The sequence below is a fragment of the Eleutherodactylus coqui genome, chromosome 3 (assembly GCF_035609145.1).
Source record: "Eleutherodactylus coqui strain aEleCoq1 chromosome 3, aEleCoq1.hap1, whole genome shotgun sequence".
NCBI classification, from domain to species: domain Eukaryota; kingdom Metazoa; phylum Chordata; class Amphibia; order Anura; family Eleutherodactylidae; genus Eleutherodactylus; species Eleutherodactylus coqui.
Window position 1 is genome coordinate 143109531 of NC_089839.1, and position 67904 is coordinate 143177434.

Below are 67904 nucleotides of genomic sequence, written 5' to 3' on the forward strand. Positions count from 1 at the left end.
AGCATTGCTACTAACTTACATTTGTTTCATTAATCGGAATGAAGAGGTAGTGGAGGAACTGTTGTTTACCAGAAATTTAAGCACCGACACAAAAGGCCTCTCTATATACAAAAGAGTGGGAGAATTTTTCCAAGAAAAAAACTTTCCTTTAACAAATGTACTTGCATGTGCAACTGAGGGAGCTGCATCCATGATTGTTCGATAGCGTAGATTTATGGCCCATTTAAAATCTGCTATAAACAGCATAATGGCAGTTCACTGTGTGATCCATTGACAGCACCCTATTGCTAAACATTAATGTGAGAGATTGCATGATTCTTTGCGCTATGTAATTAGTGCAATTAACAAGATAAAAGGGCACTCTTTAACCAAACGCCTTTTCCGCAAGCTCTGTTAAGACCATAATTACGAATTTGAAGGTCTACTCCTACACACCGAAGTGAGGTGGTTGTCAAGAGGAAAGTGCATACGATGCTTCTACCAACTTTTTGACACAGTAGTCAAGTTTCTTCAGCCTATTGACCAAAGCCTTTCTGATGCAATCGAACTACAATATCTTGACGTTGCCTATCTCGCAGACATATTTGTAAACACAAAGCTACAAGGAGACAAAATGAATTTTATTAGGGCTAAAGGTATAATCTCTTCCTTCATTGCAAAACTGGACCTTCATACCAATAAACTGAGTCAATGCGAGTTCAAGTTTTTGAGTCTTCAGGAAATTGCACACGAAGACCGAGACAAACTTCAAGATGAAGACTTATGTCTTTTGCTCACAAGCAAAAGACAACATGCCAACTAGGTTTCATGACCCATGTACCCTTGAAATATCAAGGTGGGTACTCAATCTATTTTCAGCAGACACAGGAGAATTTCATCCCAAAATTACAAGTGCAGTTGAACCACTTGAAACACGATAGCAAAGCCCAAGCACTTTTCCAACAATGTGGCTATGAATGTTTTTGGGCGAAAGTGCAGAATTCCTATCCTATCCTGTGGCAGGAAGTTAAGTTCCACGTACTCAGTAGAGAGGAGCTTCAACGCTGTTCAGCAGCTCCTGACGAAAGCAAGCAACAACCTCCACTCATCAGGCCCAAGGTAGCCATTAATAACACAGATTGATTGTGGCAAACATTATTAGTTGAATTTTATTGTTCTTGCATTTTAATTAGTCTTCTGACCATTAAGGATTAGAGGTGCATCTTGCATTTTCTTTATACGTTGTACGTTTCTATCAAATTATAATTAAAGATACTATTATTGCTTGATTCCCCCAAAAATTTATCTTCTGCAATAAAACCTATTTATTATTGCATCCACAATTAACCTGTTTTTAAATACCTAGCACCTACATTTTAGCAGCTAAAATTTACCTGACTAATCTGTTAAACCGTATTAAACTTTCTGAAAAAAGGAATTCAGTATTTTAATTTGTACTTTTAAACTTTGTAAACAAGGTAAACTTTGACTGGGTTTAAAACAGTAAGGGGCTTGGGGGGAGCTGGCCACCATCCCAATATCTATAGGGGGCACTGGGCTGAAAAAAGGTTGAGAATAGAGATGAGCGAGTATACTCGCTAAGGGCAATTGCTCGAGCGAGCATTGCCCTTAGCGAGTACCTGCGCGCTTGAGACAAAAGGTTCGGCTGCCGGCGCGGGGGAGCGGTGAGTAGCGGCACTCAGCAGGGTGGAGCGGGGTGGGGTAGAGAGATCTCCCCTCCGTTCCTCCCCGCAGCTCCCTGCCCGCCGCCAGCACCCGAACCTTTTGTCTCGAGCGGGCAGGTATTTAGTATACTCGCTAAGGTATTTACCCTTAGCGAGTATACTCGCTCATCTTTAGTTGAGAACCACTGATTTAGAGCATGGAAATACCTGTTTAAAAACAGACATTCCTCTTGAAATTATGAAAACAGACCCCAAAAGCTTACACAGGAGATTCATACACTACACTGATACTGTAGTACACTCAATGAAGTAATGTGCAAGATCTTTTGAACAAAAATGAATCCAATAAGATCAAATCAGCAAATCTACTTAGACAATTTGCAGGTCTAGCATTTTTCCCTGCAGAAGTTAAAAATGAAATTTCCTTTCAGTCAACCAAATGGAAACAAAAAGGGGGGGGAAAAAAAGACAAAACAAAATGTAACATTTTTTTTTTAATTTAAAGTACTGAACAGCCCACCACCCTAACCAAATAACGTATCCATCCCCCCCCCCCCCCACTCACAAAAAAAGTTGCCATGTGTAGATTTTTCAGGACCGCACACACAGATGAAGAATGAAAATTAAAGATAAACTATAGAAAATAAAAAAAAAGTCTACATTTCTCTGTTTATATCTTATAAATACCTCAAAATATTGCCTTGACTTTACAGAACAGGGGCATATGACATTAAACGGATCATGACTTCTGATAACTACAATACGAATAGAACCAACTAGTTAAGCTTGTCTGAACAGAGAAACAAAAAGGCACTTAAATTGTTATTTGCAATTGTTGAAGGCGTTTTCTAGGCAGCACGAGCTGTCATAGCCAGGATACAGCAGGGGTCAGAGCAGGAGCTGCTGCTCCAACCCATGTAGTGGTCGGTGCTCATAACTGCAACCGCAGTCCTCATTGAAATCAACAAAAGCTGCGTCTGCAATTACAAGTGCCGGCCACTATGTAGGGGTTGGAGCAGCAGCTTCCACTTTGACCCTGGTGTATTCCGGCACTGACAGTTGGTGCTGTCAGAAAAACCCCTATAAGTGTGAATAAAGATTTCAGAGAACAGAAGATTATTTTTTTTTTTTTAAACACCAAAGCCCACATTTATCACAGTGCATGCTAGTTTCAGAGCAAACTGTGCCTCAAAAAGTTGCAAATCAGGACGCAGACACATCATATCTTCAGAAATATTTCCAACTTTCTTGGTACTCGCCAGACTAAGAATGGAGAAAAGGGAGCATGGTCTCAAAGCTGAATAAAGATGTATTGGGGGGGGGGGGGGGGGGGGGGGGAATTCTGAAAATGGCAGATTTATGCCAGCTCATAGCCAACAGGTATGCCCCTTTTAATAAATTTGTTGCAAATCAGTCCACTGATCATTTTCTTTGACACATGAAATGCCAGTTTTAATATGGGCGCACGTTCCTAATTACAGCTGGAATCTCACATGCAGGTCCTGTGGCAATTTTTTGAGCGGAGGCCAGGAGAGAATTGAAAAGGAAAAACTTTTCTGCTGGATCCACTAGTGGCTTTGACTCAATAACCTGGAACCTTGCTAGTAGCCTATACTTCCCCTCTTTAACAGTCACTTGTTTTGATTAGATATCAAAACTGCACCATAATGTGTGACCTTAGGTCAGACTCATGTTACATTTTCTCTTGAACATGCATAAGAAATCCACTGTGTGAATTAGGCCTTACACAACTTAAATCGGTCACCTTCAAAGCACATTCCTGTTCCAGTAAATTTTATTCTTAAAAGGAAACATTTTCATTTTCTTCCAAATTTAGGACAGAAAAGCAAGTGTGTGTGTGGAGAAAAATTGGAAAACTAGTTAACAAAATCCCATCCGGGCTCTGACTAAAATAACAAACAGGAGTATGCTGACCGCTCTTGGGGCCCAAGGAAGCCGCTGATGCTGGCATCAGCAGTGAATTCTGGGTAGACAGGCTGGGTTGAAGCATGTGACCACTGAAGCTAATCAGAGGCCGAAGTGTCCTCATCAGCGCTCCTGCCTTAGCGCTCATATCCTGGCCAACATGATGCCAGGAGTTTGGCGACATGACACTGTGACCTCTGATTGGCTACAGTGGTCACCTACCTCCACCCATCCCATCTACCTGAATGTCGCAGTCAGCTGTGTCCCGATACCCCAGGAGAGGAGAGTATACCTTTGTTTGTTATTTTAGGCAAGGCCCAGCTGGGGGACTTGATTTTGTTTTAATGACAAAACTCCTTTAAGAACAGACACAAATAAGGGTACTTGTTTAAAATACTTCTAATGCAGACAAGCTGATCTGAGCCATAGCAGCAACATGAGTTAATTTAATAAGTCCAAAACCACTCTGTCATTCTCTTCTAAATAGCAAAGCAGGATCTTCAAGCGTTTCATTCAAAACTTCAACTCAAAAATGAGTTTGCTCCTGCTCAGCACTATGAATGAGGGACAGTTCTGCTTGGCTGGCTATAACATGGTGGGTACCAAGACCAAATGTATTCACAGTGCATTCCTTACATTGGTCATTAAAAGATTAGAAGACTGAAAAGATACAAAAAGTTGTAAAAATACAAAGGTGCTATATTATTGCTTTTGAGCAGAACATAGCTATATTTAAGAAGGTAGGTCCCCATTCTTTAATATCCTCCAACTTACCTCGGTGACCGGTTAATTTAATTGAATCAAGTGTCAAATTGATGGAAGATGGAAATATATTTGACACCTAATATTACCAACTTGGTGTCTTTTGGTGCAAAGTAAATTTGAACCTAAAAGATCACATATAGATTTATATGGAAACAAAACCTAAAATACAAGGCATATAATATAAAAAATACTAAAACCACAAACAGCTATGCAAACTATTCCGGAGCTTAAAGGGGTTGTCCCGCGCCGAAACGTTTTGTTTTTTTTTTTTTTCCAATAGCCCCCCCCCCGTTCGGCGTGAGACAAACCCGATGCAGGGGTTAAAAAAACAAACAAAAAAAACGTCCAGTACTTACCCGAATCCCCGCGCTCCCGCGACTTCTTACTTACCTTAGTAAGATGGCCGCCGGGATCTTCACCCACGATGCACCACGGGTCTTCTCCCATGGTGCACCGTGGGCTCTGTGCGCTCCATTGCCAATTCCAGCCTCCTGATTGGCTGGAATCGGCACACGTGACGGGGCGGAGCTACAAGGAGCAGCTCTCCGGCACGAGCGGCCCCATTCGGAAGGGAGAAGACCGGACTGCGCAAGCGCGTCTAATCGGGTGATTAGACGCTGAAATTAGACGGCACCATGGCGACGGGGACGCTAGCAACGGAACAGGTAAGTGAATAACTTCTGTATGGCTCATAATTAATGCACAATGTATATTACAAAGTGCATTAATATGGCCATACAGAAGTGTATAACCCCACTTGCTTTCGCGGGACAACCCCTTTAAAGGTAATTAGTCACCGAGTTTTTGCAGCCCTCACTGATAGCACCATAAAGTAGTGCCTACCACACTGATATTTCTGCTGTATGGACCTGTGCAGTAGTTTGGGAGAACCCTGCATTGCATTAGTAGCAGCCAGACATAGAACTAGTCCTGCATGTTTATGAGCTGCAGGCTAGCCACACCCACACCGGCCTATAGACCATGATTGGCAGCGCTCTTACTATGTATCATAATAGGTAGATTGCTGTAAAAAAAAAAATGGCTGGAGGATGGGATGGGTGTAGCCTGCACCCGTAAGTGGTCCTCTATATGTGTGCTGCACAGATCCACACCTCATACATATCACTAATCAGTGTGCCCATCACTACCTTGTACTGCCCTCAGAGGAGTGCAAAAGTATGGTGACAGCGTCTCATTAAAAACAGATATTAATATGTAGCACAAGTCATTAGATTTTTTTTTTACCTGGCAGGGTAACAAACATGGAGATCTACACTAAGAATTTAGGAGGTCAGAATGTTTCCTCTACTGTAAAGTGAAGGAAATATGCAATATTTTATCATTCTGAGAATACATCTGTATTGCACGAAAACAAATCCATGTTTGTATTACAGTCCAATTGATCCAAAGGCCACTTTCACAGAGCTGTAACACAGATGTATTTTAGCATCCACATTGCAACGGCATGATACAGATCTTGGTTCACTGGTTTCTATGCTCTATGGAGGTCCGGGTGCTGCATTGTGGTGTGTCAATGTGAAAACCAGCCCAAGGCCCCATTTGAAAGTCCATATTATGGCCACAACACCTAGAAGTGCCCTGCAGGGATCTATAGTGATGAGGATTTAGCTCGGGAGAACTATGCGGAGGGGAGGGGAGAGCAATGGCTGCTGTGGACATGTAATACAAATACACTGAATTCCAGTCATGTTACGACTTGTGGGACCAATCTTATACTAAACTTGGATGGTAGTTGTAACAGTAATATGGCCATGTACTGTGCTAGAATGGGATTAAAATCAGTCTGGACAAAACCCAAAAACATTTCTCACACAAAAACGGTGGTGACAAAATGACATCTCATTCTTGCCATTACATATATGTGGATTCAATAGGGAGCCATATTAAAGCCTACTAAGAGCAGTCATAAGGAGTTGTATGCAGGATTACAAAAACATAGCTGCTTTCTTTCAGAAAGTGTCACATACTGTCACATAGATTGTCTCTGGTATTACAGTTCAGCTCCCTAGTAGTGAATGGGGGAAGGGGGGAGCTGTAAAACCAGAGACAACCCATGGGCATTATGTGACACCGTTTCTAAAAGAAAGGTTTTTAGAATTTTGCGTAAACCCTTTAAAGTGTCCTTGTAACGTTACTGTCCTGTCCTACCTTCAGATCAGGGAAAGAGCAATGCAACGGCACACTGGGCAGTACAGTAAGGAAGGCAACTGTATGAAGCCCGGCAGATACCGTGCAAAAATGCATACTTCAGTCTGCAACATAAAACAAGTTACAAAAAAAGAAAGAAAATACTAGATTAGAACAGAATTGATCTCAGAATTAAAGGGATTATCCTGGAAAGGATAAAAATTTCTGACATGCCCAGAGCGGTATAATAGCATACAAACACCGTACTTACTCCCTCCGTTGCTCTCGGTTTGCCGATGCCCATTCCCCCACTAGTCGTCACTTCCGGCTGTAAAGAAAGCAATGAGGTCCAGGAAAGGAATGTATGATCGCTGCAGGCAGATCACTGGCCATATGAGTCAGTGATTAGCTGCAGGTGGTCACATGTCCCTGACATCACTGCTGGCTTGCTGAACCTGAAAGTGAAGAGCAGTGCTGAACCAGGCATCACTGGAACAGGGTAGTATATTTTTAAGTTATTCTACCACGCTGGGCCTGTTTGCGAAAAAAAGTTCCCACCTTTGAAATATTTTTGAACAGATTACTATTTTAAAAAAAAACAAACGAAAAAACTTCCAAGAGTGCAGCAACATCCAAAAATTGTTAACAATTTTCTGAAAATAAAATGGAAAATATTTTCAAGTATTAAACACTGGTGGTAACAGCATATTTTAATGATTTTTTTCCACTTAATACTTTTATCTTAAAATGCTTGCCACCAGCCTTACAGTGCCAGTAGCAACCCCTTGTAGACGCTAATAGTACTTCTTAATGAAAGCTTGATGAGTTACTAGGATATTTATAGTGAATTTTACCATTGATCTCATGGTTTCTTTTGACAATTCCCTCCCACAAAAGTTATCTACTATAGAAAAAGTCATCTACTATGAGCAAACTCTCAACCTTCCAAGACAGTATCTTTTTGGAACCTTTGTGCAAGAAGTTTTAAAAAGCTTTAATCCTACATGACTTTTAAAAGTTGTGACTGTTAAATAAAAAAATAAGGCAATTAATTATGCTTATAGACCATCTGGAAAATGAAAAATAAAGTCCCACTTGAATTAAATAATGATCTGTGAAATCCCACAAATATAAGTTTGTTGACAGTGGGCAAGAGGTGTGTTTTGCATTTTATTTGTAACTATGTTTCGCCAGCAACCTTGTTCTGCAATTCTCCGTAATATAGAATGGAATGCAAACGTATCCACTTTATGTGATTTATGCTCTATAATACCTGCAACAAAAATAAATATAAAACAATCATTTAGCCCAGTGATTATTTAAGGTTACAGAGGAAAACCTCTTCCCCCATCTATCCCTTGCCCTAGAAGAAATCCTCTCCAGGTTGATAGCACCAACTTATAGCCAGCCATGCTCATGAACATCTTCTTGCTGCCTTCTTCCACTTGCTTTGATCAAGTATTCTTTCAGCTCTCCACAGTGCTTAGGATTAATGTAAACATTGACAGCACACGGCAGCTTTTTCTGATGGCGAAATGCCTTCCAAGAGGACTGTCCAAGCCAATCAGAAGGATAAGTTTTAAATCAAATTGTCCACTTCGTTCCATCAGCTGTCACGGGTTTTTACGCTGCAATTTAGAGTCTCCTTTACTTTGAGTTGCATCTAGAATATTTAAGAGAAAAAAACGAAACATCATTTGTCTTGAGACTTCTTACAATGACCATCCAAAACTGCTAAATACGTTTTACATGTTTGTTTCAAATTACCATGTGATGTCAAACTAGCTGCCACAACACATTGCGGCCTTATGCACACAGCCGTTACGGGCTCCGCAAGCGGAAGTATAGCGTGACGGTCATCTTCCATTGACTACAATTTCACGCTGCGGAATTCCGCAGCGTGTACATTGAGCTATTAGTTTCAATAGAACCTAATGGCTGTGGTGAAACGTCGTGGATTTCCGCCGCGTTTTACGTGGCAGAAATCTGTCCATGTGCATTAGGCCTACATCTTGTGGCAACGGGACTGAACGGAAGATCAAAAGGTGACCAAAAATGTACATTGGTATATGAGGGGATTGAGAAAAAAAATTCTACTTACTGGAAAGACTTCCTTCACCATATTGTCAGTGACATAAGAATGGGTTCTCTGACTCCATTCTTTGCTCAATACTTTTTAACCTCTTAGTGACAAAGTTTTTTTGCCTTCTTCCATTTTCGTTCCTCCCACCCACCCCCCTTTAAATAAAATTATAACTCCTTTATTCATTCATTGAAGTAGCTGTATGAGGGCTTTTTTTTTTTTTGCAGGACGAGTTGTATTTTTCAATGGTACTATTTAATATACCATATAATGTACTGAAAAACGTTTTTTAAAAAAGTTGTGAAATATGGGGGGAAAAATGAAATTCAACCAGATTTCGGTGCATCTTGTTTCTACGACGCACAAACTGCAACAAAAGTTATATGGTAACTTTACTCTATGGGTCAGTACAATTACTACAGTACCAAACATATCTTGTTTTGCTGTACTACTTGTATTTTTTTTCAATTCTTTTCTGCTGCTATCTTCTAAGCGCAATAACTATTTTTCCATCTACATAGTCCTGCGAGGGCTCCTTTTTTTGCGGGATGTCCTGTAGTTTTGAAATACATACGACTTTTTGATAGCTTTTTATTGCATTCTTTCTTGGAGACAGGGTGACAAAAAAAATAAAACATACATTTCAGGCGCTCTATTTTTTAGACGACGTTCACCCTGCGGGGTAAAAAGTGCATTACTTTGATAGATATGACTTTTACAGACGCAGTGATACCAAATATGTATTTTTGTTTTATTATTTAAATTATTTTGTTATAAAATATTGCAAAAGGGTTTTTTTTTAAACTTTTATTTTCTTAATAATTAGTATAACTTTGATTTTATTTTTACCGCTTTTTTAGTCCCCATAGGGAACCACAACTTGCGATGCATGGATCGCGGGGATGGCTTGATAGGCATTCTGCCATGACAGCCCTGGGTCTTTTCAGAAGACCCCTGGCTGCTATGACGCAAGCATTTAAAGGGTTAACAGCTCTGGTGAGCCACGTGGCTTGTTGGAGCTGTTGCCCGTGGGTGTTAGAACCCTTGATGTATGGAGGAAGATAGCCCTGCGATCTCGTTCTATACATATCCTATAGGACGTAAAACACTATAGGGCGGTCACTAAGGGGTTAAACAAAGTTGTTGATTTGTATTTGATTTACTTTTACCAAAGAATTCAGGTGAACGATAAAAAAAGTACTCCTCACAAAAGGGTAGAAGGCTATAGAACAGTAAAACATAAGATAGAGAATTTAAAGGGGGAGAAAAAAAATTCCAATTCCCCTGTGCTACATTCTCTGCTAATAAAAAAAGTTTCATCTCATATTAGCATCATCTGCAGAAAAGACCAGCAGACGTTCGAGCAGCCTGGTCGCGGCTCAGACATATACATATGCGCAGTGTTTCTTAGTCTGTCCATCTAAATCCTTATGGATGCAGCATATTGAACTAGAATGAGCAAGCTTCTGCCCCTACCTGTACCTTTCATTTTCAAAACTATAAACTACATGTGACTCGTTTTGGCGACATAGTATGCAGATCTGAAAATTCATATTCGATGGATTATTTTTGTTTCTTTAAAAAAAGAGAAAAGAAATGTTTTAGCGTTTGACTGACACGGATGAAAACTCAGGGGGAACTCATCAAGACAGGCAAACTGCGCTGGAGTAAGATGCTCCCAATTCATTATGAGGCACACGTCTCTAAATTTGATGCACCTCTGGCTGTTCCGCCTGCCAATCAAATCTACAGCATCTATAAACTGCCTCAGATTTGGATAACAATTTATACTGGCCTCTGGTGTTAAAATTAAGTCAAGCCCCACCCACAAAAAAATCTTTTTGAGTGCATTCTGGTACAAAACAGGCCTATGGCAAAATTTGCACCTTTTTTCTACCACAGTTCTGGTGCACAGAATTTCCCCAATATCGTGCAAAAATATACACATTGTTACAGATTCACCTGGCCATGACATTTTCCAATAAATAAAAATCGGTATATATTACACACACACACACACACAGTCAAAAAAACAAAATCCTCTAGAAGTTGTCGCTTTGCTGCAAAACTTGGCATGCAGTTCTATCTCAAGCAGATATGCAAATCATAAGAGCTGTGGTGTGATTAGATGAACAGTCTTGTCACCTGAGGCCCTAAAAGTGGTCCCACCTTCCTGGCTTAAAAAAGGCGAGCAACGCTCTTCTTGAGTAACTGCACTATCGTCTGAGCAGGCTTGGGGTGGGGGTGGGGGCTTAGAGATCTCTCACTCCCCCCCCCCCGAGCCTGCTCTGACGTGAATGCAGTTACTCTAGAAGAGCGATGCTCACTCAAGTAAATGCCTTATTCGAGCGTGCTCACTCATCTCTAGTAGTGACCTCTTCTTCAGCTTGTGTAGAGCTTGTTGACCACTAAACATCTCTACGACGCAGAGAAGAGATTTCACCCTGTTACCAGAGTCTGAGAGGGGTGCATTATTGGAATATTAGCAGCTGGATAGCCATATTGACAAACTGTCCTTCAACAGGGCAGTTCTGAGCAGACTATTAGGATGTTTCCAGTGGATGTGCGAGGACACACAAGGCAACTGGGCTCAGGACTCCTTCAAAAGACCACCAATAGAGAGGATCATCCGATAGTTCACCAAGCACAAGCAGCACCAACGGAAAGTATGCCTCCATGTCCGTCTGTATCACATCTTGTATTCAAGCTAGAGACACTTCCTTATATCAACGTTACAAGCACACAGAGAATGTTTCAATCAATTCCACAACAACTTCTAGGTGCTTGATTTATTTTGACAGAGTGCATTAAATAATTTACAGGGCGATTCAAAAATAATGGTGCAAAAGTAAAGCCGATTTATTTACACATGCATAGACACACAACAGTCAGAATCACACGAACAGATAGAACTAGTCCGTTTTTAATGCTTGCAATTTAATGGGTGCGGTTGGCGATTCGGCGGATGACAAGTCAGTAGTCCTGTTCTACTCAGAGGTATTCCAGCATACCCTTAGATATGGATTCCACTACAACAGTGACTCTTTCACAAGGGGAGTCAAACAGAATTGTGCTGAATGTGCGTTAAATACTTGAAAGAGTTGTTCTCTCTTTTCATGACATTCTGGCTGTTGTACGCCAATTCATGTATAAATTAATCAGCTTTACTTTTACATCAATCCTTTTGAATCACTCTGTATATGAAATATATAAAGAAAAAAAATAAGAAACACTTTGTCTTCCTGAAATGCAAGCTTTGCAATTCTTTGCTCCGATTACCAAAATGTATACATTTCAGTGATAAAATGAAAGTTCAGTAAGAGAATTCCTTACCTGTGTACCCTTGTTGCAAGTGAGGAGCCAAAGTGGAGTGCGAGATGGTAGGTGTGTGCGTAGCGGTGCTCTGTAATCCTTTTAGTAAATCTGACGGAAAGAAAAGGAAAACTAAAATACAAGATAGATAAACCCACCCTAAACCGCTCCAATGGCTTTTATCTGTGGAATAAATGAGACTATTGATCTACAATCTCTCTTGGCAGGGAAGACGTAAAGAGACACAGCAAAGGCTGGTTTAGACACGATTATCGCTCAAAAAATCTTTTGAGCGATAATCGGTGTTTTTTTTTTTTTTACAGCGCAAGGTGATCACTCAAAACGTTAAGCGATCACCTTGCGCTCTGAGCGGAGGATGCAGAAGACAAATGGGGTATCCCCGCTTGTCTTCTGCATCCAGCTGTTCCCCACTCCGGGCATCCGCCCGTTATACAGCCGAGCGCTCTGAGCGGAGGATGCACAAGGCAAGCAGGGTGTCCCCGCTTGTCTTCGGCATCCAACTGTTCCCCACTCGGAGCCTCCAGCTGGTATACAGCCGAGCACACAGAGCGGGGAATGGAGAACACAGCTGGACCGCTTTGTTCTTCATACTCCGCCCGTCATCAGGGAGGGAGATGCAGCTGAAACAATAGTATCCCGCTGTGAATTCCTGATAACTGATCTTTCAACAGCGATCAGCAATGGCTTAACGAAAACTGCACAATGTCAGTGCAGTTAGAGACAATTATCGCTCAACAGATGGCATTGAGCGATTTTTGAGCTAAAATCGTTGTTTCTCAAAGGACGTTTAGTCGCCGCCCACTGTTCAAGCTTGTCGAGATCTTTTTGAATACTCTCCCTCTCTTCCCTAGTGTTAGATATCCCTCCTAGCTTTGTATCGTCGGCAAATTTGATCAGTTTCCCATCAATTCCCTCCTCCAGATCATTTATAAACATGTTGAACACCACTGGGCCTAGGACAGAGCCTTGTGGTACAACACTTGATACATTCTTCCACTTGGATGTGCAGCCATTTATGACCACTCTTTGAATACGATCACTCAGCCAGTTGTGAATCCACCTAACAGTTGCCTTGTCAATCCCATATTTGGTCATTTTTTCAATAAGTACGGTATGAGATACTTTGTCAAATGCTTTACTAAAGTCTAGATATACTATATCCACCGCATTTTCCTGATCAACCCAGTCGGTGATTCAGTCATAGAACTAAGTTAGATTTGTCTGGCATGATTTGTTTGTTACAAACCCATGCTGGCTCTCGTTAATTACTCCTGGCTTCTTACAGTGAGGGTGATCAATGAGTGGAACAGCTTACCATGGGAGGTGGCAAAGTGTTGAAACAAAGGCTGGACAGACATCTGTCTCGGATGATTTAGTGAATCCTGCACTGAGCAGGGGGTTGGACCAGATGACCCTGGAAGTCCCTTCTAACTCTACCATTCCATGATTTTATGATACAGCTCCATTGTTCTCCAACGGGACAGCAGGTGAAAACAATATTATCAGCGCTCCCATGGAGAATTACAGCATGCAGTCCCTGCTATCAGCTGGCTGACCAAACAATAGTTTTTATGCTAAACTAAAAATCATCGTTCAGCAGAAAAGCTAACGATCATAGCATTTACACACAATGATTATCGCTCAAAAGACATCATTTGAGCGAATTTTGAGCGATAATAGTTGTGTGAAAATGGGCCTTTAGATGAATGAGTGAGAGAGATTGTATTCTTCAATCAGGTTTGAAGAGACAAGTAAACAGAAAGATCATTCTTTACACTTCAAAGGCTGAACCAAATGAATAACGTAGGTGTTTTTAAGGCCGCCTGCATATGACTGAATTAGATTCCGCATTCAGGAACTAGCAGCAGCATCAGGCTCTGTGCCCGGCCGGCGACCCAGCGTCCCTGTCTGCAGTCTTCATAATCTGTGCTGTGGAAGTGCCAGCCGGCGCACAGATTATGCTGCAGATCCCCTGACCTTTCCGCAATGATGATCGCAGAAGGACTGCGGGGCGGAGAAGGCAAGATGGCCGCCCTCATAGTCACACAAACCCTTCCCCGCTATAGCTGATGTGTATGAGCGCTCCTTCGATCCTTGGGTACCTTGCGGTGACTGTACGCGGCGTCCCAGCAGCTCCTCTGACTCTCCTTGCCGGCCCTTTCTCGCCCTCACTACTCCTGCTGCTGGCCCTGCTGCTCACGGTGTCAGTGTACCGGAGCCTGTGTAACACTGCATGGCATGTTCCCCTACCACCACCTGTGTCACAGTCCCTGGCACTGCCACATTCTGCTGCATAAAGGCTGGTTGTCAGCCAAGACCCCATCGCTCTGTGGCCACAGCTGAGAGACCCATGAGACATAGATCTCCCACGACCCTGTTCCTCCAGCTCTCCCTGGCCGCGGAGGGAATCTTTGTGGACGAGCAGGCAGATACTCAAAAGGGCGATACTCGCTCGAGTATTTGTCCTTAACAAGTATGCTCGCTCATCTCTACCTAAAACATTAACATAAATTTGATGCCAAGCCACACTTTAGTTGCTTCCAGATACTTTTCATATCAAATGTTAAATATTCTTCACAAGACAATTGCAGCCTGCGCTAAAGCTCTTATCATATGGACTGCATCCATTCACATCATTGGTTTGCTCATTAGGAATTTGTTCACACTGCTTTAGCTTTCAGTATATTCAATATTTCCCAACATATACCGCCGAAGGAAGGCTCCATCGTACAGTTGGCATAGTTGTCTATATCACCTGTAGGCTGCAATGTTTAAAATAAGTGGACCATGTAGCATGCATTTTTTTTGAGTTATGCCCCTCTATAGAAAACTTTGGGGCTTAATTAATTTCGAAACACATGTTTTCTGTCAGAAATTATGCCAGAAAACCGTCTTACATGCTTGTGCCACATTTATCATGTTTCTAGACACTTTTGAACAATTTTTCTGACTTAACCAAAAAAGGGGTTTGGCCTAAATTGCACCAAAAATTGTGTTAAACTACCGTGAATTGTGCCAAAATTTTGAAACAATTATTGGCGGAAACTAAGCCAACTAATGGGTGGTCTAAACTTAAGTTAGACAGTCTTAAAATTGAATTTAGCACTCAGTGATACATTAAGTGCATTTAAAGACTGTCTAGTCCAAGTTTGCACTGTCTAAAGCCCCATTTACACGGGAGAAAGGTCAGGTGAACAATGCCAGACACTCGTCTCCGCACATACTCGCTTCCGTGTTGTTACACAGGAGCAAGTATCAATGGCACTCTGACTCTGTCCCATGTAAATGGGTCTTAACTTTTAGACAGCATTAGTAAATAAGCCCGGATGTGTCAGTAAATACGATTGTATAAAAATAGGAGAAATAAATGTATTGTCCAACAATCCTATTTGCAAGCTTTCAGAGCACAGACACCTCTTCATCAGGCAGGCTGACAAATGAATGTCTGGGAGAAGGCACATTTAAAAAATGTTGCATCTAGATAACTATGCTGTAGAAGCCACATGGACCCGGAGTACGCATCCATACAGATATATTTGGCATATGCAGTTGGAGATTTCCCTGTACATGCTGCAGTGTGAACAAACCCTATATATTATTATACACTCACTCACATGCACTTTTTAATATATATATACATACATATTCACAGTTGAGAAAACAGTTTTATATCTGTCACAGGAGTATCCACGTGTGTGTGTGTAATATATATATAGTTTTCTCAATAATAAGACCCTGTCTTATGTTAATTTTTGCCCCAAAAGAGGCACTGTGTCTTATTTTCGAGTGGTTGTCTTATACTTACCTAGCAGGCTCAGTCTGGTCACTGGAGCTCCAGTGCACTTACTGCAGTCCTCTGCTGCCCACAGAAGATCGCTTCCTGGTTACGGGATTCATAAATCCAGCTTTAAAGAAGCGATGGCTGTGATTAGTTCTCATATGCTGCTCGACCAAATCAATGCAGCACTCGGTGAACCAATCACAACCATCGCATTGTGGAGGTGAGATTTATGAATTGTCTGAGCTGCGGCATTGATTGGTCAATTCATAAATCCAATCCATAAATCCCACCTCCACAATGCGATGGCTGCGATTGGTTCTTAAGCACCACATTGATTAGCTGAGCAACAGCCATAATTTCCTGGAGGCGGGATTTAAGAATCCTGTAACCATGAAACGATCTTCTGGGGGCAAATGAAGACAGCAGCGGGTGGACACAGACCAAGCCCGCTAGGTAATATATTGCTTTTTTATGTAATGCATATGGGGCTTATTTACAGAGTAAGGATTATATATCAAGACACCCCATAAATCTGGGTAGGGCTTATTTTTTGGGGAAATCGTATATATGTATTTATTACACACACACATACAAGTGGATACTGCTGTGACATGAATATAAAACGGTTGTCTCAAGTCTATTGAGCCTATAAAAACTAACATTTGCTAAAGATTAAACCCAGTTCTTACTCTGTGTGAGATTGTGGTGGAAAGCTGCTGAGGTAGACCCAGGGGACGTTACTGCACCAGCAGTGTCACTCCCAAAGTTGAGCAGCTCCAAAGGAAACTGGAAAGGCATGGTGACCGGTACCAGTCCGCCCAACATGCCAAATGGATTAAGAGGAGCTGTTGTCACATTTGGGTTTGTTACAGAGAGCGGTGAAGTCATGAGCGTCAACGGTGCCGCATTTGCAAGGAGAGATGCTGCAGCAGACTGTAAAAGAAACTATGTATTAGATATAAAATTGCCCAAACATTCTATCCACAAAGCATTACACATGTAACAGTCACAGTTCAATGCTGGATCACAGTTGTATTACACATGGATTGGGTCCACAATCTGCTTGTACTCCACTGGTATTTTATAGTCCTGTACATCTAATCACTTTGCATTCTACGACCATGCAAGCAATACTTACTATAGAAGCAGAAACACATCAAGGGTGCGTTCCAGTTGTTGCAGATTTTCATGCAGATCTGTATCAAAATCTGCAAGAAGATCCGCAACAAAATAGGGACATGTGAATACACCCTTAAAACTTGGGAATCAGCGAGAGGTTTATCACACAAGTTAAGCCACTTGCCCCCTTACATGGTGGATAAGATGCTAAAGTTGAAATGGGGAGCTTTGCTCTTAGGGGATTATAGGGGATACTCTTTTGGGTATAGGGAAGAGCTGTCACTCTGCATGCTGTGGGTGGGGAGAAGCCAGAACAGCCCGCCTCCATGACTTGGAGAGCTCAGCTCCAAGCCAAACTTCATGAACCTGGTGAGAGACTCCCATTTAAAGATCGAAAATTAAAATATACTGGTATTGTTTAGAAACTATCCTAAAGCCTTGTCTGTGTGGAAGCAATAGGAAAAAGCTAGATCTGATTTAAGTAAAAACTAAAGAAATTCTTCACTCTTCATTCCAATAGATGAAAGTTTGGTGTGGACTCAAATACATCACAGCATGTCCCAGATGAAAAGCATGCAATTTAAGGGCCCATTAATAGGCGTATTTTTGGGCCGTGTGCAGTTTGTGTATTGCATGGACCGCCCACAAACGCCTTATATCCTTTGAAGCTATTCACACAAATGATATTTCACAAAGTCGTTGCATGTCCTGTTGTCTTGTTCTCAATGAGGACAGTAGGACATGAATACAGTTAGTCCCCGACTTGCGAACAGGTTCCGTTCCAGGAGCCCGTTCGCAAGTCCGTTTTGTTCGCAAGTCGAACAAATGGTTGTATGGAGGGGATCACGGGTGGATCCCACTCCATACAACGTCGGGTGCCGGCTGTTCTTACAGCGGGCACCCGGCGGCAGCAGTTCCGACGAGCCGCGCCACTCGTCGGAACTGTTAACACTTTAACTACCGCTCTGACAGCGGTATTTAAAGTGTTAACAGTTCTGACGAGCGGCGCGGCTCGTCGGAACTGCTGCCGCCGGGTGCCCGCTGTAAGAAACAGCCTGCACCCGACGTTCAGGGGGCCCGTACAGCGTCCCATGATGAGATCGCGGGACGCTGTGTGGTTGCTAGGCAGCCGGGGACCTCCTGAAAGGCCCCAGGGCTGCCTATGCAGAGCGCCTATCAAGCGCACGGCTTGCTAGGCGCTCTGCATAGACAGCCCTAGGGCCTTTCAGAAGGCCCCCGGCTGCCTAGCAACCACGATGTGACCGGACAGGCTTCTATCAGGCTTGATAGAAGCCTGTCCGGTCCCTGCACAGTATGATGTAATGCCATAGCATTACATCATACTGTGCTGTACAGATAGTTCGTATCTAGCGAAATTCGTAAGTCGAATGTTCGCAAGTCGGGGACTATCTGTATGTGCTGTTGCACGCATAAGCTGATCTGAATAAGCCCTATAGGGGTTTTAAGCTTTATACAAATAAAACAAATCACTATGTAAATCAAAAGGTCTGCAGCTGTCTAATGCAAGATTTAATTTCCTCACCATTTTCAAGATATCCGGCTGTATTCACACTTCATAAACCGAAAAAGAATATAACTGCGTGTCACATTCATTATTTTCCCTCTATTGCAGCGCTATTGTTCCCAGCACTTATAGCAGAAACCTGTATGAAACACCCGCTTGGAGCCTTAAGGCCCTTCTACACAAAAGGATTATTGTAAAGAAAAAGAATCGTTAAAACGAGTAAAAATTAAAGATAATCCTTTAGTGTAAAAGAAGCCAACGATCAAAACGGAGATTGATAAATAGTTCACTTTTCGTTCATTTTATATATCGGGACTAAAAATAATCGTTGGCTCGTTAACTACACACTGAGTTTAAATACCGATCGTTCAGTCGCTCTCACGTACACGGCGAATGCGAATGACTGAGCGATTTCTTATTAGAATGAGCCAGCGATTTATCTGTTGTATAAACAGGCTGCATGAACTCTGACAGGTTCGCTCGTTCAAACGAGAAATGAGCAGTTCTGAACGCCCCTCAGTGAGCACATACGAGTGTGGTTTACCTGTAGAGGATGGGAACCTGCTCTGCTCTCAACCGCGAAGTGGATACAACGGTACACAGTTTAGGCGCGGGCATTCAATAGTCTCAATCGTGAGAAAAATTGTAGCAAAAACTAGTAAGGCTATGTTCACATCTGCGTCAGAACTGGAGGTTCCATCACAGAGCTGGCACAAAATGCCAGAAGGAAAAGTCCCGCATGAAGAACTTCTTTGTCTGGTAAAACGCAGGACAGCTGAACGGAGACCAGACAGACATTAATAAAAGTGAATTGCATTCTGTTATAAGACGGATCCGCCCGGCCTGGGGATTCCACTTTTCTGCTTGCATAACAGAACCCCTGAACGCAGGTGTGAACACAGCCCAATCCACAAAAAGAATCCAATATCCACAACTGCATCTAGAGGATCATTAGAATGACCTGTTGCCTTGTGAATAGGATTACATGTCCATTACTGAAGCCAACAACAAAAACACTGGAAGTGCTGAATTGGACACATGCTGGAGCAGAACAGTGCTAGATGGGTCCCAATGACTAGAACGAGGCCAGCCCAGCTTCTAACATACCACCAACACTTCCCGGACAACTATTACAGCATGCTTCACTATTTAGGCCTCATGCCAACGGATGGAGCGGGATATGCCCATGGTTTTACACTGCAGGGAAAAACAAAAACGTCCCCGCTGGCGTTTTACTGCAGTATTCAATAATACTCCATTTATACGTGCCATTGCGAAGCAACAGAGCGGGAAATTTAAACAAAACAAAAAAAGGCAGACTCCACATTAACCCCTTAGTGACGGAGCTTTTTGGCTTTTTTCCATTTTCGTTTTTTCCTCCTCCCTTTTAAAAAAAATCGCAACTCCTTTATTTATCCATCGACGTCGCTGTATGAGGGCTTGTTTTTGGCGGAAGGAGTTGTATTTTTCAATGGTGCTATTTAATGTACCATATAACATACTAAAAAAAACTTTTAAAAAAGTGGAAAGAAATGGGGGGAAAAAAAGACATTCCACCATTTTTCAGTTCGTTCTGTTTCTACGGCTCACAAACTGCAACAAAAAGGACATAACTTTATTCTATGTGTCAGTACTACTACTATGATACCAAACTTGTATAGAGTTTTCTTTGCTGTACTACTTGCACTTTTCTTTTTTTTACGATCTTTAATTTTTTTAAATTATTTTCTCCATTTTTTCCGCACAATAACTATTTTTCTGTCGACATAGTTATGATGGCCCATTTTGTGTGGTATCTCCTGTTTCCTTTGGTACCATTTTTGCATACAATTGACTTTTTGATTGCTTCATTACATTTTTTCTCGGAGATGGGGTGACCAAAAAAAGTGCATTTCTGGCGTTTTCTTTATTTTTTTCGGACCACGTTCACCGTGCGGGGTAAATAATGCATTACGTTGATAGATCAGACTTTTACGGACGCAGCGATACCAAACACGTATTTTTGGTTTGTTTTGATTTTTTATTAACTTTTATTACTTTTTTTTAAAAATAATTAGTAAAAACTTTTTTGTTCTTATTTTTACACTTTCTTTTAGTCCTCCTAGAGGACCACAACCAGCGATACTTTGATCGCTCCTGCAGTATTACATCATACTGCATTCTGACAGGCAGCCTATCAAGCCACCCCACGGATGGCTTTATAGGTAGTATCCCAAGGCAGCCATGGGGCCTTTTAGAAGGTCCCCAGCAGCCATGACACCTGCACAGCTCCCCCGATCTCACTGCGGGGGGGCCGTACGGGACCCCCCGATCATCGTTCGGGGGACTGAAATGCAGCTGTCAGAATCGACAGCGGCATTTAAAGGGTTAATAGTCGCGATCTGCCGCACGGCGGATTCTGGCTATTGCCCGCGAGTGTCATCTGTAATAGCTGACACCCGCGCGCTGTATGAAGGGAGATCGCAGCGCTATCTCCATCCATACACGTCCTGCAACGGCAGGATGTAAACACACTATGGGGCCATCACTAAGGGGTTAATGGCAAGCGTGATATATGTGCTTGAGATACGCTGTCATACGCAGTACAAAATCGCTGACATTCGCAGCTCACCACCGACTCCACAGCGGTAACACACTGCGCAACTCACCGAGTGCTTTCCGCATACGGTTGTGTGAGCCAAGCCTAAAGGGGGCCATCCTGCTTCTGACAGGCCACATCATAGCATGCTGTGCCATTTCATCTAGGATGTCATATCAAAGACTACAAATATAACCTCTATGCATAGATTTGAGTTTCATCTAAGGTGTTATAGGGTACATTTGTACGGCAGATTTGAGGTGGAAACCACAAAATTCTACAGCAAAATCTTTGCATAAAAGTGTTTTATTAACTCTAATAGAAAACCTTGCCTTGGTCTATATCAATTACAAGGAACAAATAAAACCCGCTGTGCCCGGAATACCCCTGGCGTGCCAGGTTGTACTTATTTATTGCAATTTCTACACCTACATGACCGAGACACACTCCAGGATCCCGCTGACGCTCTCCAGCTGAGCGGGTCTTTCTGACGAACCCATTATCTGATGGCTACTAGGGACTTCAGGTGTGACAGTCTGCCCTTATCCCGGGTAGATCGGTCACACCAGGTAAGTCACCTCTGTTTTTTTAATTTTTATCTCTCTTCTATGCCCATACATATGAACAGGAGGGAAAAAAAAGGTGAAATGTCATTTCTTAAAGCGAACTAATTTCTCACTTGTTCTGAATTGCCAGAGAGAAAAATAAAAAGTCCTCGTTCTGCAGAGACCTGTAGCTATTGCTATTAATGGAGTGTGGGAAGCTAGGGTCTGGGTCTGCTGTACTTGTTTGGCTTAAGGGCCAATATCCACAGGCAGATCCGATTTGCGGAAGATCCACAAATTAGGCTGTCCGTAGGGATACATGGGTATCCGAAAATACATTAAAGCATGCGGATTTGATTTGCTGACCCTTCAGTCCTGAAAACATCACAGCATGCTCCATTTTTCTGCAGATCCCACAAGGATAGCTTCAATTGAAAATCAATGGAAGTCGTACGATCCACGACACACCTGCAGCTGACACTGCATGCATGCCACGGATCCGTGGGAAAGGAGATTAGAGAGAAGAAAAAAAAAAACCACGCACACAGCATGCACATCGGCCAGCATCCGCTGTGCTGAAGAAAGGAGACCCGGCCAGGATCCGGACAAGAAAATGTCCATGGCCGCGGGCAGGGTCGAATAGCAGAATGAATAGTTCTCATTCCCTGAAAAGATGAAGGCAGCAAAGAACAAGCGGCGCACTGGACAGGTGGCCCCGGAATGCAACATAAGCGTTAGGCCTCCCTCACACAGGGCGTTTTATACAGCGTTTAGCGCTGCCTTTTCAGCCCAGCGCTAAACGCTGTACAAGACTGCCATTCATTTCAATGGGGCTGCTCACACAGGGCTGAAAACGTAGCGCCTCCCAACGCTGCGCTTTGACAGCGATGCATGTTGTATTCTGGGGCGTTTTCAGCCCTGCGTCGCCCATTGAAATGAATGGGCAGCGGTTTTGGCACTGCTAAAAACGCGGCAACACTTGGTGCTGCGTTTTTGGCAGCGTTAACCGCTCGCCGATTTTCGGGGGTGAGGGCTTGTAATAGAAGCCCTACCCCGAAAATCAGTCCCAGCAGGCTAGAGAAAAAAAAGAAAGCAATACTCACCTAGCCGCTGCAGTCCGGGTCGCGGCCGCTGGTCTCTGCCACTGATCTGGGCTTCCTCGGCACCCCAAAGTCTATTGCCGGAGGCCAGGTTTGAGAACCTGGCCTCCGGCAATAGAGTGCTGTGATTGGTTGTCGGTGCTTGCTCGATGCCCAGTCACAGCCCTTCATTGACTGTCTCAGCCAATCAGCGCCGGCAAGCTCTGATTGGCTGAGACAGTCAATGAAGGGCTGTGATTGGGCATCGAGCAAGCACCGACAACCAATCACAGCACTCTATTGCCGGAGGCCAGGTTCTCAAACCTGGCCTCCGGCAATAGACTATGGGGTGCCGAGGAAGCCCGGATCAGCGGCAGAGACCAGGGGCCACAACCCGGACTGCAGCGGCTAGGTGAGTATAGCTTTTTTTTTTCTTTTCAGCATTCTTGGCTGCGTTTTCAGCCGAGCTGAAAACGCAGCCAAAACGCTGGCATAAAGTATGCCAGTGCTGCTGAAACGGGGCGGAATCTGCAGTAATGCAGCGTTGAAAAACGCTGCGTTTCTGCAAACGCCCTGTGTGAGGGAGGCCTTATGGTAGACAAGCTAGACGTTTCTGTGCCAGAGCGGAACCTTCATCTGGCCAATTTATGCCAGGATCAGAAATGGAAAGGGAATGGATTTTCTATAGATTTACACTGACTAAAAACCAGACAATGAAAAAGCGAGGGGAGGAAAAAAAAAAAAAAAAAAAGTGTAAACTGCCAGATGAAGGTGCTGGTCCGGCACAGAAACGCATAGCCTCTCCACAATAATGCTAGTTATATTACTGTCCCATTCCTCCAGTCAAGCTTATACATGGAGGTATTGACAGTGCCATGGATGCTGGCCGCAGCTGGAGAATTCTGCAAGCAAACGTGTTATGCCATATTGAGGTACCAATATGCCTTTACTTTTTTCTCTTTGACAACTGAAGTACATCTCTCATGCCCTGAAAAGTGTCAACGCACCCTAAACTGTTTTAGTCAAATCTCAGACCCACATTCCTACTAAATTAACTTTTGATCACCACAGACTCCTGTACATCCTAGGTTTGGGCTAGAAGAACAGCAGGAGTTAAAATTTAAAATATAGTATATAAAGTCCAAAAGCATTTCAGAAAAGTCAGACTTTTCAAGTGATCTACAACCCCAATTCCTAAAAACATTCTTCAATTTAAAAAAAAAATTCACTCATTTAGAAATTGATGGCAGCAACACATCTCCAAAAAGGTTGGAACAGGGAAAAGTGGTACTAATGTAAAACAGCTGGAGGGTCAATTTTCTACATGAGACTGTGAATGAAAAGAGGATGTTAGAGAGGCAGAGTCTCTCAGAGGCAAAGATGGTCAAAGGTTCACCAATCTGTAAAGAACTATCTAAAAATTGTGGAAGACTTTCCGAAAAATATGTGTACAGAATATCAAAAGATTCAGAGTATCTGGAGAAACTCATGTGAAGAAGGGACAAGCTCTGAGCCATCAGGGGGCGCTGTATTATATCCCGGCATGATTATGTAATGCAAATCACTGCATATTTCTTTTCAGGTCTTAATGCAATTTAGAGGAGAAAAAATAAAATTTAATTTTTCTTGCAAATATGTAATTTTAACCCTTTAATGATGCAGCCTTTTTTTCCATCTTCGTTTTTTTACTCCCTTTTTTTTTTTAAAAACGTAACTCCTTTAACTATCCATCAATGTAGCTGTATAAGGGCTTCTTTTTTTGCGGGAAGAGTTGTGTTTTTCAATGGTACAATTTAATGTACCACACGATGTATGCATTGTAGAAGCAAGACACACCGAAAGATGGCAAAAGTTGTTGTTTTTTTTTATTATTTTACTTGGTTATTCCTTATGGGCAATGTCCTCCTGTTCAGTAATCTTGGGTTTGCATACTGCAACTACCTTTTTCAAATCCCAAACATTTTTTATGGAGTCAAGCTACTAACAAACTCTTCAGAATCTTCTAGGACTACCTCTGAAACCAGGCCTTGGTGGGAGAGAGATGCGCAGGATCATTGTACTGTTGGAAAAACTTCAACTTTTATAAAGGCGGTATGACAAATTTCTACTACAATTATCTGATACTTTAGTGAATCCATCTTGCCATCCACAAGCTGCAAGTTTCCAATGCCAAAAGATGCAAAACAGCCTCAGAGCATCAACGAACCATGGCAATGCTTCACTGTAGGCAGAGTGTTTCCAGCGTATGCTTCATTCTCCTTCTACAGACATAAAGCTGATCCCATAGGCCCACACTTTTCTTGTAATTTGGGGTCAGTAGATCTGCAAATCTTGGGAGTCAGGCATCAAAACCTGTAATGCATGCCTTCCTGTCAAACTGAAGTCTCAGTTTCTGCTACCACAAAATTCTGCTACAGGTCTTTTGAAGTCACTCAAGGGTTTCTGACCACCTGCCTCCTCAGGAATCTGGTGGCAGTGGGTGATATCTTCCCTTTTCTGCCAAGTCCAGGTTGTGTAGCCAGTGTTACATTAAAGGGGTTGTCCCGCGGCAGCAAGTGGGGTTATACACTTCTGTATGGCCATATTAATGCACTTTGTAATATACATCGTGCATTAAATATGAGCCATACAGAAGTTATACACTTACCCCCTCCGGTGCTGGCGTCCCCGTCTCCATGGCGCCGACTAAAGCTGCCTTCTCCTTCCATTAGACGCGCTTGTGCTGTGCGGTCTTCTGTTGAATGGGGCCGCTCCGGAGCGGCCCCATTCAACAGAGCAGAAGACCGCACAGCACAAGCGCGTCTAATGGAAGGAGAAGGCAGCTTTAGTCGGCGCCATGGAGATGGGGACGCCAGCACCGGAGGGGGTAAGTGTATAACTTCTGTATGGCTCATATTTAATGCACGATGTATATTACAAAGTGCATTAATATGGCCATACAGAAGTGTATAACCACACTAGCTGCCGCGGGACAACCCCTTTAACTTTGAATTCGTAAATAATGATTCCAACTGTACATCAAGGAACATGCAGGGCCTTTGCTATGTTCTTGTATCTTTTTCTTTTTCCAATTATCCCCTCCTTGTAAGTAACTGGACCACTCTCAACTTACCTGCACTATAGTTTTTGACTGCATGTTAAAAGTATGGTTATTTAATGTATTTCATCTTATGCACACTTGATGTAACTAATGAGGCCCTTAAATAGTTGTATCAGGGGTGCTTGAAACACTCCATTTCCAGCATTACATGTCCAATCGCTGGGACCCCTCCTGATCAAGAGCATAGGGTTCCCATGCATCTTTGAATGCATGGAGTGCGGCTGGGCTTGCTTCACTGCAGCTCAATTCATTTAAAATGGGACTGAGACTGCCGAGTGGTTTCTACTTGGCCATTTCTAGCAGTCCTATAAAAAAAAAAAAAGCAGCGCATATGTTTAATCAATGCTCCATTCATTCAGGAATACACAGGACCCCTGTTTCGGTGGCCAGTGGGGGTCCCAGCAGTCAGACTCGCACCTATCAGACACTTATTCCCTATGCACAGTGGAAATAAGTGTTATATTTAGCCCAACTCAATAAAGCAGATCTGGCACCAGACTATGTTGCCCAATACAAAGGCAGCATATTATGGAGACAGGTCAGCTCTCCTATTAGCCAAAATAGCACCAAAAAAGAGAGTCGGTGGTGGTTGACAGCTGGCTCTTGTGCATCTGCATTAAAAGTGAACAGTGAATCACTGTGAATAGTAACCCCATATAAAGTGCAGTTTCTTCATAAACAGTATCTCATATATTCCTTTTTAAACCTAAAGTGCAATATTCGTATACTATTATCTCGCTGTGATGCCATATTAGCACCAGTAATGTAGTAGCACACAGAGCATTTAATTGAGTTGCCATCTCTTGTACTGTAACATCTCACGTTCCGTTATATTACTGGTACTTATTATAGTTCGCATAACAGCAGCTTACCAACACTAATGGCAGCACAGCAAGATTATAGCAACACAAGATCGCCATTTGTAATCGCTACTAATTCAGTAAGAAGCAAAACCCATAGGCAATCAGTAGGAGAAGAAACTTACAGGTACAACATACACTGAAAACGTTATAAGTCATCCAAGGTTTTTCAACCTAGGAGCCTAATATACATAAAATCAGTAAATATTAAAAAAAATACATAAAAAATTAAATGGAGATTAAAATAAAAAATGGTCATTATGGTACAAATCAAGATTTAACATTTTTAGGCTGTATCGCCCAGTGGAGACCAGCTGTTATGTTTTCCATACACTGCACACAAAGACAGCAGTTTACCCATTTCTCTCATACAAATACAGCATCAGCATGAAGGACAATGTACAGCAGTACAGAGCAGTGTGGGTGTGAATTCAGCATTGAGGGAAGATAAAACACTTACTATACACTGCAGCAAAGTCGGTGTGAGTTTATTTGCCAGTCTACCTCCAGCAGCTCTATATCCCCCCCTCCCATTTTTTCACAGAGGTCTATGTGGCAGCATAGGCAGGACCCACCCCATTTCCTGTAATCTTGTTCTCTCTGCTACCAAAAACAGATTTCACATGAGTGGATAGTAAGTTAGAAGGAACTGAGACACCTAATGGCCAGCACCGCAGAGAGATTTTGGAAGCAAAAACAAAATTTCAGGTAAACAAAGTACACTTTTGCTAGTTATCCCATAAGCAAAGGTTTGTTGAAAAAGTAGTTGAACATTTAAAGTGCATCTATCATGCTGCAGTCCAGCACTCTTCAATGATGTCCCTTTTTCCTCTTGTTTCCCTGTAAAGGTTCTTGGTTTCAGTTCCCAGAGCTGTGAATGTGTCAGTGTGCCGTTTTCACTGCTTACTGTCAAGAGGGTCACAATTGATTGACAGTGATCAGTGATGACCACCCACTAAACATATTCACAGCCAAACCAAGAAGAGCCCATACAGAAAAACAGGGTTGAATAGAAGAGAAAGACATTGTTGCAGTCAGTGGGGCGTGGCTGCAAAACTATGCAGCTGGCCCCACTGACATGAGGATTTGACAGGTCCATTTAAGTTAATTGGCTTTATTTCACAAACTTTTCTGCAATAGTATTATCTCGTAACAGCATTAATAACTCACCTGTACAGTAGCTGCTGTAACAGGGGACCCTGAGGCAGATGGTTGTCTGTGAGGCATCGGCTGTTTAGTAGCACCCAGCGCTCCACTCCCTGCTCCCCCGGAAATATGAGTCCTATTTGAAACATTTGAATTTTGATTTGCTCTGCTTATAGGCACATTCAAAAACGAGCTGGGAACTGTGGTCTTAATAGGCCCAGGGTGTGTAGAGTTTACAGACTTAGGAGATGGGTTGGGAGGCTTTATATGCTGGTTAGGTGGTTTTGGAGATTGGCTCTGAATTTTTGGAGGTGGACTGGAAAGTTTTGGAGAAGGAATAGGAGATGGTCCTGGAGAAGAAATAGGCATTTTTGGAGAGGAGCTTGGTTGTCTGATAACAGGCGACACCAATTTGGGCGAAGTGCTAGGGATCTTGGGAGGTACCGAAGGGTTTCTTACACCCTGAAAAACTACTGTGCCTCGAGCAGAAGGTATTGGGCTAACTGTGGGTGAAGGACGTCCAATGTTCATTCCACTTGCCAGTTTATGATGTGGAGTAGTCTGGGGAACAGGAGTACATGAACTGGATGAAGTGGGAGAAGGGGTAGGTTTGGGTGAAGGAGCCATGGTATAAGGGGACTTAAAACCTGGGTTTGAATTGTGAGAGGCAACGGTTTTTGACATTAAGTTACTAGAGGTAGAAGAGGCAGCTGTTCGAGATACTGGTGTATGCTGACTGCTCCCTGGAGACGGTGAGGAAGGTAGTCGGTAACCAACTGTTTTTTCAGGTGTCTTGATAATTGGTGATGTGGAAGAGATCTGGGGACTGCTGGTCAGGCGTACAACAGGGTTAGTATGAGATTTGCTTATTGTAGCTTGCAAAGGAGTAACATAGTTTTGTTGAATAGGTGGATTGACCTTTACAGTCTGTAAAGAAGAGTTATGCATTTGTGATGAGGAGGAAGAAACTTGGGCATGTGATGAGGACGTCAATGGCACTGAAGTGGAAGATGGTGACGTGGAAGAAGCAACACATGCTGTTTTAAGCTGAGAAGCAGAAGATGCTTTCATTTTAGCAGGTGTAGAGGACGATGATACCTCAGCTTGCAAAGACCTTTGCAATCCTTGCTGAAGCAGCTTAGCCGGCAGTGGTTCCAATGACACTTTGGGATTCTGAATGCAAGAACCTGCAATAAGCCCAGACACCACTGTTGAATGGGCTGTTGCATGATCCTGGGGCTTCTTTGGTACAGGAGTTGAGTGGCCTGCAATGAGACTAGTGGTATGTTGAGTATCAGCTTTTTTAGGACCACCCAATGGCAATTTGCTCATGATAGAAGCTAGCTTTTCTTCTCTTAGGGTAACTTTTGGCCGGGAGGTTGGGGTTTCTGTACGAGAACTGGATGATGGGCCTGATCCATTGTTTAGAACAGCCAGAGCTTCAGAAATGGAATCTAGTGACGGAGTTTTGAAAGAAAGCTGTTCATCTAAGGAGTCATCCAGGCAAATGGTCTCAGAACAAGTGGAGTTTGCAGGACCTCCGATAGGTGTTGCATTGAGAGAAAGTGTACGAGCCACAGAAGAGAGAGGAGTGGAAACCTTCTGTTCTTTTTTAGGACTTGATTCCTACAAAAAATAAATGTAAGAAATGTAGTTAAACAAGAACTAAAAAGGAAAAGTTTTCAGTAATCTTCACCCGTTTTATGCAAAATATATTGCTATCATTTCTGGAGGATACCTTCTTTAGATTTTAAGTCAACTGACAATTCTCTCTGTGCTTCACAAAAAAATCTTTTACCATTATTCTTTTAACCACCACCGATGAGAAAGCTCCCACCAGAATTAGGATGGCACAAATTAAAATGCAAGGTTTAACATTACACATCAGAACAGAAATGCTAAAATCAACTTTGTAGTAGCAAAAACAACCAAAAGCATATTTACCATTTCTCTAAAAATACAATAGTTTAAGATCAAATCGAAAGTAAACTATTAGTGTAACACAATAAATATACACATTTATTTTTAACTGTTAAAATATAAATTTAATACCTTAACTTTGGGCTTTGGGACTAAAATAACTTTCTTCTTAGCTCTAAGTAAACCAGAAAAACAAAACAAAGTTTAGTCAGCAATACTTAATTAGTAACCACAAGTTTAGTTTACCAGTTTAAAGAGAATCTGCCACCAGCTTTATGTACTGCCCTATTTGAAGGAGCCATGAGACCATGGTACTCTCGTGAGTACCCCCCCCCCCCCCATTCCCCACTGGTTGACAGATACCTCACTTTAAGACCCGTTTCACATAGGCTACAAAATCTCATCAAACGCATGTATGTGAAGCCCAGGGTTTCCAATGGGTTCTTTCACATTGGAGAGGTTTTTGTGGCCTAAATGAACCCATTGGACACCACGGGCTTCACATGCATGCATTTTGTAGCAATGATTTTATAGCCCGTGTGAAAGAGGCCTTAATGTGCACAGGGAGAAAGCTGTCAATCAGCAGTGTCTGGGTGGGCTTAGCCAACAGCTCCTGAATATATAAAACTCTAGAGAGGATATCAATGAGAGGACGTCTGCCTCACACAGCGCTTGGCTTAATCAACCTGAAAAATTTGGATTTTATGAAAACTACATCATATTGACAAGTATATGGGAGGTGGCAGATGATCAGACAGGGACTTATAGGGAAGCTAACTGCAAAGGTAGTATTTAGAGATGAGCGAGTATACTCGCTAAGGCACATTACTCGAGCGAGTAGTGCCTTAGCCGAGTATCTCCCCGCTAGTCTCAGAAGATTCGGGGGCCGGTGAGGAAAGGAGGGGAGATCTCTCTCTCTCTCTCTCTCTCCCCCTCTCCCCCCCCCCACGCAACTCACCTGTCGCCCGCGCCGCTCCCCTACTCGGCTAAGGCACTACTCGCTCAAGTAATGTGCCTTAGCGAGTATACTTGCTCATCTCTAGTAATATTCAATATGCATACGCAGTTTCCCAGAAGAGCATTGCATGCCCTGTAAGGCCTCATGTCTACGGGGAAAAAAATCAGGCCCGCTACGGATTCTCCATGAAGAATCCGTAGCGGGTCCCTCCTGTCCCGCGGACATGAGCGCTGAAAATAGGAATTTAAAAGAATTAACTCACCCGCAGCAGGGACCGGGAAGGTCTTCTCTTCCTCATGGCCGGATCTTCTTTTTCGGCCGGCGGATGAACTCGTCACGCCGGCGGCACGTCGCCAGCATGCCGCGCGCATGCGCCGGGCACATCCGCCGAGCCGAAGCAAGAAAGATCCGGCCGTGAGGAAGAGAAGACCTTCCCGGTCCGCTGCGGGTGAGTTAATTCTTTTAAATTCCTATTTTAGGTCTCCCGCGGATCTGGACGGTTTCCATAGGCTTCAATAGAAGCCCGCGGGAGCCGTCCCCGCGGGAGACCCGCACGAGAATGGAACATGGTCCAGATTTTTTCATGCTCCATTTTTTTAAAATCACTTTTATTGACCATCCGCTGGTATTTATCTACCCGCGGGTGGTCAATGCATCCCTACGGGGTGCGGATCGGCGTGCGGGAGAAGAGTTAAAATCCGCTACGGATTTTAATTCTTCTTTTGCCCGTGGGCATGAGGTCTAAGTCTCCCCATGCCTACTTGACGCTCTCCACAAGCAGAAACCGTACCCCTCCCGATAACTAACACTAAACGTGGGGTCCGTCACTACTTTATGCGGCCTTCAGATAAGACACCATAAATCTGGTGACAGATCCTTTAAAGCGGAGGTTCTGTTTTACATATGTAAAAAACCCTTCATGTGGTTGCAGACTGGTAGCGACTACTTGCTATATTTAGGGGAAAAGACCCAGAGGAATCTTCTTTAGTCAGCAATCTTTCTTTGAATTGGGCAATCAATCAAGTAGCTGTTGGCCTTTATGGTCCGTCAGGAGACTGCCCACCCTCGTGATATTGAGAATTAAGTCGGCTGAGGGAGTCTCACTTTCGGATCCGAGGTGTATCCTGAATAGATTTCAACAATTCTATAGTAGCCTGTATCAATCACAGGCTGATTATTCCTCTACAGAGCTAAATACCTACTTAGCAGACATAGTATTTCCTACATTACAAGATACTCACAAATCCCTATTAGACTCCCCTATTACGAGGGAAGAAATTGAAGAAGCAATGAAGGAGTGACAAAAGGCAAGACCCTGGGACCGGATGGACTACCGATGGTCTACTTACAATACAGAGAGGGAATCGTGCCGCACTGGCTGTCTTCATACAAATATATATTTGAGGAGGGCTGCCTTCTGGAATCCATGTCAGAGGCTAGTATTGTGCTTATTTGGTGTTGGTGGGTTGCATTATTATGGGGTTAACATAAAAAAACATTATACACAGACCAACTATATTTCCTGCATCAATGTGTTTTTACGATGCATTCTTTTTGCTACTTTTCCTAAAGCATTCACTGGTTAAGTGAAAACCAGTAAATTGCAGATTTTTGTCAGTACCTGCGACTTGGGATAATCTTAAGTGTATTCCTAAGTAACTATACAGTGTAGTCACTACAGCGCATGGAGCAGCCTTCACCCAGCAACTGCTTCTAAGCACCATGGCTGCCAGTTGATGTGAAAGTGGCCGCATCACTTAGTAGCAGGTTGCCTGGTGAGGGTTGCTCCGTGTACTGCAGTGAGGGCCTTCCAATTGCTAGGTGAGAGTAGGGGAGTGGCAGGCCAACCATCAGCTGCGAATCCACAGTGGATTTTGAGTCAAAATCTGAATTTTGACGCTGAAATGCTGCAAATTTTGCCGTGGAGTTTTCCACTGTGGAAAAGCTCTACTATTAGTTAACTTTTCATGCAGACTTTATAAGAATTGCTCTCATTTAGGCCTAACAGAAACATCTACAGTCCTCCTCAATAACCTTGCATGGCTTTGTATACTTACGGAGCAGAAGTGAGGTGATTATGTACACTGCGACTCTCTTTAAATAGCGTTCTATTTAAAAAAATAAATAAAATGTCAAAAACAATTCGCTCATAATATTAGGCATTAACAATGCAGTGAAACTGCTTATCTCTATTACCTGGACTGCATCCAACCTTTTGGCCATAATGGTTTTACTTCTGTTTCCATGAAGTTCTTCAAGTAGTCTTCTGCAGACTGAGTTTTATTGGGTTCAAGTTCATAACATCCCAGTTTAATCTTAACTAGATTACAAAGTAAATTCCTACATGAAATATGGATGGAAAAAAGTGACATGTTAATGCAAGTTGTTATTCTAGTAACATATTATATGCAGAAGGTTTACAATGCCTATGAATGTAAAGGAAAACAGGAGGTCAGGGCGTCAGGGAGTATTCATTGATCAGAGCTAGGAGTCAGTTTCTAAGTAGTATATTACCTTATTGTGTCATCCCAGTAGAACTTTTTTCTTGGTCCCATTACTCTCTTTCCAGGTTTCTCTTCATCCTCCTCCTCTGAAGGGTTCCGGTCACGATCATCATCAGCTTGATGCCTATAGGTGAAAGTAATCAAAATCAAACCAATGTAAAACATTTAAAACCACTCTTTGTAAAGTGCATGGCTGTGGCGTCACTTGTCTATCATTTTAAATTCTAGCCGTTAAATTGTAGAAATTCATTCTACTTGCACTTTCAAACTCTGGTTTTATACAAGCTACAGGTTTTTCTCACCTCAAAATCTCAGGTTCCACAGATGCAGACGTTGCCGATAAAACAATTTAGAGTCTCAACAGATGGCTTAAAAGACCCGCCAAACTTAATACTTCCCCTGCTAGACCTTTTAGAAGGCTATCATATGGAGGAAATTATTCCACCAGGGTACAGCAGAATTTCTTGCACCAAAATCTACACGACTAACATGCGGATTTTGACGTGGATTTCTGCAGCAGAAAATTCCACCCATGTAAAAGCACCCTTAACCCCTTAAGTGGCATGCCCGGAAATCTTCCGGGACGAGCTCCACTGCTGATAGTGATATAGCCCGGAAGATTTCCGGGCTATGTATCACTATGGGAGCTGCAGAGCACAATGCCACAAGCTGTGGCATTGTGCTCTGCCTGCACAGACCTACATAGAGCAGTTCAGGATTTTGAAATAAGAAGCTGAGAGATACTGCCGATCTGCGGGCAATCTCCCGCTTTTAATTTTAAACTCCTGCACTGCTTTGTTTACAGTTGCCATAGAGACCATCGGTTTGTCAGAAGCAAGCCGATCATCTCTGCGGCAGGGAGAGCTGGTGCTTGGCTGTTAGAGGACAGCCAGGCACCAGCTCTTACAGCAGAGATCAGAGAAAACCTCTGATCTCTGCTGTGTTAACCCTTTACATGCTGCAGTTTATGTGACTGCAGCATGTAAAGGGCTGACTGACAGAGGGAGCCCCCTCCCTCTGAGGACAGCCAGGCACCAGCTCTTACAGCAGTGATCAGAGAAAACCTCTGATCTCTGCTGTGTTAACTCTTTACATGCTGCAGTCTATGTGACTGCAGCATGTAAAGGGCTGTCACCATCGGGCCCCCTAAATGTGATCAGGGGGTCCTGATGGGTCTCTGTGGAAGTCCCCTAAAGGGACAATAAAAAAAAAGTTAAAAAATTATTTCAAAAATAAAAAACAAAAACACTTGTCTCTTTACTTTACAAAAAATTAAAAATAAAATTACACGTGGTATCCCTGCGTCATAATGACACAGAGAAGGAAGTTAGTACATTATTTAACCCCTTAATGACACAGCCCGTTTTCTCCCCCCCCCCCCCCCCCATTTCTTTTTTTCCTCCCCGTTAAAAAAATTATAACTCCTTTATTTATCCATCGACATAGCTGTATGAGGGCTTGTTTTTTGCGGGACGGGTTGGATTTTTCAATGGTGCTATTTAACGTACCATATAATGTACTGTAAAATGAAAAAAAATTACATTCCGCCATCTTTCAGTGCATTTTGTTTCTACGGCACACAAACTGCAACATAAACGACATGATAACTTCATTCTACGGGTCGGTACGATTACTACGATACCAAACTTGTATAGTTTTTTTTTTTTTGCTGTAGTACTTGTATTTTTTTCCAAAGACATTTAATTTTTTAAAATTATTTTCTGCTGCATCTTCTGCGCGCAATAACTTTATTTTTCCGTTAACGTACGCATAACACCTAATTGGTGTCCAACCAGCGATTTTGGCAAGGTCAAGCTAATCGGTATTTTTTCTCACTGCCTATCGGTACATGAGACTTTTTGATTGCTTTTTATTGCATTTTTCTCAGAGACCGGGTGACTGAAAGTGCATTTGTGGCGTTTTTTTTTTTGTTTTTTTTTTAGACCTATGTTCACTGTACGGGGTAAATAATGCACTACTTTGATAGATCGAGGTGAATTGTCTGGAGGTTCCTGATAATGTATAAGCTGGTCCCAATTGGGACGTTTTTTGCTGATATGTTAGCCTCCCGGACGTTACTTCACACTGGCAGACCTAGTCAGTATATGCTGGCTGTCCACTTAAGTAGGGCTGATACCGCCCACTTGGGCGGGGCCCTCTATCTATCCTAAAATGTCTCAAAGTTTATGCATGGGCTATATGTATTAAAAAGGACCTGTGCATACCATTAAGAGACTGTAGTCTATAAAAACCTAACCTGTCCTGATGAAACAGTGTGTTATTTACACTGCAGAAACGCGTCGACAGAAGTCATATCAGACAGACAGAAGATAGAAAGCGATAGAAAGTATAATCAATAGACAAAGTGATAGTAACTATATTAAGATAGAAAGCACTAATTGACAGCAGTGTTACTTCAATAAGTTTGGTGCTGCCAGTCTTTTTCTCGTGGTTTAGGGTATTATTACTAACCTTACTATATGCCCTTAAACCACTTGGGTCGCAAACAAGTGCTTAAATGTGTCTACATCTGGCAGACTTCCATTATTTACCGATAGGCAGTGAGAAAAAATACCGATTAGCTTGACCTTGCCAAAATCGCTGGTTGGACACCAATTAGGTGTTATTGCATACATGACAGCGATAGGTCATCTGTGCTTTAGAATTGTCATAACATCATTTACCGCTCTATAGTGGACTATAGTATATTATTGAAATCAGTCCCTAAAATCCATGACAACATAGTATGGTAACCTGGGTGGATTAACTTATGCCCATTGAACATCTAGTATTTTTCTCTCCTTTTCCCATTTTTGTATGGTTTGCTTTTTGTTTGTACTGTCCACCTTAGATTACCTCGGATTCAGAGAGGTTTGGTTTTTTAATCTATCTATAATAAAAGTTATATTTTAGCTTAAGGCCTTCGTCAGTGATTACGGCTCTTGGAATGTGGTGACACAAAGGCAAACCTTTTAAAAAAAAAAAAATGTTTTAAATGTACAAAAATAGCAACTCTGAAAAAAAAACTGTATAAACTCAGTATCGCCGGAATCATGCCGACTCAGAGAACGTTATCACATTATTTATTCTGCACGCTGAACGCCGTAAAAATGAAATCCAAAAAACAAAAAGGCAGAATTTCTTTTTTTTCCCCCAATCTCCCCACAAATTTTTTTACAAAAGTTATGCAATACATTATATATACCCAAAAATGATGCCATCAAAAAGTACAACTTGTCCCGCAAAAAACAAGCCCTCATATGGCTGTGTCAATGTAAGAATGAAAAAGTTATGGCGCTTGGAACGCAACTGCAAAATGAGTTGAAATTAAATGATTAGACCATTTAAAAAAAACCTGCCCTGGTGGGCACGACATGGTGGTAAGAAACCCACCACTCAAGGGGTTAATACCAGTCCCATAACTAATTTGGGGGATTGAAACCCCTCTTCCCCAGCCTTACCCCAAGACACCATAGTAGTTCTGGAATGGTTCTGGGTGCAGAGTACGCATTTTTTTTTTTCCTTTCATTTAAAATGTAACCTATCACATTCTGACAGTACCATAAACGTATAGTGCTATTAGGGGATGTGAGCAGGAGCGAAGTTAGTTTTTGTTTTTTTTCTTATACTCATCCCTTTCTTGGTACCTACGGTGCCAACCACTAATGATCAGGCATGGCACTGAAAATCCAATTCCCTTCACAATTCCATGTGCATGCTCACTCAATTTGTGGGAAAGTGCACATACGGCACTGTGAAGAGAGTCAGATTTTCAGTGTCATGTGCAATCTTCGCGCTGCCATGCCTGTAGCATGTCTTGAAAGGTCGGTAAAATGCAATTATATGGTAGTGCATTATGCTGTGAAGCGATCAGAATGATCACAGGTTCAAGCTCCCTAAAAAGTTTAATTAAAAAAAAAAAAAGAATTTTTTTATTTTTTTTAAACCCTTTACCGATATTTATAACAAAAAAAATCTAAATAAAATTTTAAAAACCTATTGCTGCATCTGTAGAAGAGACTGACCTATGTAACAAATTATTTATCATGAACAGTAGACGTCAGAAAAAAAAAAAAGATATACATCAGAATTGCGCCTTTTGGGCCCTCAGCCATCAAAAAAAGAAGTTAAATAAAAAGTGATCAAAAAAAGGGTAGGGCTTATTATTGGGGAAACACAGTACAGCGATAGAAAAATAAAAGTTACAGCTGTAACATATTTAGTAAAAACTATAAATTTGGTGTGGTTGTAAATGTCATTTTTGTTGTGTGTATGCCGTAAAAACAAGACACCCCCTAAGATGGAAGAATTGCAGGGCTTGTTTCATTTCAATCCACTTTTACAGTGTTTTTCAGTACATTATATGGTACATTAAAAAGCACTATTGAAAAATACAACTTATCCTGCAAAAAACAAGCCCTCAGACAGCAACGTTGATGAGTAATGATTTTTCGAAAGTGGAGAGGAAAAGGCAAATGGAAAAGGGGCCATGTCATTAAGGGGTTAAAATTGCTTAAGGTCCACTGTAAAAACATGCTCCAACTACAGGCAATTTTTATAAAAACTTAACACGACTAACAATAAAACTCATCATTTTAATTCTAATTTGTTTTGTTAAAACTCTGCAATTCGACAAAGACAGACGGAAGAGTTTTAGAGATGAGCGATCACCAAAATGCTCGGGTGCTCGTTACTCGGGACGAAATTATCGCGATGCTCAAGGGTTTGTTTCGAGTAACGAACCCTATTGAAGTCAATGGGCGACCCGAGCATTTTTGTATATCGCCGATGCTCGCTAAGGTTTCCATTTGTGAAAATCTGGGCAATTCAAGAAAGTGATGGGAACGACACAGAAACGGATAGGGCAGGCGAGGGGCTACATGTTGGGCTGCATCTCAAGTTCCCAGGTCCCACTATTAAGCCACAATAGCGGCAAGAGTGCCCCCCCCCCTCCCAACAACTTTTACTTCTGAAAAGCCCTCATTAGCAATGCATACCTTAGCTAAGCACCACACTACCTCCAACAAAGCACAATCACTGCCTGCATGACACTCCGCTGCCACTTCTCCTGGGTTACATGCTGCCCAACCCCCCCACACGACCCAGTGTCCACAGCGCACACCAAAGTGTCCCTGCGCAGCCTTCAGCTGCACTCATGCCACACCACCCTCATGTCTATTTATAAGTGCGTCTGCCATGAGGAGGAACCGCAGGCACACACTGCAGAGGGTTGGCACGGCTAGGCAGCGACCCTCTTTAAAAGGGGCAGGGCGATAGCCCACAATGCTGTACAGAAGCAATGAGAAATCCAATCCTGTGCCACCTCCATCTGGAGCTGCACACGTGGGCATAGCAATGGGGAACCTATGTGCCACACACTATTCATTCTGTCAAGGTGTCTGCATGCCCCAGTCAGACCGCGTTTTTTTATAAATAGTCACAGGCAGGTACAACTCCGCAATGGGAATTCCGTGTGCACCCACAGCATGGGTGGCTCCCTGGAACCCACCGGCGGTACATAAATATATCCCATTGCAGTGCCCGACACAGCTGATGTAACGTCAGCTTTTATGCAGGTGGGCAAAAAAATTAATTGGATTACACTGTAGGCGAGGGCCCCAAAAAATTGATGTACCAACAGTACTAATGTACGTCAGAAAAATTGCCCATGCCCAACCAAGAGGGCAGGTGAAACCCATTAATCGCTTTGGTTAATGTGGCTTAATTTGTAACAAGGCCTGGAGGCAGCCCAGTTAAAATAAAAATTGGTTCAGGTGAAAGTTTCAACGCTTTAATGAGCATTGAAACGTATAAAAATTGTTTACAAAAATTATATGACTGAGCCTTGTGGGCCTAAGAAAAATTGCCCGTTCGGCGTGATTACCTCAGGTTTCAGGAGGAGGAGGATGAATAGAATACACAGATTGATGAAGCAAAAAGGTCCCCGTTTTTGATGGTGATAGAGAACAATGCTTCCATCCGCGGGTGCAGCCTATGTATTGTTTAGGTATCGCTGCTGTCCGCTGGTGGAGAAGAGAAGTCTGGGGAAATCCAGGCTTTGTTCATCTTGATGAGTGTAAGCCTGTCGGCACTGTCGGTTGACAGGCGGGTACGCTTATCTGTGATGATTCCCCCAGCCGTACTAAACACCCTCTCCGACAAGACGCTAGCCGCAGGACAAGCAAGCACCTCCAGGGCATACAGCGCGAGTTCAGGCCACGTGTCCAGCTTCGATACCCAGTAGTTGTAGGGGGCAGAGGAATCACGGAGGACGGTCGTGCGATCGGCTACATACTCCCTCACCATCCTTTTACAGTGCTCCCGCCGACTCAGCCTTGACTGGGGAGCCGTGACACAGTCTTGCTGGGGAGCCAGAAAGCTGTCAAAGGCCTTAGAGAGTGTTCCCCTGCCTGTGCTGTACATGCTGCCTGATCTCTGCGCCTCCCCTGCTACCTGGCCATCGGAACTGTGCCTACGGCCACTAGCGCTGTCGGATGGGAATTTTACCATCAGTTTGTCCGCCAGGGTCCTGTGGTATAGCATCACTCTCGAACCCCTTTCCTCTTCGGGTATGAGAGTGGAAAGGTTCTCCTTATACCGTGGGTCGAGCAGTGTGTACACCCAGTAATCCGTAGTGGCCAGAATGCGTGTAACGCGAGGGTCACGAGAAAGGCATCCTAACATGAAGTCAGCCATGTGTGCCAGGGTACCTGTACGCAACACATGGCTGTCCTCACTAGGAAGATCACTTTCAGGATCCTCCTCCTCCTCCTCCGGCCATACACGCTGAAAGGATGACAGGCAAGCAGCATGGGTACCCTCAGCAGTGGGCCAAGCTGTCTCTACCCCCTCCTCCTCATCCTCCTCATGCTCCTCCTCCTCCTGAACGCGCTGAGATATAGACAGGAGGGTGCTCTGACTATCCAGCGACATACTGTCTTCCCCTGCCTCTGTTTCCGAGCGCAAAGCGTCTGCCTTTATGCTTTGCAGGGAACTTCTCAAGAGGCATAGCAGAGGAATGGTGACGCTAATGATTGCAGCATCGCCGCTCACCATCTGGGTAGACTCCTCAAAGTTTCCAAGGATCTGGCAGATGTCTGCCAACCAGGCCCACTCTTCTGTAAAGAATTGAGGAGGCTGACTCCCACTGCGCCGCCCATGTTGGAGTTGGTATTCCACTATAGCTCTACGCTGCTCATAGAGCCTGGCCAACATGTGGAGCGTAGAGTTACACCGTGTGGGCACGTCGCACAGCAGTCGGTGCACTGGCAGATGAAACCGATGTTGCAGGGTGCGCAGGGTGGCAGCGTCCGTGTGGGACTTGCGGAAATGTGCGCAGAGCCGGCGCACCTTTCGAGCAGGTCTGACAAGCGTGGGTAGCTTTTCAGAAAGCGCTGAACCACCAAATTAAAGACGTGGGCCAGGCATGGCACGTGCGTGAGGCTGCCGAGCTGCAGAGCCACCACCAGGTTACGGCCGTTGTCACACACGACCATGCCCGGTTGGAGGCTCAGCGGCGCAAGCCAGCGGTCGGTCTGCTCTGTCAGACCCTGCAGCAGTTCGTGGGCCGTGTGCCTCTTATCTCCTAAGCTGAGTAGTTTCAGCACGGCCTGCTGACGCTTGCCCACCGCTGTGCTGCCACACCGCGCGACACCGACTGCTGCCGACGTGCTGCTGCTGACACATCTTGATTGCGAGACAGAGGTTGCGGAGGAGGAGGGTGGTTTAGTGGAGGAAGCATACACCGCCACAGATACCACCACCGAGCTGGGGTCCGCAATTCTGGGGGTGGGTAGGACGTGAGCGGTCCCAGGCTCTGACTGTCCCAGCCTCCACTAAACTCACCCAATGTGCCGTCAGGGAGATATAGTGGCCCTGCCCGCCTGTGCTTGTCCACGTGTCCGTTGTTAAGTGGACCTTGGCAGTAACCGCGTTGGTGAGGGCGCGTACAATGTTGCGGGAGACGTGGTCGTGCAGGGCTGGGACGGCACATCGGGAAAAGTAGTGGCGACTGGGAACTGAGTAGCGCGGGGCCGCCGCCATCATACTTTTGAAAGCCTCCGTTTCCAAAACCCTATATGGCAGCATCTCCAGGCTGATAAATTTGGCTATGTGCACGTTTAACGCTTCAGCGTGCGGGTGCGTGGCGGCGTACTTGCACTTGTGCTCCAACACTTGCGCTAGCGACGGCTAGACGGTGCGCTGACAGACATTGGTGGATGGGGCCGAGGACAGCGGAGGTGAGGGTGTGGGTGCAGGCCAGGACACGGTAGTGCCTGTGCCCTGAGAGGGGGGTTGGATCTCAGTGGCAGGTTGGGGCACAGGGGGAGAGGCAGCGGTGCAAACCGGAGGCGGTGAACGGCCTTCGTCCCACCTTGTGGGGTGCTTGGCCATCATATGTCTGCGCATGCTGGTGGTGGTGGCTCCCCGGCTGATCTTGGCGCGACAAAGGTTGCACACCACAGTTCGTCGGTCGTCTGCGCTCTCAGTGAAAAACTGCCAGACCTTTGAGCACCTCGGCCTCTGCAGGGTGGCATGGCGTGAGGGGACGCTTTGGGAAACAGTTGGTGGATTATTCGGTCTGGCCCTGCCTCTACCCCTGGACACCGCACTGCCTCTTGCAACCTGCCCTGCTGCTGCCCTTGCCTCCCCCTCTGAAGACCTGTCCTCAGTAGGCGTAGCAAACCAGGTGGGGTCAGTCACCTCATCGTCCTGCTGCTCTTCCTCCGAATCCTCTGTGCGCTCCTCCCTCGGACTTACTGCCCTTACTACTACCTCAGTGATGGACAACTGTGTCTCATCGTCATCGTCCTCCTCACCCACTGAAAGGTCTTGAGACAGTTGCCGGAAGTCCCCAGCCTCATCCCCCGGACCCCGGGAACTTTCCAAACGTTGGGCATCGGTCACGACAAACTCCTCCAGTGGGAGAGGATTCGGAACCTTTGCTGCCCATTCTGGGCAGGGGCCCGGGAACAGTTCCTGGGAGTCTGTCTGCTCCTCAGAATGTGTCATTGTAATGGAGTGAGGAGGCTGGGAGGAAGGAGGAGCAGCAGCCAGAGGATTCAGAGTTGCAGCAGTGGACGGCGCAGAACTCTGGGTGTTCGATAGATTGCTGAATGCACTTTCTGCCATCCACGACAGGACCTGCTCACACTGCTCATTTTCTAATAAAGGTCTACCGCGTGGACCCATTAATTGTGAGATGAATGTGGGGACGCCAGAAACGTGCCTCTCTCCTAATCCCACAGCAGTCGGCTGCGATACACCTGGATCAGGAGCTCGGCCTGTGCCCACACCCTGACTTGGGCCTCCGCGTCCTCGCCCGCGTCCACGTCCTCTAGGCCTACCCCTACCCCTCAGCATGGTGTATTACCAGTAGTGCAGAAACAGAACGCTGTAATTAAATGTGCCGCTTATTGGCCTGTGGTTGGAGGCTGACTTCGCTTACGGAACGCCAGGAAATAATTTTGCGCAAGCCTGCTGTAACACTTAGCCGGCTGCGTATGAATTAGGAGGACAACTACACCCAGCACAGACCCAGTACACTGAGGACAGTCACAGGCAGCCCAAATAGATTTTTTTTCCCAAATGTTTTTGGAAAGGCCCACTGCCTATATTCAATAAATATATGTCTTCTGTCCCTGCCTCACCACCACTACTGGCCCTGGAGTATGTATAATTACTGCAGGGCGCAATGCTCTGCATGGCCGATATACAAAAAAAAAAAGTGCAACACTGCAAAAAGCAGCCTCCACACTACTGCACACAGTTAGATGTGGCCCTAAGAAGGACCGTTGGGGTTCTTGAAGCCTAAAATCACTCCTAGCACTCTCCCTATAGCAGCTCCAGCACCAACAGCACTTTCCCTCCTCTATGTCAGAATGCATCTGTGGCGAGCCGCGGGAGGGGCCGATTTTTATACTCGGGTGACACCTGATCTCGCCAGCCACTCACTGCAGGGGGGTGGTATAGGGCTTGAACGTCGCAGGGAAAAGTTGTAATGCCTTCCCTGTCTTTCTATTGGCCAGAAAAGCACGCTAACGTCTCAGAGATGAAAGTGAAAGTAACTCGAACATCGCGTGGTACGAGTAACGAGCATCTCGAACACGCTAATACTCGAACGAGTATCAAGCTCGGACGAGTACGTTCGCTCATCTCTAAAGAGTTTTAATTTAACGCCAGAATAGTACATGCGTGCACAGGAATGTGCAAGTCAAGACTGTGTGTAGAAAAGATTGACTATGGTAACAGAAAGCTCTGGAATTGTACATATACGCACTTGGCATTTCTAGCTTGATTATGTGCTTGACATTCCTCCTGGTATCTGTTCAACTGGCCAGGCATCACATTACTGATCGCAGTTTTTAATTTTTGTAGTGGTTCTTTCAGTCGGTCATCCTGTCAATGAGAAGAAAAAAAGGAGTATCCTTATACATCTTGCAGAGGGCAGATAAAAGAACCTAATACAGTGGAACTAGTTACAAGCAAACTCTTAACCCTTTCCAATCCACTGTCTGACGTCTGAAGACATTATGATTTAAGGCTGTACAGCTCTGATGTTGGAAGACGTCCATCGGGATTCTCTTACTGTTTATTGCTAGCCTTTCTGCTGTCGGAGCCTATTAAACATGTCACCTCATGCAGTACTGGCTTTAGCCAGCATATAGCGCTGTTGTATAATGGCAGAAAAAGAGTAAGCCCCCCTAGGAAAACCAGGATACAAATTGGATTGGAAAGGGTTAAAGAACTTATGCAAAAAGATCTGGGTAGGTCATCAATAATTGATGGACAGAGGTTCGCCACTTGGGACTTCCGCATCCATAAGCTGATCGTCCAGACTGCTGTCTAGTGCAACAGGCCGGACTTATTCATCAGCGGACAGGAGAGAAGGTGTAGGCACTGGCTTCACTGCCATTGTAAACAATGGGAGAGTCGCGCTGCTGCTCCAACTTCTGCCCAGGACAGGATGTTTCATTACAGAAGCAGGAAGTGCAGTAGCAGCACAGCTCTCTCACCATTTTCAATGAGTGAAGCCATTGGCCTGTCTGCTGTTGACAGCAGGTCAGACAACCAGCTGATAGATGGTGGTCCCGAGTGGCAGACTCCCAATCAATCAACTAATGATGACCTATCCAGAGGATAGTTCATCAGTTGAAACGAGCTCAGTCTACCCTTTTAAAGGGACTTGAATGTGAGATCACTTCCACAATACTTCAGTATTGCAGTTGTAACTTTAGCCTATTACTAGGCCATAACAGACAAATACATAGCAGCCTGGGGCACCTTTACCAAACCCAGAGCTGCCACAGCAGCTATCGGTACCATGCATTCACATCACCGGCTCCCAGTACCGGCTTATATGAGGCCCCCCCCCCCCCCGCATAATGTAAGCCGTCAAAAAGCAAAGATGGAAACTTGCTTCGATTGCCACTATTTGTGACGAGTATCAGCCGTTTCAAACAGCCAACACCCCTTATATATGCAACAGGCTCCTGTCACAGAGTACTAATGGGTTAAAGGTGCGGCAACAGTTGGGGTTTTTCAAAGCACACAGGTGCTAAAGGAGTCTGTAAAACTTGTAATGGTGAAAAGGATTCAAAAAGGTCTAAAAAATTCCACATTGTATTATAATGCTGGAGAGAAGTGCTACATTACAGAACTTGCTGGATGAATGCCAGATTGAATAAAAGAATTTATGCATATTTGTACGTACCATCGTTACATCCTGCCATAAACATACCTGTATATGAAGGTGCAGCTTCTTCAATCGTTTGACAAGAGTATCCTTCGTGCATGGCACAAATGCTTCAATATAAGCATACACCCCACTTCTATTCATTGGGCCGAGTTCCTGCAGCTGCAACTCAATACTGTCAGAAAAGGACTAGAGTTCAGATTAATGAATTTCTGTAGCGTCACATAGAAATACTAAACCGCATATACAAGCCATATTATAGTAGTTTGCATATATTTTACTAAGGTCTGAGAGAACAGAGAAGAGGCAGATTCAGAAGTTCAAGAATACCAGAGAACTGTGCAGAAAGGAAGAGAATAAGATGAAACCTAGCATTATGACGAGTCTAGTGTTGGAGATGGCCTCTACTTCAACTTTCTCGAAGGAGTGAAGAGCCCAGCTCTTCGACTGTCAACTTCTGCAGCCAATGACAGATCAATCTGGTTCGCTGCAGGAAATTAGGACAATGGCAGACTCCATGCTTCTCATCTTTGGTAAAGTCCAATACCATCTAAGAGAGAGAATGCCTACTCCAGTTCAGCAGATGGCAGAGAATGAACAGGGGGAGTGTCTGCAGTACGGTTCACTGGAAGACAGCTGGGGCATAACGGTTCGGACTGTCTGCTATGAAATTTGGTACTACAGCGAGCATAGGAAAAATGCATGACTCTGGCTTGACCCTACCCGACGCTGTTGGCCCTGGTGTTAGATATTGCGCAAGAGTACTATTTAGTAAAGTGCTCTGAAATGGGTCTACTGCTATGAGCACTGCATGAGTCTGGTGGGTTATGCTTAAACTAAGATTGACCGTGCTTCCTTGTCTTCTGAAGTCAGGACCTGCAACAGAGTGGTTAATGCCAGTCTGTTTGCCCTCCTCTGTGAGGTAACCAAGAGTCTAATGCCAGCCCTGTATTCCCATAATCAGAAAGAAAACTGAAGATGAATGGAAGGACAGGTCTGCCTCCTATGGACACTAAGCTAAAACTGGCTAGCTTGGTTACTGAAGAAAGGCTATAGCCAGTAGGAGAAGATAACACTTTTGCTTAAGTGTCTGCCTCCTAGTGGCAGTAGCTATACCCAAGGTCCTACACTGTGTCCCATAGCAGAACAGACAAGAAAGCAAGTTCTCTTGTTATTTGTGTGCATGTAAGTAGTCCACGATAAACATGGCATACAATGGCAGCTTTAAGGACGGACTGCAAAGTCATGGTAAAGAAGCCAAGTATAAGACGGGCCTCCTCGGAATTCGCGCTGCATCTCCTATAAGCCCATTAATTTAGTTTATGGGGCTCATAAGCGATGACAAATTCCTTGTAATATAAGCAAAGAACCAATTTAATATTGTGTCTAATAAATTCCCACTAGCAGTTTTAAATAGCAAAAAAGTTTACATACTCTAACAAAATGTTATTCATCTCTTGAGTGAAAAATTTTTTCCGACCTTCTTCATCAAACATTTTCGAAGCCTAAGGGAACAGAGTAATACAATGATGAAAGCACAGACAACATAGATGAAGATATATTAGTATACAATGCAGTGTCTAAAGACCTTACCACTCGCAGGTCGTCAATTCTTTTTTCCAACTGAGCTGGAAGACCCTCAGGAAGAGGTGGGACTGGTTTTGGTGCCTGCACATGGACTGGATTTGGTGACAGTACCACGTTGCCATTTTCACCCTGATCTGAAACTGCAGGACTGTCATTGGAAGCAGAATCCAATAGTTTGTCCAAATCAAAATCTCCAAGCATTTCAAGTGCACACTCTGCCTCCTGTAAGAGTTCTCGCTCACTGCCGCCACCAAAGATGGCAAGGACAGGGTCACTACCGAGTGTCAGATCAGACAAATCGTTGGAAACAGGAGCTGTGTTGGGCTTAGGAGGGGCAGAGACTACAGTCACAGTTGGCGGGTTTGGTTTGTTTTCACTTTTTCGCATTGCATCCTTCTCCTTCTGAAATTTCTGGAGCATTGCAGCGAGAGCCATGGAATCCTTGTACAGCTTCTTCTTCTTCTTGTCAGGTTTATGTGCATTAAACGCAACTACCCTAAAAAACAAATGAGGAAAGTAAGACTCTCCAATAAGGAATACTTGGCATATAATCATGCTCAGTTTAGTTCTATTACAAATGATTTCTAAACTGATATAGATAAAAGCCATTCACCATCCCAGTCGGGCTAAGTGATTAATCAAATTAATTTGATGAATTCTCTGTTTCAACCATCCACGATTCTGCTTTTAGTCAGAATTGACAAATCTGCATTGGCCCCATTTATGGAGATACGGGGGAGGTAAGGAGTGGTGAATGGCTGTGCCCCGATCAGAGAATGGAGGAGGAAAGGAGCCGACTTCACATTCCCCACCCAAGTACTTTGGCCTGTCACAGTAGACAGCAGTGGGCACTGTAGTTTAGATGTGTGAGGTCGCAGTATTAAGCAGCGCCAGGCACAGAGGTCGCAACATATGGCATACAAGAAGTCAACAGTGGGCACAAGGTTCTAATACAGAGTATAGCAAAAAACAAGTCGTAGCTCAGGGGTCATGGTGTGTTAAGCGATAGATACAGCTGTCATAACATGGCGGTTCTATAGAGGGCAGCTGGAACAGCGAATGCTGACATGGAGTACACAATAGTCAGCAGCACACGTTCATTCTTCATATGGTTTATATTAATAACCAACAGTAGGGGTTGTGTCGTAGATTAGCACATGGATTATAACATTTGATAGGTCAGTAATGTTAAGCCATAACGACTTACATCCAAGTACTTATCGCATACTGGAGAAAGTCCCAGATCTGTTCAGTCTGGGGCTGGAGGTATCCACCTTAGGCTGGGTTCACACAGGGCGGATTTGCTGCGAAAATTCTGCCTGGAATTTCACCGCAGCAAATCCACCTGCAGCCGCTAATCTTGGGATTGGCAAGCCATGTGGACGAGATTTCTCAGAAATCTCGTTCACACGGGACGGCGAATCCATCGGGCCAAAGCCGGGGTTGCGGTGGGGATTCCCAGGCCGCAGCATGTTCATTCTTTTTTTTTTTCCGTTGCGGCCACGCTCTCCTCTATGGGCGTGCCGGCCGCAACGGAAAAGTGTACAGCCAAGCCGCTCCAAAACTCCTTCAAGGCTTTCTTAAGCTTTTTGGCAAGAGAGGCACCACATTTAGTGAGAGGTGATCATTTCTTAATAGAGTTGGCACATCTTTCTCCAGTGCACTTTATATTAAGACAGGTATGTGAAACTCGTGCCTTTATAAATCTTGGCCAATGTGTTTGAATTCAGGCAAATACAAGAGTCAGACTATTTAAATATATACTTATATACTATAAACTCTGAAGGTAATTGTTCTGTGGTACCCCATCGATTTTGTGACTTTCAGTTTTCTTGATGGTTTCTCCTTCTCCCCTGTCTCTTCTTTCCTTTTACGTTTCTTAAGAGGGCGATCATCTTCTTTCAACTTGGATACCTAAAGGAATAAAAGCTGATGAAATAAAAGTGCCCGGATGCTCAAGGTGGAGGCTCCTGTGATTAACATTGAGGAATTCACATTGAAATCAACCAATACTTACTGATGCCCCTTTTACACGGGCCGAGAATCTTACGATTCTCGTTTACCCAGGCGAACAAGCTGGTAACGTTTAGTTCTTGTGTTAACTGCTCAGCGTTTCACACTCCTGTGAATGATCAGTGTAACCTGCAGGAGGCGGCGCTGATTTTTATGCTGGCTACAACTGAATGACGAGCAAGTACCTCAAGATGCTCGTTCGTCGTTCAGTCATTGGATGCATTTAAACGGATTACCGTTCACTTTTGCTCATTTAAACACATTTGTGAACAATAATAATTCAATGTAAACGCACCTTTAAAAATCGGTCAACTGGCGTTACACTATACACACATTATGCAAACAAGTGGGCTTGAGTGTTTAAATGCTATGGCTACCAAATCAATTTTTTTTTATTGAATTGCATGTATTTGTTGCAAAAAAAAAAAACCTTCTTAATGGGATTGGTTAAAATTGGCTTCAGTAGCTTGCATGTCGTTTCCAGTCAATTTCGTTGCTTGCCTTTTGGAAGCTCGTCTCCAAGCCATGGCTGATTTGCTAAATTCTGATCAAATTTAATTGATCTGAATTCAGGCTAGTGCGCACTCAGGGGAGGAAAGAGGACATCTAGGTGAAGTCTAACGAGCAGTAACAGCTGGATCAGATATAAAAGACCCCAACTGTTTAAGCCTGGAAATGCCGCGGCATCTAGATGGCTAAAGAGATGTAGGGAGCACTCTGTCTGCTTCAGCCCCCCACGAAGGCAATTAAAAGGTATTGATGAGTTACCATGGCAGTCGAAGGCCTAACAAAGGCCCCCGAGCCTGTCATTGGCTATATGCCGAGAGACCCTGGACAATGCGGTGAACAATGTAAAACATTAAATAAATGTGAAGCAAAAACTGAATAGGACTGCCTGTCCACGGCCGTGACAGGGGAACACTGAGAGGTCTCCGCGATGAGCCCATGTAATAGATAGGCTCACTGCGGAGAATAGCGGCAAATCGCAGCATGCCGTGATTTTATTCCCGCTAGCGGAGAATCGCTAGGGTTGTCCACTCATGGATGTCGGGCTGCGCTTCCCATAGTTAGCCTATGGAAAACTTTTCATAGCGTGATCCGCGGAAGATTTATCGCCACGGCTCACACTATGACTATTGCCTGTGGACAGGCAGTGTAAATGTTACTCAAATCCAATAGATCACAATAAAAACGCATCTGGCTTGACAAAATAAACGGCCTCATATGGCCACGTATAATGGAAAAATGCTGAAAGAATTCTGAAGCTATGAAATAAATTATATTTATATACTCATTTCTGCATAAGACATTCAGTATCACTAGGATTGTACTGAAAACTAAGATAAATTTACAAGTTAGTTATACTGCACAGTGAACAGGGCGATTTATAATGTGAAACACAAAGGCAACGGCACTTTTCCCCTTCCTCCAAAAAAGTTGCATGTACCTCAAAATACGGTTTTTTTCAAAATTTACCATATCCCCACAAATGGCTAAAAAAAAAAAAAGCTTTAAGAAGTGACTACATTCATTCAGCCATATAAAAAAATTATATATAGAATTTTTTTATATGGCTGAATGAATGTAGTAACTTCTTAAAGCTGTTTTTTTTAGCCTTAGTTTAGTCATCTGCGGGGAATATCTCTCTCTCTCTCTCTCTCTCTCTCTCTCTCTCTCTCGTAATTGCCCTAAATGACTACGTTCGCTCATCTCTATTCACTAACTAAAACCAGATTCTGAAACATTTCAGTTTTCTAATCCATTTTTATTTTCTAACTGTAGGTTTTTATTTAATCCTATTATCTCTACATGACTACGGGGGCTCCATCAGCCTGAGTTGCAGTTAGCAGCATTTAGAAATATGCTTTACAGCAGCCTCATTGACCAGTCACAGTATGGGACAGGAGGGACCAAATGACTTCATTGGGAGAGCCTTAAGCGCCATTTACACGGGTTGATTATCACTTAAAATTCGTTCAAAACTTAACAAAACTGAGCGATGATCGTCCCGTCTAAATGCTAAATCATTTACTATTCAGTCACTTCTCGTTATCGCTGACTTTCAGTCAGCATATAAAAACGTCACTGGCTTCTCGCTGCGTGTAAACGCTCCCCGCTCAAGGTTACGCATAGAAGGTGAAGTGCTGAGCCAGAAGCCCACGATTGAGTAGTGAAGTCTGTCATTGTAAACGCTCGGCATGAGTGCTGATGACATCAGCATTCATGCAGTCGTTTACCTGACTACCTTCCTGTCTAAATGGGACATTAGAGCCATGCCCCCTGATTTATGCAGAGGCCTCTGTGCAGGAAGGGGGTGGAGGTGAGCTGTGACATCACCTATTGTGAATGGAGTGTTTTTATCTATAGGTGCTGGCTACAAATCCTGCCTCTGATGATAAATGACAAGTTTTTCTCTTTCTGCAGAAAAAATGACTTATTAGACTCAGCGGTTTAGTGTGAAAATTGCAAGATCTTACCTTTTTTTATAATAAAGATTAGGACACTGAAAATAAAATCTAAAAAGGTCTAACATAAGACTTTGACTTATTCAATGCATTTTTGGATGTCACTTTTTCCCTCAAGTAGTAATTGCATACTCACTTTTGACGATTTGTGCTTTTTATTTTCAACAAAATCTTCACCTTCTGAATCTGAAGTCTGACGAAATTGCAGTGTTCCTGTGTTGATATAAAACCCCCCGTACTTTGTAGTCAATGACGCTGGAACCAATTCATCATACTAATTTGAAGAAAAAGAAAAGAAATTGTTTTTTTTTTTTAGATGCAAGCCCATTCGTCAGCCATTAACTCCCATTGAAAAATAAAAAAAAGTATATGCAGAAGAATATGATTTTCTATACAGTGAAAGAAAAATAAGCCTAAGTATACCGTCCTAGAATACGTCAAAAAGATCATTTGTGGCATATGCTGGGTGCATCGAGGCCTATGGACACTTTTAGCACTTATGCTGGGAGCTTACCCAGTACACTTGCCAAGCCTGGGCATGAACGGAGATGTTACAACTTGACCCCATGATATGCAATTGATCTCACAATACCTCCGGTCATGCAATGTGTTTACACTGAACGATATTGTTTGGATTCCCGTGACCCAGCGAGAATATAAATGATCGTTCAGTTAACTGCACGCAGCGACAGGACAAACGGGAACTTATTCACTTCTCGTTCATCAGTTTCTGCATGCAGAAAACTGAACGACAGATCATTCTGTGTAAACAGGTAGTGTCACTTATGAATGACCTCCTGCGAATGGAGGCGGGCGGGCCAGACTGATCCCCGACTGCTCCACCTGCATTCACTAGCGATGATTGCTCCTGTGTAAAAGCACCTTAATAAATTTAAATTGTTTTTCTAGCACACAATTTAGAATTGAGAAAGCTCTGCTCACTGCTTCGGAGTTATCAATAAAAGGATCCGTCTCATCATAGCCATAACCTATGTCGATCAGATCCTGCATACGATCCTTCCGATGACGGTGACTTTTCCCACCCTGTAAGAGAACAAACATATATATTATATATAGAATAATATATATAATTCTCTATCAGATTTTTCTGAGCTCAGCTAAAGAGCGAGCATGAACTAACTACTACGATTTCTCCCAAACTCAGAAGCACCGCACCAGAGTAAGAGCAAGCGTCACACCGCCGGCGAACTCACAAAGAACAAATGGGAAAAATCATGGAAAAGAACGCAAAATATGCAAGTTAGACAACTGGTTGTAATACATCTTCTACATTACTAGATATGTGACCGGGTTTATAAAGAATACCTAGTCCTATTACCCATGTGAGGATGTGGCAGTCTCAAGACAAACCATCCGATACTGCAACAAAAGCACTATCACCGCTGAAAAAATCCTATTGATAATAAGAATGTAACTATTCTGCTCCAATATACAGAAAGCGCTGGTCAGACCTAGCAGGCCCGATAAAGGAAATGTATCTTGTGATAATATAGAATGAGTATATATGTGATGGCTACAAGGTTGACTTGGTCTTATCTGGTAGGCTCTTCACATTGGCCAATATCTTTTACTGTGGAGGCGCTGGCATCTTTGCAGAAGACTTGCCATATTTGTCACCCGACTCCAATTTAGAGCAAGCCAGAAGATGGGACAAACATCAAGGGCTACAACAAGCAGATGGACCTCTGTGAGCACCACTCATTCTACAAGACACTACACTGCTCACCATTCTTTGTATTAACCCCTTATTACCTCACTGTCTAATTCTAACTCAAGGATTTTGCCTAATGAACTAATGGGCAGAACTGCAAACTAAGCTGGGAACTGGGAGGATATGTGGAGCTACAAATGAGGACCACCATTTCTCCCCAACCTCAGGAACACGGACATTGAGAACTTGCGGTAAGTTTCAGGATTCTGCATCTCCCTTTTATTTTCATAAGCTTTACATTTTTTTATATTAGAGTCCGTAAACTTTAATAAGTGTGGACCTTGTTGCTACGACTAAGCCTTTGGTGAGGTTAACTCTTGGACTGCTGGAGAAGAGTGAGTGTGTAGGTAGGAGCCTTGGACCTCAAGGGTGGTAGCAGTGAGCGTTTGGGGTCTATGCTCATTGGCAGCTCAAGTGGAAGGTGCTCACAAGAATAAGTGGCTGAGATAGATCAACACCTGGCTGTTGCACCCAAGTCAGGTGCAGACTTAAATCAGCCTTTATTAGACCATTTTCATTTTTGTTATTTTTTGTATTTGACTATTGATAAAAATACTAAAAATATTGAAATATTCTACTTTTCACAGTGGGTACAGTCACAACAAGTTCCCGGGTCTCTGAAGTTCCCTTGTCAGCTCTGTTGTGTGGGGATTAAACTAGTTCAGGTTGGAGTATTTGGTCCTTGAAGACAACAGAGCTTGTAAGCACTTGAGCTAAACACATGATCACCATAAATAGACATATATATTTCCAGGTTTTGGTCCTCGTGGCCAAGCCCAATTTTTCAAATCTGACACTTTACGTGGTAATGAGTCTCGAATGCTATTACTTATCCAAGTGATTCTAAGAAGATTTTTTTCAGGACACATTACTTCACATCCGCTGTAAACTTTGGTGGGTTTTGCATTTATTTAGAAGAAAATTAAAAATTTAAGAGAGTGTGGAAAAATTAGTATTTTTCAAAACATTTTCTGCCTGTAACAAAAATAGTCTTACCAGACAAAGTAGTAAAACAACCTTTATCACAAGTCCACATTGTCACCATCATTTTTTAACGCTCCTATTTTTTTCAGGACGCTACGAGGATTATAAGTACAGCAGTGATTGTTCAAATTTGGAAGAACATTCCCAAACTCCATTTTTTCAGGAACCAGTTCAGTTTTGAAGTGGGTTTGAGGGGCCTGTGCATTAGAAACCACCTATAGATCGCCCCATTATAAAAACGGAACCACTCAAAACATTCAAAACTACATTTAGGATGTTTGTTAACCTCGCAGATGGTTCACGGGAATTAAAGCAAAGTGAAGGGGAAATTCAAACATTTTAATTTTTTTTCCAGATATTTGATTTTCAAACTAGTGTTTTTTTTGTATCACAGACAGAGATGTAAGAGAAAAACCTCTATATTACCCTGAATCTGCAGTTTTTAGGAATATCCTTCACATGGCCCAAGTGTTCAAAATGACTCAAATACCGGCCTCAGGCATAAAGAAGCAGCGCGTCAATTTTGGAGTCTCCCTTTTAGGCCGCCTGCAGACGAGCGGAAATCCCACGGCGGGATTTCCCGCGGGATTTCCGCCGCTCAAAGCCTGCATAGGATTGCGTTAACAAACGCAATCCTATGCAGACGGCCGCGGTTTGGCCGCGTGAAATGTCGCGCGCCAAACAAACCGCGGCATGTCCTATTTTTGTGTGGGGCTCGCAGAGCCTCGCACAGAAACGTCACTCACACAGCCGGCGGCTCCGGTCTGCGCATGCGCCGGCTGCCGGCACATAAAAGAGCCGGGGCCGTCGGGCGCGGGTAAGTACGCGCTCATCCCTGCAGGCGCTCGGGTCGGGTCCCGCGGCGAGAATTTTCGCCGCCGGATCCGACCCGCTCGTCTGCAGGCGGCCTTATTGGGACATTTTCCAGGCACCCTTTAGGGTTTTTCACACAGCAGACTACGACACGCATTTTTTTACGTGAATTTCGCCTCTAAGAGCGAAGCACAAATTTGTGACTAAAGTACATATTTCTGACGCAGATTTTCAAATGCATCGAGACCTGTCAATGGTGAAAATACAAGTGCAGAACGCCTGGAGCAATTCCGGATTTGTGTTATAAATTTTGCACATAGATTTTCTTTTAACCCTGTCAATGGGCAAAATATGTGTGCAAATCCATAGCGAAATATGCAGCTTAGGCCTCCTGCACACGAGCATCACCTAAGCAGTCTAATTAGTCCCTGGCGTTAGCAATTAACACTGGAAAAATCACAGTCACACGTGCAATTTCGTATGAATAGGTTGTGCATTTGCGCACCCCATAGACACCTGTTGAGTCTCGGGGGTGCACGAAAAGAGAGCATGTTGCGTATTTTTCCGCCTGATAGAAATGCAGGCGTAAAAACACTAAATGTGAGGGAGCCTATTGAAATCAATGGGTTCTATGGTCTGCAGTTTGCATAGGCGATTCTGCATGTGCAAAAACGTGCACAAAATTGCCCATAAGCAAGAGCCCTTAGCTGCAGGCGCTGCTGTGGTTTTAGATGCGAAATCCATGCAGAAAAATCTTCATTAGATTCAACCATGTGAACATACCCTTACTGTATTTACCAGCTCCCCGACAGGCGGTGGGTAGTGGAGATGGTAGATAAACACTTATTACAGTTTTCACTACTACACTTTACTTGCCCCAAGACCGCAGCGATTAGTGTCTGGGGGTCTCTGGGCAAAACTCTGACTTTGGCCCCCTGCACACGGGCGGAAATTCTGCGGTGGGATTTCACGCAGAATTTCCACCAGTGCCCACTGCCATAGGATTGCATTAGAAAATGCAATCCTATGCACACAGCCGCGATTTGTCTATGTGAAAACACGCGCGGAAAACAAATCGCGGCATGTTCTATTTCTGTGTGAGACTCTCAGAGGCCCGCACAGAAACGCCAGTAGCGATGGGCTGGCTCCACTTAGCGCATGCGCTGGCGCATAGCATAGATGGAAGACGCCGGGAGCGGGTGATCCACAGGGGAACGGGTCCGCATCCCGCTGCGAGAATTCTCACACCGGGATCTGACCCGGTCGTCTGCAGGCAGCCTTTAGCTTCCTTGGGAGAGGCTGGTCACCAAAGGATCAATGAACCTAAAAAACTAAAATACTCAAGACATCCCCTTGAATATGAAAAAAAATAACAGGACATTTCTATCATGCACCATAACAAGTGATTTATAAACAGAGCTCTCGTTAGTTTTCACAGGCACGTACTCGTATAACAGTAAGGCAATAACCTTTTAGGGGGTTTCTGGGATAAACCGTGCTTCCCCCAGTATAGGAGGATAAAAAGCTACTTACATATTTTGCTTCAAATTTCTTTGCCATTCTTTCCACTTCAAGCCTTTCCCGCTCTTCATCATTAAACGGATCGCTGGATGGTGCAAGCTTAGCCTAAAACGTAAAGCACAATGCAGCTGATAATGGGGTCTCAGGCAGCTTTTAGTGATTTCATACAAACAGGATTGTCTTGTATTTCTGTAACAGATAAGACGTCGGTCACATCTTGGTTTCCCCCCATTTAGTGCTGGAGTTCGCTCCATGTTAATCTGTCTAACATATGTAACGCCAACTGTTTAACCGCTGCCATTATAGCCTGCGGGTGACTAATATTGTACGCCATTGTAGGTTTAGCGGACATCTCCCCGTTACCAGACAACCACACTGTACAGTCCTCTCCTGGACCCTAGCGGATGGAAGTGGATTACATTATACTACTCCGTCCTCTGGGGGGCTGTCGCTATATAAAGGCCAGACAAAACCCAAAAGTAATCTAAACTTGGCTTCATATGGCATTTTTTGCTTAAGTTTATCACGTACAGCGGAGAAGCGCCCAGTATTCATGCTACACCTTGCCAACAGAAGACGTTAGGGCTCCTGCACACTGGTGAGGGCGATATCGGGCAGTGATTCACAGCCCATTAAAGCCCTCACAGTCCTAAAAAACCCCTGGATGCAAGGAGCTTTCGAAAGGAAACAGCCATGCATTCCTGCTGGGCTGAAGGAATCCCCCATAGCGAGAAGAGAGAGAGGAGGGCAGAACTAGAGGGGATCTCCTAGAGGTCTCCTCATTTTTGAGAGATGGGGGGGGGGGCTAGACTGGAGGGCTACAGGGGGCGTGGCTAGAGCATTTTCATAGGGATTCGTCTCTAACCTAGGGAGAAGGGGCTAGAGGGATCTACCATCTGGCCCCACCCCCTCTTGGTTAGAGAGGAATTACTATGGAAACCCTCTCTAGCTCCGTGCCCTCTCAGGGAAGCCCTCTAGCCCTGCCCCCTCTCTAACCAAATATGGGAGATCTCTAGGATGCAGGGCTTTTTCGTGATCTTCTTCCATTGAAAACAATGGGCGATATCGCTACAAGGAAGAACATTCTGTGATATTTTCTGCATAACATCGCAACGCAGCAAAACATCACAAATGTGAGTGAACCTATTCAAAAGAATGGATTCATATTTGTGCGAGTGTTTTGCAATACACAAATCTCACACAATCTTCTCGCCAGTGTGAAGGCGCCTTCAGTCAGACAACTAAGGATGATGGAAGCCCGACAGCGGCGGTCAGATAAGGTCTCATCATGAGATGCTGGGAAGCGCTGTTTGGCAGATACAACCATAACCTACAGATGAGTGATGTCCCCATTACACCACCTTCACGCCCTCCGTTTACACAAGGAGATTTTGCCGCAAATATATGTTAAATGGAGACAAAAACCGCATTGTGAACCCAGACTAGTAGACCTCTATAGACATGTTTAGTGTGCAGGCACCAACTGTACGGTAAGAACGGGGTGTGAACGGGACCTGCATGTGTCACAACGACCAAACCAAAAAGTGAAAAAGCACAAGCCTGAAGCTGGTGGCGCGCCCAAGTGTGGACATGGCAGACTCGCAGTGTCAATGTTTGCAGGCATTTACAGTACAAGTGGACAGTGGGTTCAAAATCTTCCCAATGTCCATGATTTACAGGACTTTGTGTGGAGGGAGGAACGGCACACAGTGTCGCACAGCGGACACTTTTGGGTAAGCCTGGAAAATAACTGCCTGGGACCAGCGTGAAGGCATTTATCTTCTTGGCAAACTGGCAATCGTGAATGGCAAATGACTGCCGAAGCAGCTGGGACAGAGGCCGCTGGGCTGACGAGTAACTACAAGGGGCACAGAGGCCTTTTTCTGTTTTGACCCCTCCTTGCTGCGGTACCCAGCCTATTGTGACCAGAGGACCATGGACACGCGTTTCAGCGACTGTAGCGACGAGAGGCCAACAAGCGCCGCCGCCACTCCCTTCCGTTATAAGATTTGTCGCATTGTATAATAGTGCAGAATACTACACTACGCTAACCATCCAAAGTAATGGAATAACGAGGTTAAACGCGGCTCAGCCATTCTGGGCAGACACCTCCGCTTACCCACAAAGGCAGCTAATTACAGAGGATATCAGTCGGCGCCCCACGCCGACTAAAACAGAAGTCCCAACCCCGCAGGAAGGAGTCTGAGAGGAGCGTTATACAAAGCGTAGGGCAGTGACAGACAGCCCGACCGTCCTCGGTCACAGCAGGGGTTCTGCGCACCGGCTGGAAGCGTTAGATTGTACGCGGACAGCCAGAACAAGTCGGTACTAATCCAGTCACCGTGCACCCGTGGAGTAAGCGCTGTTCGTAGACACCGCAGTGCAGAAACCTGCATCAGTTTCACCCGTGAGGAGTTCATCATGTGTGAAATGAATCACGTTGGATACATAAGACCCGGATTATCACAAATGTCCTGAGCGCTGGGGGTCTGTCCGAGTCCTACAGTCCAGTTAGCGCTCACGCACATGTGACTCTCCGGCAGCACACGGACCCATTATAGCCTACATGGCTGCAGTCACGCTGATGTGTGAGGGGATCGCTGAGTCCTATCCTCACCATGTCACACAGATGGCATCTGTGTCCTGCAGAGATCCCCGGGCACATGCTTGTCCAGCTCTAAGTTAGGCTGGCTGCACACGGGCACAGTTGCATTGCAGAATCCGAAGCGGGCGCCCGCCTCCAGATTCCACAGCAAATACAGCCCATAGCATGCTACGGAAAAACGCCCTTTCCTCTACATCAGCAGAAATCAATTGCGATTTTCCGCTCACGGAGGTAAAATCACAGCATATTTTATTTTTGCACAAATTGAAGTCAATGGAAGCCATCCGCTCCTCGGCCTTTCCCCATTGACATCACGGAAAGGACGCGGATTCCGCGTCATACCTAGGCGATGACACTGGAAAAGCGCAGATTTAAAAAAGTTTTTTTAAGCTGTACTGCGCATGTCCGACAGCTCACCGTGCAGACCATCCGCAGTACAGAGAAGATGAAAGAAAATCAGGTGCGTACGGATGCGCCCAGGACCCCTGTCCGTCAGCTGCTCACTGGACTAGGATGCAGAAACCTCTCTTCACACTACAGTGGTCAGACTTGGTATTACAGGCAAAGTTCCAAGAGAGGTGAATAGGAGACAGCTGCAATACCAAGCCTGACCACTGTAATAAAAATGGAGCTACTTGCTTCCTGCAGAAGAAAGCTCAGTGCAAGGGTCCAAAGAACAGCTGATCACTAAGGACCCCCGCCAATCTACTACCGATGATGTATCCTGCAATAGTTTACAACCGGATACCCCCCTCTAAGGTCGTTGTTGAAAGTTCCTCATTGGACCTTCAGCTATACATCACTGCACTTACATAGGACTGCACATATGTAGCGCTCGTGCAAATTTATCCACGGATGAAATGTGTGACAGCTGGCGGGCAAACTACTGGCACCCTCAGGGATCCCACAGGTGGCACGCAAGCCTGCCAGGTGATGGGAGCAAGCACGACCACCAGTTCATCCACCGCGGACTGTCAGGCGATGTCCAGCAGTGAATGGCGCGGTGGGCGCACACAGCGCCACTTGTTAGGCTGTGCCATTCTCATGATCCCTGGTATCTGCATTGAACATCGTCCATTACCACATGGCACCCCAGTGCCACTGATCACTGACCCCACCACCACCAGGGCCCAGCTACCTCTCACCACCACTCCACCTGGGCCCGGCTGTCTTAACTCTTCCCCCAACCCACTAGGGCCCAGCCACCTCTTACCTACCCCCCCACCAGCTCACAAGGGCCCGGCCGCCTCTCATCGGCCACCAAGCAGCCCACCAGGGCCCGACTGCCTCTCACCTACTCCACCCCAGGTCTGTCCACATCTCACCACGTCCCATCAGGGCCCGCCCACTTCTCACCTCCCCCCCAACCAGCCCACTAGGGTCCGGTGGCCTCTCACCTCCCCCCCGACTAGCCCATCAGGGTCTGACCGCCTCTCACCTCAGGGGCCCGACCGCTTCACTTTACCCCCTCCCCCCACGACCAAAGGTCGGCCGCCTCTCCCCTCCCACTAGGGCCCGGCCGTCTTAACTCCCCAGCCCACTAGGGCCCGGCCGTCTTAACTCCCCAGCTCACTAGGGCCCAGCCGCCTGTCCCCTCCCCCCACCAAGGCCCGGCCGCCTCTCACCTCCTCCTTGGCCGCGCGGCTTCCCTTCCTCTCGTTCTGCAGCAGCAGCCGGTAGCTGAACTCGGCGCAGCTCTCCTCCGTCGGATCGCTCAGCGCCAACTCCAGCCGGACGGTGTTCCCGGGGCTCGGCCTCCCGTCCTCCGCCTTGCTGTTGGCCGGACACGCCGCGGCCTCCCGGGCTGTCGTGGAGGATGTGGCGGCTTCCCGTTGCGGCCGCGGTAGAGGGGCCTGCGGAGGAGGAGGAGGCCGCTGCTGCATTCCGGGGAGCGCTGGACGAGCCGCCTGCAAGCGCTGACCGGCCGCCGGGCTCGGAGGATTCCGCTGCTGCTCCACTATCAGGCTTCCTATAGTCTCGCGTGGTTTCACGGGTGACAGACTAACAAATGGCACCCTGCGCGGCTCCGCCATTCTTTACCCACACGGGCAACTCCTGCCGGACCACCGAGCTTAGAGACTCCCGCTTAGCTTCTTCCGTATTCCAAGGCCGTGCGGCCGGGCCGCTGGTGACGGCACCTCCCCCTATGTCCTGCTGGCCGCCACCAGCTCCCTTCTATGAACTATTCTACGCGTCGCCGCCATCTTGGCCCCCACATAAATAATAACAAGGCCGCTCTCCAACGCGCATGCGTCTGGAGGTCGCCGAGGATGGGCGTGAGCTGGGCGTCGTCACGTGGCTCCTTCTCCTCGTTTTGCATTTGTTTGGACGTGCTGACGGAAAGTTACGCTGCTTCGTGACGTAGAGAGCGCGTGCGTCGCTATAGCAACGAGGACGCTGCGTACTCCGCATCTGGAAGTGCAGTGAAAACGGCTTCTGACAGATGTGGAAGTGGAGCTGTGCACTGTCATGGCGCTCGTACTGGTCAGCGTGACCTTACACTGCTCACTATAGCATGTATAACCCCTGTAAGGTTACTCTCACACAGGTGCTTGTAAAAACACTGCATTTTCAGCTGCGTTGACATGCTTTTTTTACTGCGTTTTCAGCACAGTTAGGCCGGCAGCACACGAGCGTGACGGGCTCCGCCGCGGAATATTTCCCGGCGAAGCCCGTCACGGCGCCCCCCAGAGACCCCATACTTACCAGCGGATCCAGCGTTTTCGCTCCCGCATGACGCTTCCCCGCCCACCGCCGCCGCGTCACATGATGCGGTAGGTGGGAAAGCGTTTTCACGCTATCTTCCGCTGTGTTACAGCGGGAGATAGCGTGTACGGACGGCTTCCATTGACTGCAATGGAAGCCGTCAGCGCGTACGCCCGCGGCAAATAGAGCATGCCGCGGGTGAGGACGGGAGATTTCACGGTGCGGAATTCCGCGGTGGAATTCCACACCGTGTGCCCTGAGCTATTAGGTTCAACAGAACCTAATAGCTGCGGGCAACGCAGCGGATTTTCGCTGCGAATTACGCGGCGGAAATTCTTTAGTGGGAAGGAGGCCTTAGGCTGGGTTCAAACACAGGAATCCTGGCGGAAATATCGCGGTTTGGCCGCAGTGAAAAACCGTGAGTTTTCTGCCGGAAGAAGCGCTGCTTCAAAACTCGTGGCACTTAGCCGCGGGTTTTGAAGCGGCCTGGCTGCTCGCTTTTCCGCTGTGGCCGGCGCTCCCATAGAGGAGAGCAGCGGAAGAAGAAAAAAATGAACATGCTGCAGCCGGGGAATGCGCCGGCTTTGCCGCGGCACATTCGCCGTCCCGTGTGGACGAGATTTATCTAAGTAGCACTAGCTAGGGCCCGTCGCACAGCCGAATATCCAACTTGCACTAGCTAGGGCCCGTCATACAGTCGATAACCAAGCAGCACTACCTAGGACCCGTCATAAGGCCGATGGGCCCTAGCAAGTGCTGCTTGGTTGTCTTACAGCCATATATCCAACTAGCACTAGTTAGGGCCCGTCACACAGCCCATAACCAAGTAGCACTAGCTAGGACCCGTTACACAGACGTATATCCAAGTAGCACTAGCTAGGGCCCATCACGGAGCCATATATCCAACTAGCACTAGCTAGGGCCCGTGACACAGCCGTATATCCAAGTAGCACTAGCTAGGGCCCATCACGGAGCCATATATCCAACTAGCACTAGCTAGGGCCCGTGACACAGCCGTATATCCAAGTAGCACTAGTTAGGGCCCATCACACAGCGGTATATCCAAGTAGCACTAGTTAGGGCCCATCACACAGCGGTATATCCAAGTAGCACTAGCTAGACTCCGTCTCACAACCGTATATCCAAGTAGCACCAGCTGGGGCACATCACACAGCCGATAACCAAGTAGCACTAGCTGGGGCCCGTCACACAGTCGTATATCCAACTAGCACTAGCTGAGGCCTGTCACACAACCGTATATCCAAGTAGCAGTAGCTTGGGCCCGTCACACAGCCAATATCCAAGTAGCACTAGCTGGGGCCCATCACACCGTCGATAATCAAGTAGCACTAGCTGAGGCCCATCACACAGCCGTATATCCAAATAGCACTAGCTGGGGCCCGTCACACAACCATATATCCAAATAGCACTAGCTACTTTACTAGGATCTTTCTACGTTACCTTTTGCGTGCACAAATCATGCACATTTGCACATACGAAAAAAATTGCATCCCCGCTACTCTACGTTGAAATAGCTAAATATCCTAATTAGTTTTATATGTTCCATTTCTCTGCACAAATGCGCAGAAAAATAGAACATGCTGCATTTTTATTTGTGTTGTGGAATTGCACACACAAAATATCTGCTGGTTTCAATAATGACTTATGAAAAACCCTATGAACCCTCCATGTAGCTGGTAAATCAAGTTCATAAGCAAGCGGGTTTACTACACACGTGATGACAAAGGGACCCATTTAACGCGGCGCCAGTTTCAAAGACGGAAGCTTCAATTTGAGATTTCTAGAAGACAAATATACCTTCTGTTCCATCCTGCAAGGTTCACATACTGACAGACTCTTCCCACTACGCAACTGCATATGAGCCCCCGTTGCTTCCAGGTTCTTCTGTACTTCTTTCCATAGCCCCTGCAGCGCATCTGTGGCGACATCAGCTGCAGGACAGGCAGACGGCACAGAAATAGCTGTAAGGAAGCGAGGATGCTGATCATATACGCAAAGGAATGGAGATACCCGAGTGGAAGAACAAGTATGGTTGTTTAGCACAAACTCTGCCAGCGGTAGGAATTCTGCCCACTGATGAGCCTTCTCGCTAGCAAACAACCGTAAATATTGCACTAAATCCTGGTTCTTCCGCTCAGTCTGACCATTAGTTTGCGGGTGGAATGCTGATGAGAAGGAAAGCAACGTTCCCAGGTTTCTACAGAAGGCTCGCCAAAATTGTGCAACAAACTGAACACAGCAATTAGATACAATGTTCTCGGGAACCCCATGTAGACGAATGATTTCTTTTACAAAAATCTTGGAAAATTCTATCGCAGAAAGTAGCTTCTTTAACACCACGAAATGTGCCATCTTAGAGAAACGGTCTACAACAACTAGGATAGTGGTGAACTTCTGAGACTCAGGTAGATCGGTGATAAAATCTACCGATAAATGCGACCACGGACGAGAGGCCCCTCCGGACGCCGCCGCAGACTTTTACTGCGTGCACAGACAGAGCATCCCTTAACAAAGTCGCGGATCTCCCGAGACATGCCTGGCCACCAGTAGTGTCTAGAACAAAGATTCAGAGTCCCCTGAACCCCCGGATGGCCTGCGAGAACAGATGAGTGAGACTTTTCAATGACTCTGAGACGCAAGGACTCTGGCACAAACCATCTGCCCTCCGGTACCCCTGAGGGTGCATCCTGCTGACAATTTTGTAGATGAGGAACGAGATCAGATTCTACAGTTGCCACCAACACCCCAGGTGCCAAGATATTCTCGGGAGCCACTGTCTCACTTTCCGGTGAGCCTTCATGTTCTTCTCCCCTGGAATATATGTAACGACGAGGTTAAACCTGGCGAAAAACAATGCCCACCTGGCCTGACGAGCTGTGAGTCTCTTAGCATTGGTGAGATATACCAAGTTTTTATGATCAGTATACACGGTAATGGGATGCCCTGCCCCCTCAAGATGGTGACGCCACTCTTCTAGAGACCATTTAATCGCCAATAACTCACGATTACCCATGTCGTAGTTACATTCCGCCGAACTGAACTTCTGTGAGAAGAACGCACATGGGCTATACTCATCTCCCGCTGATTTCCTGAGACAGTACAGCCCCCTCCCCCCTCCCCCCCACCTAAGATGCATCAACCTCAATGAAGAATGGTCGGCGCGCGTCAGGCTGTACTAGCACCGGGGCAACAGTAAACGCCCTTTTGAGATGACTAAAAGCCTCTAGGGCCTCTGACAACCATCTTACCAAGTCAGCACCCTTTTGTTAAGCTCGGTCAGGGGTTGATCAATAACAGAATAATTCTTGATGAATCTATAGTAGAAATTTGCAAAACCTAAAAACCGCTGGAGAGCTTTCAGGTTATCTGGTCTGACCCATTGGGAGATTGCTGCCACTTTATCAGACTCCATTTGAATCTCCATGGGCGAAATCACAGAACCAAGGAAAGACACTTGTTTAGTACCAAAAATACATTTCTCCAACTTGACAAAAAGTTGGTACTCACACAAATGGCTCAGAACCAGCCTCAGGTGCCACAAATGTGAATCCCAGTCTGGGAAGTACACAAGAATGTCATCGAGATATAGGACCAAAAGTACCCCCAGGAAGTCATGGAAGACCGCGTTCATAAATCCCTGGAACACAGTGGGGGCATTACAAAGTCCGAATGGCATGACCAAACATTTAAAATGTCCGAACGAGGTGTTGAACGCGGTCTTCCACTCATCTCCCTTTCGGATGCAAATTAAATTGTAAGCCCCCCTTAAGTCCAATTTGGAAAACCAGTGGGCATTTATTATCTATCATTCACATGCAGCGTGGCTTTAAGACTCCAGGGGGAGCCCAGGGTGGCAGTACCAATGTGGTTCACTGTTGGAAATGCAGGGCAACCCGCCAAATTATCATGGCGTCATTAATAGGTTGCTGGTCTGCATGGTGAACTACATATATCAGAATGGTCTGGCACCCTGTATCCACTATGTGTGGGAGTATATGCCAAGCAGCCACCCCCCTCATTATCAAGAGGCAGTGTGAGTAGTTGTCTTATCGGTGTCCTGCACAGGTGTTATTCGCTCCTCCATTTGGTAGTCAGCTACCTGCATGGTGAGAGGATGCATCTATATGCACTCCTCACTCAGTAAGTAACGGCCGTTTTCTGTGAGGAATCAGGGGCAAGAAGCACTGGTTCTTCACTGTGATTTTATTCAAAGCCCAATAATCCACACAAGGCCTCAATGTCCCATCCTTCTTCTCTACAAAGAAGAGACCTGCCCCAGCAGGGGAACTGGACAGCCTGATATGTCGTTTGGCCAGAGACTCTGAGATATAGGACTTAAGGGCTTCGTGCTCACGCCCAGACAAATTAAAAATGGCTCCCTTAGGGATGGGACTGTCGGGGATCAAATCAATACTACAGTCCCACTCCCTATGGGGAGGCAAAGTCTTAGACAGTTTCTTGGGAAATACATCATGAAAATCAGACAAATACTCAGGAATAAGTATGGTATCTGCTGAACACAAGGATATAGTAGCTAAGTGACTATGACAGGACAACCCCCAATGTGTCAATTCCTGAGTGGACCAATTAAATCGGGGATTGTGCAATGGCAACCAGGGCATACCAAGCACTACATCAACAGACATCCTTTCCATTACCAAGAACGACAGATTCTCAGAATGGAAAACACCCACAGTGATCTGTAACATGGGAGTCCTCCATTGTACCACCCCTGCAGACAGTGGGGTAGAATCAATACTAGTGAAGCGTATGGGAATCTTTAACGCCGAGAATTCAGTCATCAGAGGTCTGACAAAACTTAAACTAATCAAATTGGTGGCAGCACCCGAATCGATAAAAGCTTGACCGGACCGAGTGAAATTCCGGAAGCCAATCTGACAAGGCACCAACAACTTAGGGAGTACCTGTGATCCTAGGCGATCCTCCCAAAAATCACCTAGGATCTGAAGTTTTCCGCCTGTTCAGACTGATGTTGTAGACTCTTCTGAGGACAGGTCGCTACACAATGTCCGGCTTTCCCACAAAAGAGGCAGAGGCGATGAGTCATCCGGAACCGTCACCGTTCCTCGGGACTTAGGTGATCCACTTCCATAGGCTCGGCACCAGAAGTTGGCATGGGAGAAGCAGGAGCTGGTCTGCCGGATTCCCTAGCCTTATGGGCCTGACATTCCTCTTTTCTAGATCTTAGCCTCCTGTCAGCTTTGACCGCCAATTCCATCGCATCATTGAGTGTCACGGGAGCGGGATGAGAAATGAGTAGATCCTTGACCGCGTCAGAAAGACCCAACAAAAACACATCTTTAAGGACGCTATCATTCTAAGAGGTTTCACCTGCATACAGTCTAAATTTAGAGCAATAGTCCTCTACCCACTGCTGCCCCTGACATAGACATGAGATGGGATACCGCCAACCCCGCATGGTCCAGCTCATCAAAAATACCTCCAAATTCCCGAAAAAACAACTGACTGCAGGCAAGCCGAACTCTCAGGTAAGAAGTAGGCCCATGTCTGGGGGAAACCCCGAAGTAAGGATATAATCAATCCAATTTTCTGGGATTCTGAGCCGGAGGAGCGGGGCCACATCCGAAAATACAATGTACATGCCTGCTGAAAACAAAAAACTTTCTCCTCTCCCCTGAAAATACCTCAGGAAGCGGATACTTGGGCTCAGAAATAGAAGGGGCGGGAGAAACATTCACTAACTCCCGCTGCTCCTGGGCCACCATACGACTGGACAGGTTTTGGATCACGACCACTAAATCCTGCAACTGACTTGCGAGGGTACTCATGGCCTCCATTGCAGAGCAATTTTGAGGGCCAGTTATTATGTTATGGTATACTACCCTTGATACGCCAGCCTGGGGGCCCTAGATCTCACCCATAACCCCTGTCCCTGCCTGCTTGCCTCCCCTCCTTGCTAACCCCAGGCGGGCAACTGGGCAGCGGTCCCTACTCTCACTAGGGACCGAAAAGGGAAGCTGGCATACCTGGATGGAAAGGGTAGAATACCGACAGAAAAGGCAGATGTAAATAACCAACACGAACAATACTAAGCAGAACTGAGGCAGATGGAAAACCTGGCGGACAATAGCAAAGTACATCCGACAAGATGACAGAGGCAGGAGATCAACAGAGGCAGACTAGCTAGCACACTGAGGGAAACCAAAAACTGGCAATGATTGCCAGTCTCTGCCTGACCTTTAAACAAAAGCCTCCGCCCAGGGGCTGAGAGAGGAAGACAGCCAACTCCCAACAGACCATAATAAAAAGGAGCTCGTGCACGGTAGCTGCACTCACAGGTGCATGTGCGCACGGCGACGCGCACCACCAGCACACCGCTGGCCAGACACCCGCACCCCCAGCAGCCGGACAACAAGCTGGGGGGACACGCCCCAACCGCAGGACCCCACACACTGCCGCCCCGGGAGGACCAGCAACCGACGCATGGTAACAGAATTATTTCAACCAAAATGATTGTCAAACAGAGGGTTTTAGTCAACCAATGACACGTCATCATCATCTGGAAAGAAGTCCTACAATAGTGAGACTAAAAATGGTTCTTACAAAGGAGCATTCAAATAATGTTCCCAGAATAATTGCCTGATTTGGCCTAGTGTTACTCAACTATATGGGCGGTAATGGCCAATATGGATAAAAAGTTTATATTTGTGTTGGCAAAACAATTGTTCACCAGGCATTTGTTCATC

General features: G+C 45.1%; 1 protein-coding gene across 2 annotated transcripts; it reads right to left on the bottom strand.

Annotated features, from left to right (window-relative positions):
• Positions 1–2145: 2145 nt before the first annotated feature.
• On the bottom strand, positions 2146–60675 carry UBN2 (ubinuclein 2). Of its 2 annotated transcripts, XM_066596214.1 has the most exons (17): positions 60075–60675; positions 55857–55949; positions 51737–51838; positions 50931–51068; positions 48121–48230; positions 46323–46812; positions 46164–46234; positions 44775–44904; positions 43314–43432; positions 33045–33158; positions 32727–32870; positions 32588–32638; positions 29705–29747; positions 27677–29278; positions 16390–16633; positions 11920–12009; positions 2146–8166 (listed from the first exon to the last, which is right to left on the bottom strand). In XM_066596214.1, the coding sequence occupies exons 1-17, from the start codon at positions 60480–60482 to the stop codon at positions 8117–8119; spliced, it is 3999 nt and encodes a 1332-aa protein (XP_066452311.1). In that variant the 5' UTR covers positions 60483–60675; the 3' UTR covers positions 2146–8116. The 2 variants fall into 2 exon arrangements, with proteins under 2 accessions (XP_066452311.1, XP_066452312.1); XM_066596215.1 differs by lacking the exon at positions 51737–51838.
• Between the last annotated feature and the right edge of the window lie 7229 nt (positions 60676–67904).

Coding starts and splice junctions, on each gene's coding strand:
- UBN2 (XM_066596214.1), bottom strand. CDS start 60,482: ATGGCGGAGCCGCGCAGGGTGCCATTTGTTAGTCTGTCACCCGTGAAA. Junction 33,159..43,313: donor AATCAAGCTAGAAATGCCAA/GTGCGTATATGT, acceptor TTTCACCTATAG/GCATCAAGCTGATGATGATC. Junction 8,167..11,919: donor CTTGCAACAAGGGTACACAG/GTAAGGAATTCT, acceptor TAAATATTCTAG/ATGCAACTCAAAGTAAAGGA.